Source organism: Brassica napus, chromosome A3 (genome assembly GCF_020379485.1).
Source record: "Brassica napus cultivar Da-Ae chromosome A3, Da-Ae, whole genome shotgun sequence".
Taxonomy (NCBI): domain Eukaryota; kingdom Viridiplantae; phylum Streptophyta; class Magnoliopsida; order Brassicales; family Brassicaceae; genus Brassica; species Brassica napus.
Genome location: NC_063436.1, coordinates 38,155,615 through 38,226,079, shown reverse-complemented (window position 1 = coordinate 38,226,079; position 70,465 = coordinate 38,155,615). Strand labels below are relative to the sequence as shown.

At 38.3% G+C, this 70,465-nt stretch overlaps 2 protein-coding genes and 2 non-coding genes across 6 annotated transcripts; 3 read left to right on the top strand and 1 right to left on the bottom strand.

Annotated features, from left to right (window-relative positions):
- Positions 1-15,728: 15,728 nt before the first annotated feature.
- On the top strand, positions 15,729-19,935 carry LOC106396627 (primary amine oxidase). Of its 3 annotated transcripts, none has more exons than XM_048777213.1 (7): positions 15,729-16,395; positions 17,171-17,642; positions 17,990-18,288; positions 18,639-18,752; positions 18,844-19,296; positions 19,403-19,500; positions 19,602-19,935. In XM_048777213.1, exons 1-7 carry the CDS (start codon positions 15,904-15,906, stop codon positions 19,810-19,812), a joined length of 2,139 nt encoding a protein of 712 aa, XP_048633170.1. In that variant the 5' UTR covers positions 15,729-15,903; the 3' UTR covers positions 19,813-19,935. The 3 variants fall into 3 exon arrangements, with proteins under 3 accessions (XP_048633170.1, XP_048633169.1, XP_048633171.1); XM_048777212.1 differs by having other exon boundaries at positions 15,735-16,395; positions 17,990-18,315; XM_048777214.1 differs by lacking the exons at positions 15,729-16,395; positions 17,171-17,642 and having other exon boundaries at positions 18,267-18,564.
- Positions 19,936-25,099: 5,164 nt separating this feature from the next.
- On the top strand, positions 25,100-28,562 carry LOC106394680 (aspartate aminotransferase, cytoplasmic isozyme 2). The gene is made up of 12 exons (XM_013835251.3): positions 25,100-25,250; positions 25,384-25,455; positions 25,565-25,626; positions 25,939-26,022; positions 26,162-26,261; positions 26,470-26,590; positions 26,675-26,838; positions 27,070-27,207; positions 27,313-27,434; positions 27,555-27,649; positions 27,738-27,858; positions 28,371-28,562. The coding sequence occupies exons 1-12, from the start codon at positions 25,197-25,199 to the stop codon at positions 28,453-28,455; spliced, it is 1,218 nt and encodes a 405-aa protein (XP_013690705.1). The 5' UTR covers positions 25,100-25,196; the 3' UTR covers positions 28,456-28,562.
- A 1,296-nt stretch (positions 28,563-29,858) lies between these two features.
- Positions 29,859-29,966, bottom strand: LOC125607736. Its single transcript, XR_007338806.1, has one exon. It is a non-coding gene; the product is annotated as a small nucleolar RNA R71 (small nucleolar RNA).
- A 39,091-nt stretch (positions 29,967-69,057) lies between these two features.
- Positions 69,058-69,163, top strand: LOC125607760. Its single transcript, XR_007338830.1, has one exon. It is a non-coding gene; the product is annotated as a small nucleolar RNA R71 (small nucleolar RNA).
- Positions 69,164-70,465: the final 1,302 nt, after the last annotated feature.

The following is a 70,465-nucleotide window of genomic DNA, read 5'->3' as shown; positions in this document are numbered from 1 at the left end:
AATGAAGATATGGAAATTTGGGAACGATATAATATGATGATACGAGCGTCTCCTTGGTGTATTATACTTTCATTGTGTTACATCAAAGGTCTATTGTTCCTTATCTTGGCTGCTATCATGACGCAGAGCAATTTGCTGAATCTCGGTGAGGATTAGAGGAATGGCGAGAGTACGCGTAAGAGATTGAAGATATTGGTGGCGCACTTTGACAACTCTGCACTAATCAAGACCTACTCCAAAACTATGATCGGAAGGTGTATGAATCCGGTGGAGCAGGAAATGAAGGCTTTGTTCACAAATCTTCCAAAGATTTGGAAATTGGAGGACATGGTCACGGGCAGTGATTTGGGATTTGGCAAGTTCCAATTCGATTTCAAGACGGAGGAGGATCTTGATGTGGTACTGAAGCAGCAGCCTTTCCATTTTGACTATTGGATGCTGGCTCTGGCGAGGTGGCAACCAAAGCAAGTCACGTCTTTTCCTTCGGAAATCGTGTTCTCGATCAAAGTCATTGGAGTTCCGTTGGAGTTTTGGACCATCCGACCTTCGATACCATTGGTGGCGCATTGGGGAGAGTGGTTGATGTGGATGTGGTGCATAACCGTGTCCAAGTAGTGGTTGATGCATTCAAGGAGTTGTGCTTCGAAACAACGGTGGATTTCAAAGGGGGAGAATTCTATATAGAGAGGAAGTGGCAGTGTCTCTGCACTATGAAAAGCTTTTTGGTTTTTGCAAGCTCTGCGGCAGTCTATGTCACAAAGAGGAGCTCTGCCCACTTGATGAGAAGAACTTGAAACATAGTCCAGAGCGAAGGAGGGAGATCAGAGATGGTAATGGGGGATGGAATGATGGAATGATGGTGCGAAGCATGAGGATGGAGCTCGGAGTTACAAAGGCGTTGTCATCAACGGTAAAACGGGTCAGCATAACAATGAAAGAGACTCTAAGTGGGTTAAGGCTGGAGAGCGAGGATCCAGGAGACCTCCTAACAACTATGGGAACTACAGAGGGCCGGGTGAGGGCTCACGATTCAAAACTTCAAGTCGAGAAGATGTGCGAAATGGCGCTACAGATGTGGGAACTGCGGCTCAAGAGTCACATAACAGGCTCAGCTCAGAGCAATCAATAGGTGATCAAGGTCAGCGAGTTACACCTCAGAAAGGCCGAGAAGAAGGAGAGATTAAGAGTTCCAACTGTAGAGTTCCAACTTGAACTAGCTAGGATGCAGGCGGAAGGAACAGAGGTGATTATGGAGGCTATTGATGAGGAGAGGGGCTTACTTACTGTGCAAGGAATGATAGAGGCACAGGATGATCTAGCCGAAGACATCGGCATGGAAATGGAAGCTCTAAATGCTACCATGCTAGAGGAGGGTGTGGACTTGGAGGCCGACAAGGAGTTTGGACTCTATCGGAGGAGGAGGCTGAGAAGGCGGCTGAGGCCCTGACAGAGCACGCCCACATTCAGGAGGAAGAAGATCAGGTGATTGGTGATGTTAACTTCAATAAGGAATCGACGGTGGGGAATATGGTGGCGAGGCAAGGTCATCGCAAGAGACTGTTTAAACCTACCATCAGTACCGCAGGGAGCAACAAGATGAGGATGGCGAGTGCACTTTTTTTCCCACGCAAAAAAGTTGGAGCTAAGGTTGGAACTCGCAATGGAGACGGCAACAAACCACCAAAGAATAAGGGTCCTTCAAACCCGAAGCAGGTTCAATTAAAGTTCTAAAGTTATGGATCAAACCTCCTCTACAGCAAGGTTACGCACAAAGGATTTGGTTTATGGGTGTCGCTTTTCATTCGTTTTAATAAATTGTCTTTCTTTTGGGGTTTTATTTGGGTTTCAGGGTATGGGGGGTAACAATCATGGTGTTGGCTCTGTTGTTTTCTATTATGATTTGGAATAAGAATGGTTTGTTGAGTTCACGGTGTCCTCCTGACGTATACATGTTTGTTCGACATGGTAGAGAGATTTTGTTTATTTTGGAGTGGAAATATGGAAGAGTTTGGAGGTCTAGTATTGATCTTTTCTTTACTGCATTTACGAGTTTTGGAATAAGGGAAGTTATTGGGGTCTCATGGGGAGTGCTTGATGTGAACAAAGGCATTTGGATGATTTCGCTGGGCTTGGGTTGGTTCGATTATGAGTCGGTTCTGCTCAGTTGGCAGAATGTCCGGAATTCGATATACTTATGGTTGCTAGACCAAACAAGGAGATTGAAGATGAGAGGCGTATGGTGGAGTGTAGACAGTGCAAATGGGATTCTGTGTTATGGGATAATATGGTGTTTATTGTCTTGTTACAATGAGAAGCATTTGGTATCTGAGATGAAATGTGGAGTTCATTTAATAATTAACCAGAAACTATTTGACTTTGAGTGCAACAAATTTTTTTTAACTATCTATGTGTTTATCTCATATGGAAAAGGAGGAGCACTCAGCCTTTTATAGGAAATGGAATAGTAGGCTATAACATTATAGTTCAAAGGGTTAATGGGCTTGTAAAGGTGTTGGATATTTTATGCTACTCACATGAGACTCTTATTAATCAATGTCAGATATTGACGAGATTTTATGTGTATCATGGTCTAGTAGGATTAAAGATGAACGTATACTTTTTGGGCCTCAGGATGTATATATCTAAGGTCTTGGTCGGATTGTTGTATGTATGTAATTTTAAGATTACAAATAGGATAAATGGGTCCAAACGGCGCGATTGTGACTATAAAGGGTCCGTTGTAATTTTGATCACAGGGGTGGTATGGTATTTATGGGATTCGGTGAACAGACTGCTGGGTATCTTTAATCCTCAATCTATTGGCTCGACGGAGCAATATAAGCATTATCATATATGAAAATATTAAGCTGGATTAAATAGCAATGGGTGTTGAATCCTAAGAGTCTCAAGTACTTGTTCACACAGCCTGATCTGAACCTTCGACAGAGGCGATGGATGGAGTTTGTGGCGGATTACGACCTGAAGATTCAATATCATCCAGGCAAAGCTAATGTGGTCGCAGATGCACTAAGTCGTAGAAAGTTGGCATCTAATGTTGGAAAGGAAGTGAAAGCGTTATCAAGTGAACTTAAGTTGATGACTTTATGGGTAATTGAAGGAGAGCCAAGTGAGCCATTAGGCATGCATGCAATAAACCAGGCGGGTTTACTCGCACGGATCAGATATGAGCAACAACATGATGAAAAGTTAAAGAGAATTATTGAGGAAGTCAAGAGTCAAGAAGGTCCAAACCCAAGTGGCTATCATGTGGCAGCAGATGATACACTATTACTTAATGGGAGGATATCAGTGAAATACTGTCCATTTCAACGCCCATTGCTTTGTTCCAACCAGGGTGTTGTAACGCAACTTTCAGAGACTTTGGTTCGGTGAACTCATCTTTTACTGTGATTAAGGCATAGCGTGGGTTTGGTTTGATGATGCCTGTGCGAGCTCGTGTAGTCATGTGATGAAGAGGAGGTGGTTCAGCAATTGGAGCTTCTGGGAGTGGATCCTCATCATCAGAGTGTTGATGATCAGAAAGAACAGGGGATGCAGGAGGAGAAACCACCTCTGGAGCAGCTGGTGTGGTGAAAATCGGCACTGGAGCTGGAGGAAACTCTTCGTCATTAGGAGAATCCTGATCAGAGGAGACAACCTGAGGAGCAAGATGAGCATCTCTCCAGGCATTGAGAAGTTTGGAGTTTGTATTTGTGTGATACTTGATGTACAAGTTTTCAAAAGGAAAGGAGGTTTCATCGAATAAAACATGGAGACTGATGAAAACCCTTCCTGTAGGGGGGGTAGAAGCAACGATAGCCTTTGTACTTCTCATTGTAACCCAGAAAAACGCATGCAAGAGACTTGGGATCGAGCTTATTCTGCATGTAAGGACGCAAAGAGGGAAAGCACTTGCAGCCAAAAACTCTTAAAACTGTATACACTGGAGCAGAGTTATGTAAAAGCTGAAACGGACTCTTGTTGTCAGGAAGAGCAGTTAATGGCAACAGATTTATGAGGAACACTACGGTAAAGAAGGCTTCGACCCAAAACTGTTGTGGAACACGCGCATGAAACATTATAGTGAGGCCTAGCTCAGTCAAGTGTCGATGTTTTCGCTCAGACAAACCGTTTTGCTGAGGGGTATGAGGACAAGAGATTATCTGTTGAATGCCGGCTTGAGACAGCAGTGTGAGAAACTCCTTACTGATAAACTCCCCTCCACCATCACACTGAAACTGTTGTATGTGACATTCAAATTGATTCTCCACACGATGTTTAAACCACACAAACACAGAGTAAAAATCAGATTTCGTCTTTAAAGGATAGAACCAAGTGAACCGTGTGTGATGATCAATGAATATAACATAGAACTTGAAACCTTGATTAGAAATCACTGGGCTAGTGATGTGGCCATCAAACCAGTAGCTGAACCGGAGGTCAACCCAAAGCCCTACTCAACCAGCCAAGGCGCCAGCCAGGACATACGTGGAATAAACTTGCCATATTTTACAAACCAGGAGGGTTTAAATTACGAGGCTAATTTTTATGCATTCTACAATCAAGAAGGAGTCCAGGACAATTGGAATTGGGCCACAATATTCACGGAGCAATAAGTTATGAATTTTATAATTCAGAGGTTTCTCATGCCGTTCATCTGCGAGTATCCGACTTTAGAAGGAGATTTAAGCTCAAGTAAGGAGCGGTCTGAAGCAAAGCCAATCATAGGAGTCAAGAGGAGTTTATCAGATTTCCATAAAGCCCAATATCAGGAGAAATGGCCACGGAATTATGAAGTTATGATCCAATCTCCAAAACCGGTCAAACCAGTTCTACACTTGCCTCAATTGGAAGCTAACCGGTTCAATCAGCTTCAAACTAGACATTGGCGACCAGGAGATCATTTCAACCAATCAGAAGATATTCTAGGAGTCCAGGAGGAGTTCTACAAGTTCATACCATGCACCAGCAACCATTGGATCAGGAGGATCCTCATTTACTCAAACCTGCCTTATTTGGAGCAAACCGACATTAATGTCCAACAGCTCTTTTCTCTTCAGATTTGGCACGCCCTCAGCACATTCCAGACCATCAAGAAGGTTCCCAGGAAGCTTATTTATCCCCTTAAACCGTCCAGGTTCAAGAAAGATCAGATTCTTTACTTGGAGCCAAAATTCCACAAAAGGCTCCAACGGCTAGTTTCCGATTTTGTTACTTTGCTTGATATGTTTCCTTTTCTATTTGTTTTAGAACGTTAGGACCTTTGTCTCTGAGCCTTATATAAGCTCCTAGACATCCATTGTAAACAAAACCCTCAATCACCAAGTTAATAAAAAGTTTATTCAGTTTTTATCAAAGATTGTTCTTTATATAAAATATCGGTCTTTAGGATTCAAAGAGAGATTCTTTGTTGTTCTATTGATTTCGTGAGTCTATTTTGTTTGTGCAAATCAAACAAGCTCAGTACACAGATTGAGAGAGTCAATCACATCGTTTCCATCATCCATCAGATTGAGAGATTCAATCAAACATTCATCCGCAAATCCACTTCAATCCATCCCTTGATCCGGCTTGAGAGAGACATCAGTCCAGCAAGCAAGATCCCACCTTCACGCCACCTCCATCCCCTGTTCTTGTTGAGAGAGACATCAGTCCAGCAACTTGAATCCATCAGCCATCTCTATCCTTCTCTTATTTTGTTTCATTTTGCATCATATAGGTCTAGATTTTTCATTCAATATAAAAACTCATAAAAATTCATATTTGCTTATGTTCTTCATTTATCATTTAGTTTTCTTTCAGTTCATCATTTTAATCCATAAAAACTCATAAAAATATTACTCTTTTGTTTCAGGTACATAACCGGCCAACTCTCTCCATTGCAGCCGCCTAGTCGCCCCATTGCCATCCGCTTGTCCTGGCCAGTCCGAGTACTTGAACCTCAGTCTATCCATTTGAGTAGTCTGAATCCCAGCCTGTAACATTTGGTATCAGAGCCGAAAGGTTCTTGAGTCAGGTCCATTCTATCCTTGCATCATTCATACTTGCTTGCATTTGGTTCATCATTAAATCAAAAAGCCATAAAAACAGTTTTTGAATTGTTATTGTTCTTAAGAAAAGAAAAACAAAAGAGAAGATTTCTTGCATTTGATTCACGAAAATTTGAAAAAGAAATCTCATATTGTGTTTGCATTCATTCCCCAGCTCCACTTGCCATTTTTAGATTTAGTGCATTCATTTAAAAAAAAAATCTTCATTCCATATTTGTTTCTTGTTAGAATCTTGCATAAAAATAAAAATAAAAAGGCCTAGCATTTTATTAATTTCGTGCATACCATATTTGTTTCATAAGTCTGTTATTTGCATTAAAAAAAATCATTCAGCTTAGTTTATATCATTTTAGGTTCTAGACTTCTAGTATACATAGTTGTTTCCATTTTCGGTTACTTGCATAAGAAAATTCAAAAAAAAATATCAGTGTTAGAACAATGAAAACCAGAAAAAAAATTATTTGTTGCATAGTTACTTCATATCGGTTCATGCTTGCATTTTTCTCGGTTTAGTTTAAAATAGTTTTGCATTGTTCATTGTTCTTATGCTCGACCAAAACTTCCCATACTTCACTTGATCTTTGAGATTGATTTCAGGGAGCAATGGTAAGATAAGCACACGGCCAAACCCTAGAGGCCACACTGAGCCAACAGCTAATAGCTATACAAGAGCTCAATGATAAGATTTCTCAGTTGGAAAAAAGGAATAAGTCACAAGGCCAAAAACCACAACTTGAAGAAAGAAGATTTGGAGATGTACCAGAGGCTGTCTATGTTGAGCCCAAGCCACCAGATCCTTCATGGATCACCCCACACCATACTTCTTCAACTCATAAATACTTAACTAATTCTTATCTTGATTTTAAATCTGCTAATGAAGTTCAGATTTATTCTTTTTCAGGAAGCAATTGGCCAGATGACTATCTCTCATGGGAAAGAACCATTGATGATTGGTTTTCATACTATGGCGTGCCAAAGAAAGAAAAGCTGAACCATGCCATCAAACAACTCACCGGAAATGCATACAAATGGTGGAAAGGTGTAGATGGTGCAAGATGGAAGAGTCAAAGAGAGGCTATCAAAACGTGGGAAGATCTTAAAGAGGCCATGATCAGGAAGTATGTATCCTCACTTCCAACACCAGATATTAGAGAAAGGTACCCAAGGAGGTTTTCAAGCCATGGGTCCAAAGAAGCAAAGAGAGTGGTGCCACAACAAGGCCATAGAAGCTTGAGCCATCAAGATCAGACTCGGCCAAACCAGGGGCACACAGTTTTCTATGATCAATCCCAACCTTATGAGGTCCAAAAGTTCATGTAGAAGAAGAACTTTGTCAGCCAAGACACATTGGCCAGACACAAAGAAAAATCAGACAAACCGATTTTTCAAGAAAAGGCCAAGGTAAGTCCTATACTTGATAAATTTGTTTATAAATTATCTCCCACTGGTATGAGTCACTTGTCTTTGTCAAAGGATGTTAAGACAGGTCATGAGGTCCAGAAATACACGATCTCCACATCCTTGTTGAGATCCAAAGTTGTCCATGATTTAAGTCCAAGAGACAAGGAAATTTTAAACCCAAAGAAAGAAGAACTATCAAGCCAAGGTGAGTCTTCTAACTCTGAGGATTTAAAATACCAGACATGTTATAGACGTCATAAGAAAGGATACTATGCTGTAGTTTGTCCTACTAAGCAATCATTGATAGAAACATCAATAGAAAAGAAAACAGATTTATCTATGAAAAGTGATAGTTCTATTCAATCTGATTTATTGGTTCCAAATTCTTGTGTAATGCACTTGTCTCTGTCAAAAGGTGTTGTAACAGGAATTAAGGAGCATGAAGTCAAAGGAGAGGAGCCACCAGGCGCCACACTTGTGGTAGACCAGAAGATGCTTCAAGACACAAAGCTGTCCATGTTGCTTAAAGAAGCAAAACCAGTAGTAAAAGTATCACACCAAGGTAAGTATCTAACACCACTTTTAGATACAAATTCTGAAATTTTTTCTCTTGGTATAGGGGGAACAAATGAAAGATATATGCTTACTGAAGTTCCATGGAAAGAACCAGACCATAAGCTCAGCCATGAACCACCTCACAAGAGGAAGCCTAAAATTGAATTAAGTGTTGTTAAATGCCACAGCTTAAGGTAAGTTTCTCTGATATTAAAACGCCCAAGACACCAGATTATACAGGTATAATACACTTGTCTTTGCCAAAAAATTTTGATCCAGGAATAAGACAAGAAGTAGTTCATAACAACCATGGTCAAAGGTTGCAAAGAAGGCAGCAAACAAAAACAAGTTGTCCAAAGAAGAAAATCATTCTTCAACTTGTGGCAGCTATCAAAGTAAGTCTGGAAATTTCAAATTATTTTTATCAGTGTCCAAACACAGATATAATGCACTTGCTTTTTGTCCAGAAAGTTGAGAATTTTTCAGGTTTCAAAGAGGAAAGCTTCAAAGAAATCCCACCGGATAATCTTTTGTTGCTTGGAGAATCAACTCTAATGGAGACCAGAAACGTGACCACCAAAACTTTGAAGGACCATCCACTCCAGAAGAGATGAAATGTCCATAACCATATAAGAGGCGTGATCCTTTCACATCTTCTCAAAGAAGAGCCACCAGATGCACCATGCATCACCAAACCGAAATTATACCAAGGTAAGGTTCTAAACTCTCAAGAGAGAATGAAACCTGACTTGCTCTATCTTGGTGCAGGCTATCCAGTTTCGAGGACGAAAATTCGTCAAGGGGGAGGGCATGATGCGGCCATCAAACCAGTAGCTTAACCGGAGGTCAACCCAAAGCCCTACTCAACCAGCCAAGGCGCCAGCCAGGACATACGTGCAATAAACTTGCCATATCTTACAAACCAGGAGGGTTTAAATGACGAGGCTAATTTTAATGGATTCTACACTCAAGAAGGAATCCAGGGCAATTAGAATTGGGCCAAAATATTCACGGAGAAAAACATTATGAATTTTACAATTCAGAGGTTTCTCAGCCCGTCCATCTGTGAGTATCCGATTTTAGAAGGCGATTTAAGCTCAAGTAAGGAGCGGCCTGAAGCAAAGCCCATCATAGGATTCAAGAGGAGTTTATCAGATTTCCAGAAAGCCCAAGATCAGGAGAAATAGCCACGGAATTATGAAGTTATGATCCAATCTCCAAAACCGGTCAAACCAGTTCTACACTTGCCTCAATTGGAAGCTAACCGGTTCAATCAGCTTCAAACTAGACATTGGCGACCAGGAGATCATTTCAACCAATCAGGAGATATTCTAGGAGTCCAGGAGGATTTCAACAAGTTCATACCATGCACCAGCAACCATTGGATCAGGAGGATCCTCGTTTACTCAAACCTACCTTATTTGGAGCAAACCGACATTAATGTCCAACAGCTCTTTTTTCTTCAGATTTGGCACGACCTCAGCACATTCCAGACCATCAAGAAGGTTCCCAGGAAGCTTAGTTATCCTCTCAAACCGTCTAGGTTCAAGAAAGATCAGATTCTTAACTTGGAGCCAAAATCCCACAAAAGGCTCCAACGGCTAGTTTCCGATTTTGTTACTTTGCTTGATTTTTTTCCTTATCTATTTGTTTTAGAACGTTAGGACCTTTGTCTCTGAGCCTTATATAAGCTCCTAGACGTCCATTGTAAAGAAGACCCTCAATCACCAAGTTAATAAAAAGTTTATTCAGTTTTTATCAAAGATTGTTCTTTGTATAAAATATCGGTCTTTAGGATTCAAAGAGAGATTCTTTGTTGTTCTATTGATTTCGTGAGTCTAGTTTGTTTGTGCAAATCAAAACAAGCTCAGTACACAGATTGAGAGAGTCAATCACATCGTTTCCATCATCCATCAGATTGAGAGATTCAATCAAACATTCATCCGCAAATCCACTTCAATCCATCCCTTGATCCGGCTTGAGAGAGACATCAGTCCAGCAAGCAAGATCCCACCTTCACGCCACCTCCATCCCCTGTTCTTGTTGAGAGAGACATCAGTCCAGCAACTTGAATCCATCAGCCATCTCTATCCTTCTCTTATTTTGTTTCATTTTGCATCATATAGTTCTAGATTTTCCATTCAATATAAAAACCCATAAAAATTCATATTTGCTTCTGTTCTTCATTTATCATTTAGTTTTCTTTCAGTTCAACATTTTAATCCATAAAAACTCATAAAAATATTACTCTTTTGTTTCAGGTACATAACCGGCCAACTCTCTCTCCATCGCAGCCGCCTAGTAGCCCCATTTCCATCCGCTTGTCCTGGCCAGTCCGAGTACTTGAACCTCTGTCTATCCATTTGAGTAGTCTGAATCCCAGCCTGTAACAGCTAGGATCCCACAGATCACAGTGTATGCGTTCCAAAGGACGAGAAGATACAAACTCAGATGTAAGAAAGGGAAGTTTACAGCTTTTCCCAAAATGACAAGCATCACAAACAGACTGAACACTTGACTTATTGAAAACGATAGACTTAGTGCTGGATAAAAGGCGAAGAATATCCGCATGAGCATGACCCAACCGCTGGTGCCAAATCTTCTCACAAGCAGCTTGTTGTCTTGATGAATAGAAAGCTTGAAACCGGATATCCTTCATAACATAGAGATCTTTATGCTGTCGACCTTGGGTTATCACCTGCTTTGTCACCTTGTCCTTAACTAGTACACATTCATCATCAAACGTAAATTCACATGGGTAGTCTGATGTGAGTTTAGAGACAGACAGTAAGGACTTTGTAATGGCTGGACAAACTAAGACATCAGCTAAAGGGAGTATACCTTTCGGTGTATGCAGAGGAATATACCCAATGTGAGTGATCGGCAGATAGTTACCATTGCCTACGATGACCTGATCATTGCCAAGATATGGTTGAGCAGACTGCAACTGAGAGCCGTCGTTTGTGATATGAGCTGACACCCCCGAGTCTGGATACCATTCTTGCCCTGTGTACTATGATCGATCAGACAGTGTCATGGCAGACAATGCATTGTGAAGGTTGTCGGGAGTTGGGAAAGCTTGATCAAAGCGATTGTAGCAGCGAGCAGCGGTGTGACCCACACGATTACAGATCTGACAAGTTGGTCTTGAGCCTGAAGTGGCGCTGGAGAACTGCTGGTGAAAAACACGACCACGGGTAGAGTAAGAGCAAGAACCACGACCTATGTTTCCTCTGTTACTGTAATAACCATGTCCTCTGTTAGAGTAGCCACGACCAGTTTGGAAGGCAAGATGAGGAGTAGGAGCAGCATCGCTTTGAGCTTTAAGCTTGTCATCAAAGTTAACAATTTTGAAAAACTGCATCCTCAAAGCTTGCATCCGACACTGAGTCCATAGAATGCTCTATGATAGTACAGATTGACTCGTACTCACGACCCAAGCAATTCAAGGCAGCATAAATCATTTCTTGAGCAGAGACAGGACAACCAATCGAATCAAGCTGGTCGCAAACTCCCTTAACATCATTAAGATATTCAGTCATAGGTTTGTCTTTCTTTGACATACCTTGCAGCTTTCTTTGGAGATCTAGTTTGCGAGTAGCAGAGATACGGTTATACTTCTTTCCCAAACAGAACCAGACATCTTGAGCCGAGTTGAGCCCATAGACAGAACGCAGAGCTTCTTCAGACAGAGAACCATACAGCCAAGCCATGACAAGTTGATCTCGACGAACCCATTTGACGAAGTCAGGATTTGCTTCTTCAGTCACGACATCACCATCTCTCTTCGCAACGGTCGGAGGAGGACGAGGAGTGGATCCATTAATGAACCAGAGAAGAGACTGACTGGAAACAAAAGACTCAAACTGTGTTTTCCACAGAAGGTAATTTGTAGAGAAAAACTTCAATGTCACGCTTTGAGAGATACTCAAAGATGGAGTAGAAAACGGATCTGGTGCTTCGGCCATGGCTCATAATTTACTTGCTGAGCTCTGATACCATGAGAAACACAAGAACACTGAAGGAAAAAGCTTTACTGAATACGTTTTATTGCTTTCAACTTAAAGACAACGCTACTACATCATCACCTATTAATACAAAACTTAGTAAGCCCTAATACACGAGTCAAGACAATCGAATCTGTTGGAGGTGATGATTTGATGAGCTGGAAATGAGACTGTTGCGGTCATGCCTTGCGCATGCTGTCGTCTTGTACGTTGAGCGTCTACGGCTTCACCAGAGGAGCAAGACAGCCTGAGTTTTGTCGTGTCTTGCTTATGGACTTCATCCTTAACTTCAGTGGGCTTGTCATGAGTTAAGGTAATGGGCTGAGTATGGCTAATAGTAATCTCTTCTCATTTACACTAAGATACTGTCCACACAAAAAAAGACAGTGTAGCTTCGTATATACTATATAGTACAGAGAAGCTCCTTCAATATCCCTTAGCGCCAAACGTGCTACATCATACATTGATTCAGGTCGTTTTAATGCAAAGGATCGTCAACTGTTTTCTCATATTCTTTTTTGATTTGTAATTCTCCGGTTTTATGTTTCTATGTAAACACATTAGAAAGTACTAATAATGTATACTAGACTTTGCTCCGCGGATGTTTATTCAATTTAAAATAAATAATATTATATGATTCTTTGACGGTTTTTTAATATGTGTACGTATATTTATTGATTGTTCGTATAGTAGTTGAATTTACTATCAAAATAATATGTTACATGAGATACTTGTCAATTAATAAAATATAGTAAATTAGTTTTTTATATTTTATTTATATAATAAATCAAACCAATTAGTATGATTGTGTTTATTAATAAATGTATATTTTCAAAATATAATATTTGTGTCAGGTAATATGTTATCTTTTAAAAGTATTTATATGTCTCTAGGTTTTTATATGTAAAATAAATTCAACTATTATGTCTATCTTGAGTAAACTATTTAATTGAAATTTTATTTATTGTATTATTATAGTTTAAATATAATAGCTTTCATTTTAAAAAATATGCTAGATATTATTTTTTATATGTTAGATATTCCTATTTAATAACATCTGTTTTTTAAAATATGTGTATATTCCACATAGAATATTCCATTTACGGAACTGAATGTATATTGGAAAGTTGATTTCAATATACCCTGTCGTAATTTACTAATTTTTTTTACAGATTTAAAATCTAGATAATAAAATTTATTGTTATTGGTAAAAGTTATACATAAATATATTGTTATTATATATTTTTAATTACTTTGATGTATATAAATTTATTTTGAAAATTGTATCTGAGTAGTCAATAAATTGAAAATGACCAGACTAATGAAGTTTATTTTACATGTAAAACAATCGTACAGTATATAATAATTTAACCGTAACTACGTATGTATATAAAGTATTATAATGTGTATAAAATAGTAAAAGTAGTTAATTTGGCTGCTTATCTAATATAAAAATATAGGTTATGACAAAGTAAACCAATTTATCTTAATTTATTAACCAAAATATAAAATTAAACAATTCTTGGTAGATAGATAAACTGACTTTAGTTGTTCAAAAAAAAAGAAGTTAAAATGAGCTTTGTTGCTATTGTTATACAATTTATTAGAATATAAAGTTTAACTACAAGCGAGTTCACTCCACAACCATTCACTTAAAAGTCTGCTTGAGATCTCCATGGACTCTCTCCTGTTAACAATTAGGATGTTTCCTCTTTGTTAGACAGCTATCTAAACAGATAAAAACATATTAACATCTAAGGTTTTGAAATTCAAAAAAAAAAAGTATAAGCTACCTTTGAAAGTCCTGAATCAGCTCCTCCTTAACCCACTATAAATGTACTTCTCCAATTAAGTACAAAATGTTGTTACTGTCTCTTTGCTTGAGCAAGTGCAGCAGATCAGAAGAGAGTTCCTAAACCCAATAATCTATAAGCCTTTATACGGTTAGGATAGGGAGAGCTTCCAGTTCCTCTAACATTGATCTATGTTTCTCTTTCCTATAAATCATAACCTCTTGCATAAACAATGGATCTTGAAACCTTAAACAACAAAAAGTGTCAAAAACGTTAATTATATCAAAATAAACAAACATAGTATTTACTTAGTGTCGAAATTGAAACTATACTAACCGTTTCATCTGCCAAGATCAACTCTAGAGAAGGTCCACCATAATTGGTTTGTTGCCATCCATGAGTGAAGAAACTTAACCTGGACACACCAACAACTCTTGAACGGCTCAACGTCTTTGAGTAATGTGATGCTCTTGTTTGAAGTCATTTTCAGATGGTATTGCATACGTGAAGAGTCGATGTGTTTCTTATATTAGCTAATACAACCGATATTTTTGCTAAGTAAAATCTCAATATTTTTTTGATTTAGGAAATAAAATTTGTATGAAGTAATTATAGGAAAAATTTCTTTATTTTAAAGCTGTTGTGATATATATTAGGTAGATATCCAGAGATACCGAAATTTTAGGATTCGTAATTTTTATTGTTTACCTTATCTAAGCTAGAAATTTAAATATTTGAAGAATATTGCAATCTGCAAGATTTTGTGAACATTAATAATCGGTTTTAGAAAAAGTTATAGAGTTAAGATTTCGGTTAGGGGTGTTCAATCCGGATATCGGTTCGGTTTCGGTTCGGTTTTTTTCGGTTTTCGGTATTTCGGTTAGTAAAATATAATTACCATTCTAAATCCATATTTACTTCGGTTCGGTTCAGTTTATATACCGTCGGTTTTCGGTTTATTCGGTTTTATACCAAAAAACATAATTATTTTATTTGAGATCATATTATATTAATTTTAGAGTCATATTGTCAACACAGTCATTTATTAAAAATATGTAACATGTTCAAATAGATGAACAAAAAAGTAAAAATGCTTCTACAATCAAATAAAATAATCAATTCTATAACTAAAATCAAAGCTTGAAATTTTGAAAATAAAAATATGAAACAAAACAGAAACATAAAAGAAAAGTTTTTCCACTCTTCCATATTTAGTGTTAATTAAAGTCATGTTTTTTCAATTGAAAATTTTCTATTAATTATTGTCCATCAAATTTATAATCTTCATATTAATTAAGTGAAGACTAAAATAAATCAAAAAAATCAAAAAAAAGACTTGGAAAATAAGATGTATGAATTGCGATGTATTGTTATTTAGTTATAGTTCAAGTGTTTTACAAATTAAGGTTTTTTATTACTATAAAATTATGGTAATAGTTATTAACACAAATTTAACTTATGTAACAAATAGATTTTCATGTATTGTTTTAAAATAGATACATATTTACATGTTTCTACTTTTAATCGGTTTTGTTCGGTTTATTCGGTTATATACCAAACCATATCCAAATCTTACGGTTTTTATAAAATTATATCCATTCGGCTTATATGGTATATACCAAAACCAAACCATATTGTCTATTTCGGTTCGGTTCGGTTCGGTTCGGTTCGGTTTTACCATATTAAACAGCCCTAATTTCGGTGAATCTTTTGGTAATAAGACAAACGTGCGTCGGTTTAGTAAAGAAGCAAAACGTTGTGTTTAATATCAATGGCATAAAGTAGTAATTATTGAGGAAAACTTAGGATTAAATACAAAATGTATTTCTGTTTTAATAGATTAGATTTTCCATTTACCATCTCTAATATAGCGATCATATCCTTCTTGTCATTACACTTGTCATGACAGGAAGAAGTGGGACATACCAATTTTTCAAGATCTATTCCAACTTGTAAATATCTCTTACATGGTAGGTTTGAGTAGTGGTTTGAGTAGTTTTCACATGTTTTCCATCTTTTTTTTTTCTTTGAATAATGCTCTTATATCCCCTCAGCTTTTATAAGTAACCCTTACACTCAGAACTCAAAAAGTCAAGTATGGCGGAACCATCTTTGGCTCGTCTCTCTGCCTTGTTCTTCGGCTTTCTCCTCCTCTTGGCCACTTACTCTTGGGTCCCTAGACTCCACTCAGGCTTATTATCCGGTACGGGGGTCCAGAAAACACTCGGACCGGATCCTAAACTCCGCGTTGACCACTCTTCGGCAAAGCCTCATCACCCACTTGACCCACTAACCGTGCAAGAAATTGAGAGAGTGCGAACCATTCTCTTGGATCATGAACCGGGTTTTGGTTCCGGGTCGGCCACGATTCACTCCATGGCTCTTGACGAGCCGGATAAGACACTTGTCGTCAAGTGGAAGAAAGGAAATCGGCTACCGTCGCGAAGAGCCGAGGTCCTCGCGTTGTCTGTTGGTCAATCCCACGTGATTGTTGTGGATCTTGATTCGGGTCGGGTCGTTTCTGATGTGGTCAACCCGACTTCTGGGTATCCGATTCTCACCATGGACGACCTCATCGTGGCTTCTCAGGTATCGCAGAATGGTTTTATTGGTAAACGACGAGTTACTGATTTGATGTTTTGGACTTATTTTATTACAAGTAACCGGTTTAGCTCACCGGTTTTTCTCAATTCAATTTCTGACCAGCACGGTCTACCTGAATTTCCATTCAAGTTTTTTTGGTATAGTACGGTTCGTGGTTTCAGATAGGATTTACTCTAATTAAAACGGCTTGGCTCAGGTAGCCAGTTACATATCTAGTTTCAAATGAATATATAGCTTTTGTTTTGTCTTTTTCTGGGTTTAATTCTGAAGTTATTATTATTATTATTTTTTCCACACTCTCGTTACCCTATATTAAACACAAAAACTGAAGACCATAACGAGATTCCACTCTTAACCGGTTTAATATTTTTTCTATATCTCTCTTTACAAAGCTTTGACTTTTAGGATATTTTAATCTGACATACTATTTAGATTCATTTTTATCATTTTTGAATATTCGTTTTTATATATCTTTTTAGTTCTTAGGATATTTACAAAGTATACTGCCTTTAAATTCAGTTTTTTTGAATTATTTATTTTATATTCAAAGTTACTGTTGTTATAAATGTATAAAACTGTTTTAAATTAGTTAAATATTTTTTTAATAAAATAAGGTATACAAGACTTAATTAAACTATATTTTGGGAATTTTTGTATTACATGTAATATTGTGTTTTATGAGATCATGATATTATGCCCATACACAAAAACAAAAATGAGCAATAATTTACCTTTTTTTCTTTGTCAACACAAAATGCAGGTTGCTTTGAAGAGCATCGAGTTCAACCGCTCAGTGGAAGCTCGTGGGGTTAAGCTTTCCGATTTGGTAGCTCTGCCGACGTTCACCGGATGGTTTGGACCGGAGGAAGAAGGACGTCGAATCCTAAAAGTCCAATGTTTCACGTCACAAGACACTCCTAATTATTTCATGAGACCCATTGAAGGTCTTTATGCAACGGTCGATATGGACAAACTAGAGGTTATCAAGATCGTCGATAAAGGCATGGTTCCTATTCCCAAAGCTGCCGGTACAGAATACCGGTATAATGTTCAGAATAAGCCGGTACATATGGATCGAATCAACCCCATTTCGATTGAGCAGCCGGAGGGTCCTAGTTTCCTGGTCGAAGATGGACATTTGGTTAAGTGGGCTAATTGGGTTTTTCATGTTAAAGCTGACCACCGAGCCGGTATAATCATCTCTCAGGCCACAGTTCGTGACTCCGAGACAGGTATATAACACCTTAACTCGAAGTCTTGAATATTCACTTGTTTAAAAATGATTTTAAAATATATTTTTGATGTTTTCTACACTTTTTAGTTTAAATAACAAACTGTTTAAGAAAAATAAAATGTATCTATTGAATTAGTACTAGTTTAAGAAGATGAGAAATAGGTATTCACAAAAATGATGTATATAATCAAATTTTAATATGTTTTCTTAATATTTTTTAAAGCACAAAATATATTTTCCAAACACATAAAGTATTATATACATAACAATTGTGATGGTTAAAAGAGAAGCCAAATTCTTGAATCTTGAATTCTTGATGTTTACTAATTAATGTGGAGAGAGCAGGTGAACCAAGAAGTGTGATGTACAAAGGATTTCCATCAGAATTGTTCGTACCATACATGGACCCTGGAGAACTATGGTACTACAAAAGTTATCTGGATGCAGGCGAGATCGGTTTAGGTCCTGCGGCAATGCCGCTTGTGCCCCTCAACGACTGCCCCCGAAATGCTTACTATATAGATGGCGTTTTTGCCTTGCCGGATGGAAAAGCCATTGTCCAACCTAACATGATATGCTTGTTTGAACGCTACGCAGGCGATGTCAGCTGGCGACATTCTGAGATTCTTATCCCCAATGCTGATGTATGTCCCTTCACTACAAGAAAACAGGTGAAATCCGACGGCCAATTTCGTCAGAACTTCGTTGGAGTTCTGTCGGAATCCGAACGGTCAAAAATGTCCGTCGGAATATATCCGTTCGGAGCTCATAACAGTCAAAATATCCGTCGGATATTTCCGACAATCAGAAATTTCTGACGAAAAACCGACGAACAAGATATTATATGTTTTATCTCGTCGATGGAAACCGACGAAACTATCGTCCGTCGGATTGTCCATCGGAATGTAGCATGTTTTCTTGTAGTGCTTACTGTCCTGATTTTTTATTTTACTTTGAATAAGAATCGATTCCTGATTTGTCGACGTCTTAACAGATAAGAGAGTCAAGGCCAAAAGTTACATTGGTCGCTCGGATGGCTACTTCAGTCGGAAACTACGACTATACTTTCGATTGGGAGTTTCAGACTGATGGTTTGATCCGCGTTACGGTATGTCAGTAAATGGTTTTTGTTTTGTTTTGTTTTGTATATGGTTATTTTTTTCTCAAGTTTCCTCACACTTAAATGTTATTCTTACCAGGTCGCGGCTTCAGGTATGTTGATGGTGAAAGGGACACCTTACGAGAATGTAGATGACTTAGGTGATAAAGAGGATGATTCTGGACCGTTGATCTCTGAGAATGTGATTGGAGTCGTCCATGATCATTTCATAACGTTTCATCTAGACATGGACATTGATGGACCGATGAATAATTCGTTCGTTAAGGTTCATCTAGAGAAGCAAAGGGTTCAATCTGGAAAATCACCAAGAAAGAGTTACTTGAAGGTTAAGAAATATGTAGCCAAGACTGAGAAAGATGCCCAGATCAAATTGAGCCTCTATGACCCATATGAATTCCATATTGTGAACCCAAACCGTAAGTCTAGGTTAGGAAACCCGGCTGGTTACAGAATCATACCAGGTGGGAATGCGGTGAGTTTGCTCGATCACGATGATCCTCCTCAGATTCGCGGTGCATTCAGCAATAATCAGGTACTTAATTTTAAGCTTTGTTTTTTTTTCTATATGAGATATTTAATTAGTTGACATTTTGTTTTAGGACTCAGTTTGTTCAATGTAATTGGTTTTATTGGTTTAGATATGGGTAACTCGGTATAACCGGTCAGAGCAATTTGCTGGAGGAGTTCTAGTGTACCAGAGCCATGGCGATGACACACTACAAGTTTGGTCAGATAGGTATGAAACCAACGGACCATACCAATTGAGTCATACTATCTATTCTTAAAGATTTTTGGTTTAAATATCTCTCCAATATTACTTGTTTTGTGGTGTAACAGGGATCGCTCGATCGAAAACAATGACATAGTGGTGTGGTACACACTGGGATTCCATCACATACCTTGCCAAGAAGATTATCCGGTTATGCCAACGGTAGCTGCTAGCTTTGAGCTTAAACCGGCTAATTTCTTTGAATCCAATCCGGTTATCGGTGTCGCGCCCATCTTTGAGAAAGATCTACCGGTCTGTAGACCGTTTGCTTCATCTTGATTGGTTTTGTCTCGTATAGAATCTTGACTAGATCAAATGCCCGGTTTAGCCACACGCTGTTGAAGTTTGTAAACAGTTTTGTAATAAAACCAACACGTCCAATAAAATAATGCTTAGAGAAAATCTATATCAGAGCCGTTGGTTTCGCTGTGTTGAAATTAGACAAGCACTCACTTTCTAAGTGTATAGTGTTGTAAAGATTTGAAGTAAAATTAATATGAACATGAGAACATCCATGAAACCTCAATCTAGACAAGTAAGAAGAAAAAAACTCACTACAAACAGAGAACTGGAAGCGACCGACAGAGAAAACAATTAAAAAGCATACGTTAAAGTTGAGAGTTTCTAGAATCTGTAGATTTCACATGTAAAGTACAGAAGCGGTAATGAATTAAGCGTTACTCAACAATTATAAGTAATTTTTTAATTAAAAATAAATATCAATAAACAGTTTAGAACTACAGTACAAAAGTGGCAGATTAAACGTTTCTAACCATTTATAATTTGTATCGCTGATCAGAGTTTTTATATGGCAGTTTTTCTTCAACATGCAAACTGATTCCTTGTTTAATACTTCTTTCGTTTTAAAAAATCTATATTTTAGTAAAAACAATTATTTCAAGTATCAGACCAGCTTATAAATTTTGATAAGACATCGATTCAATTTGGGCATAAGATTGAGGAGCCGACACATTAAAGGATATTATGGGTATTCAAAATTTAGAAGGAATGGGCTCTTATCTTGGTCTACCCGAAGATTTGGAAGGATCCAAGATACAAGTTTTTAGCTTTGTCCAGGAACGGTTAAATTCTAGAGTCATGATGTTAGGAGTTTTCAAGGCTCCTAAGACAAATGATGTAGTATAAAAGATTGTCGAACCAGTTCTGAGTAGGCCTGGGCATTCGGGATCCCAATCGGGTTTCGGTTTTATCCAATCGGGTTTTGGTTTTTCGGGTTTATCAAAATCAGCCCCATTCGGATTATATGAAAGTTCGGTTCGGGATCGGTTCGGATTCTATCGGGTTCGGGTCGGGGTTAGTAAATCTTCAAAGAACCGGCACAACCCAATATACTTTTGGGTTCGGGTCCCAATCGGTTTTTCGGTTTAAAAATACCTGATTTTTACCTATTTTATAACCAAAACATGAGTAAAATCGGTTCTTCAGTTTTAAAATACCTGATTTGTACCTATTTTGTAACTAAAACTTAAGTACAATCGATTCAAAAATAAGAAACATCAACCATGATCATTCAAAATCAAACGAAAAGTAAAAATATTTACTGATAAAAAGAAAACCAAATAAATAAAAGCATAAAATGAAAACCAAGTTCTCATGAAATAAGAAACATTGTTTAACGAAAACAAAATCTAAATCTAAATACTTCAAGATTCAACGGCCATCTTCAACCATCAACCTTCATGTAATAGAACCACCAACATTTATGTAATAGAACCACCAACCTTCGTGTAATAGATAAGTATTTTAGATGTTCAATATTTTTTAGTGTATGTTGGATACATATTAGGAATTGAAATCATGTTTGGTACAAGATCTTTTTGAGGTTTAGAATGTTTCGGGTTCTATCGGATATCCATTTAGATTCGGGTTCGGTTCGGATAATACCCATAACCCGAAATACCACAAAACAAGATCCATTCGGTATTTACGTCGGGTTCGGATCGGTTCGGATTCATTTTTATCGGATCGGATTCGGTTCGGATTATCGGGTTCGGTTTATTTGCCCAGCCCTAGTTCTGAGGGATATCAAAGCACCGAGAATGCAAGTACTAGCTTAATCTAAGTGCGATCATGTAATTTTGATGGGTTTTAAGCTATGACTAAAACTAAAAAGCAATAACAGAATGATACTTTCTTGACTAAGGGAAAAGAGAACTCATGGGCATAGGGGTTAGACCTTGGGTGATCAAGTTTCGAACTAAGGATGGCAAACGATCAATCAAACTATCAACCTTAAGCTTAAACACAATCCTAAACAAGCTCTATGTCTAGATGAATGTTCATTTACTAACACAATTCAAACATCAAATGTCTTTGGTTGAATAATATGAAAGCAATCATTACTAACAAGTCTAATGGCTGCCTTAGCACCTCTAACAACAAATGTCTTTGACAAAGTATGCTAAAAGCTAGAAGAGTTGTTTCAGACATTTCATCGAACACCTTTTGGGTGGGAAATGCCTATAGATCAACTTTTGAGAGGCCAACTCAGAAGATGCATTATGAATACTTCTCCTAGAAAGGATTAAGAATGATCTACACTAAAACATCCTAGCTCTGACCTAATCATCCTTAATCTCCCTAACCCATGAATTCAAAAGGTGATTACTTGCTACTCTTCATGATTCCTCTTAAACCCATATTGGATTTCAGATTAATCATGTAGAGAAACACTAATAACGATTAGAAAACACAGAATTGCAATAACTGAGATGATCAATTGAATCAAGATATGAACTTTCCAAAGGTTTTTGGTGGTTTTCTTAAGAACAAAAGATAATCTGCCTCTGATGGCTTACAAAAGATTAAAACATAGGTTTTTGAAAGTCCAAAACGTGCATAATAAAATGACCAAAAGGCCCTTGATAAATCATAAGTTCGAGCAAATAGGAGACGCGCAGCGACCTCGGCACGTCGCTCCGACAGGTCGCTCCGGGCTTCAGGAGCGACCTAAGAGGGTCGCTCTGAGAGGTCGCTCCAGCTCCATTTTGTGTCGTCAGACGATAGAAAAACGAGCGACCTTGGAGTGTCACTCAAGCAAAGTCGCTCTGAGAGGGGTGTCACAGCGACTTCATGGTGTCGCTCCGGTGAGTCGCTCCCATGCACTGCTCGTCCGATGATCTCCTTAAACATTTTTTTTTAGCTCCAAATGCACCCAAATGTCTCCAAGAACTCCATGTGGTACTCCAATACCTGATAAAGACTCATGTATGCAAAATGCAACCTAAACATGGCTAAATCCTAGTCTATATGATCAAAATGCACATGGATGAGTGGATAAAACAATAGAAATATGCAAGATATCAAGTCACTGGATGGGCTTTTCGGTTTTTTACAAAAGGAGGAATGGAGGTGATTATTAAATCAGTGGTCACAGCACTACCAAACCATGTAATGTCTTGTTATCGTTTACCTAAGGCAACTGCGAAAAAATTAACTAGCGCGGTTGCACAATTCTGGTGGAGTCCAGGGGGAAGTACTAGGGGCTTACGTTGGAAATCATGGGACAAAGTATGTGTTGATAAAAATGAAGGGGGTTTGGGGTTCAACGTCATCACTGATTTTAATACAGCGATGCTTGGCAAACAACTTTGGCGTCTCATAGAGAAACCGGACACTCTACTTGCCCGAGTTTTTAAAGGTCGGTATTACAGGAATGCTTCACCCCTTGAACCGATCCGCTCATATTCTCCGTCATATGGATGGCGGAGTATTGTCTCTGCTAGATCTCTGGTAAGCAAAAGACTAATCAAAAGGGTGGGAACTGGTTCTTCTATATCTGTATGGAAAGATCCATGGCTCCCAACCACTCGCCTGAGACCAGCCAATAAAAATCAACATAATTTATATCCGGATCTTATAGTGGATGCTCTCATTGACTCCACTTCACGTACATGGAATTCACAGGCAATTAGGGATCTGGTGGACCCACGGGATGCAAAACTTATCGAAAGTCTGCCACTGAGTAGAACTCAGAGGACAGATAGTGATGGATGGTATTTTACCAAAAATGGGAAATATACAGTTCAATCAGGATATCAGGCAAAGAGAATTTACCCGGATAGAGCACGGCCACCAATGTTGATTGGTCCAACCGTTGATGTACTGAAAGATTTTTGCTAGAAAATACGGTGCCCACCGAAGTTAAAACATTTTCTATGGCAGCTCGTAACAGGATGTATAGCTGTTAAGAAGAATTTACAAGGAAGAGGGATTCAAGGAGATATTTGTTGTGCCAGATGTGGAGCCCAGGAGGAATCGATAAACCATTTTTTTTTAATGTCCGCCGGCAATTCAGGTATGGGCTCTTTCGAAGATACCGTCGAATCCAGATACTTTCCCAACAAAAGCTCTTTTCACAAATATGGATCATCTCTTTTGGAGAGTTCTTCCACAAATGGAGGATCATCAGTTTGCTTGGATTTTATGGTATATATGAAAAGGCCAAAACAAGAAAGTGTTTAGTAATTGGGACATTGATCCCATGGATACGCTCCAGTTAGTAGAAACAGAGTCTACACTTTGGGCGGAGGCTCAGGTTTTGAATGAGCAGAGGACAGAAACACGGGCTGTGGTTACGTCCCTCCCGACAATTCCGGGCAGATGGTGCTTTACCGATGGCTCTTGGAAAGAGGACGATATCTTTTCTGGACAAGGATGACTTAGTACGATTCCAGGATTTGAAGGTCTATTAGGGGCAATGAATGTTCGGGTGAGTCTTTCTCCTCTTCATGCAGAGATGGAAGCGCTACTATGGGCAATGGAATGTATGAGGAACCTACGTCAGTTTCAGGTCACGTTTGCAACGGATTGTTCTCAATTAATGAAGATGGTTTCGGAACCAGAAGAATGGCCAGCGTTTGCAGATTATTTGGAAGATATCAAGAACCTGAAAGAGAGTTTCAGTCGATCAGATATTATTCATGTTCCAAGGACGCTTAATACCATGGCGGATAGTCTAGCTCGCAAAGCTAGGATGCAGCCGTCTTATGTTGTTCACATGGATGCCGATCACCCAATTTGGTTTACAGAGTCTATATGAGTCTGTAAAAGTCGACAACAAAATATATATATATATATATTACATTTTTAATGCATAAATTAATTGCAAATTGTAAACTTCAAAAAACATAGTGGTGTTTATAAAAATTTTATTGGTTAAAAATTGTGGAGAATAGTTGACAATGGAAAATAATGTATTGGTAACTAAAATCTAATATGTTTTCTTAATAAATTTGAAAAATTTAAAACGTACATCTTTCTGAAACGGAAGGAATAATATTATTTCTTAGTTGCCCGTTAAAGTTGTGAATAGAGATATTAATGCAAATGACCCCACTTTATAACTAAAACATATGTTAATATATCCGGTCTAAACTAATCATATATGTATATTTATATATAGGGGTTCCAAGAAAATGTATATTTATATATGGATATGAGGACAAAATAATCAGCACTTATAAAGGAACATTTTATATAGTAAATTATTTAAATTTTTAATTTAAATTGGATTTTAGCCATTATAAAAAGTACAGTTTTATAGAAAATTGGATTCTCTTGGTTGGTGAGCCTGATCATGCTTAAATAATTGATTTCTATTTTTCTTCCCAATTCACTGTCGATTGATTAATCAATTTGTGATGAGTTCCATCTTGTCAAACGTCCTTCCTGCTCCGGAAGATCATGTTCTCAGTGTACATATATTTCAGTTTAAGGATCTACATCCATCTTACTTTTTTGTTATTGGATCCATTCTGCCATTTTATGAAAGAGTAGATCATTTATTATTGAAGGCTTTTAATCTTTATTTGTATGGTCACAAAACAGGTTATTTTTGCCTGTAGAGATGATCCTTGTCCAGTTAAGTTGAATTTGAGTGCCGGTGCCTATCGAACCGAGGTAACTTTGGTTACTTTTCTGTCTAAGTTTTATGGATCTTCACAGTCTCTATGATAGAGTTATTTTATAAGTCCTCACTGGGTAGTTATATTTATTTTATTGTCTAAAGGAGGGAAAGCCTCTTGTTCTTGAGGTGGTGAGAAAAGCAGAGCAACAGTTAGCGAACGACCTGTAAGTTAGATACTCATTAGTAATATAGAAAGACTTCGATTGTTTCAGGAAAAAAAAATTGACGTTCTTAAAATATTTAATTTTACATTTTTTCATAAAGTATTTTTGTGTTTTTTTCTGTACAATTAACTTTTCAGTTAAAATTTTATGACTGTGGGTTCATTTGTGAACACATTTGTAAACAAACAATCAAAGCCTATAAAGTTAGAATTTCCCCTATAACTTTCAGATAGTAACTGATTAGCTCATTTTCAAAAAAAAAAAAAAAAATTTTATGATTTTGTTTTTGTTTTGGTTTGTTTTTGCCTCAAGGTCTTGTGACAAGGGTTATCTCCCAATTGATGGACTTGCTGATTTTAACAAATTGAGCGCCAAGCTGATCTTAGGTGATGATAGGTAATATATTAGATACTATTATTTTCCCCCAAGTGATTAAATGTTTAATCTGAGGTTTGATTGGCTTTTTTCAACTTCTCTAAATCCTTTAGGTTATTTTCATTTTACTATAAAGATTGTTTTCGTGTTTTTTGGGCAGTCATGCAGTGGAAGAGAATAGAGTTGTTACTATCCAGTGTTTGTCTGGTACTGGTTCTTTGAGAGTCGGAGCTGAGTTTCTAGCAAAACACCACCAACAAGTAAATGTTCCTTATTAGTTTATTTAGTTTTGTTAATGGCCATAAGAACTTGGTAAATAAACATTTCAGAAGGAAATATAAAACGAACAATTAACAAAATTTACAACAATTTTTATTCTTGAAAGAATTTCTATGTAATTGTAACATATTTTATCAGAAATTCTTGTAATATTTTCGTCAACATAATTGCGTTTATCATTGCTTTCAGCGAGTCGTTTTCGTTCCAAATCCAACTTGGGGGAACCATCCCTTTATTTTCACATTGGCGGGTTTATATGTAGAATATTTCCGTTACTATGATCCGCAAACCCGAGGACTCGACTTCGAAGGTTGGTTTTGTTGACGTCCATACTGATTAGGTTTAGTGTTCTTATCAATCATAATTTTAAGTAAATAATTTGTTTTAAAAATAGGCATGCTCGAGGATATTGGTGCTGCACCGTCTGGAGCTATAGTGGTATTGCAATCTTGTGCGCATAACCCCACAGGAATTGATCCAACACTGGAACAATGGGAAAAGATTCGACAAATTGTGAGGTCTAAAGGCTTATTACCCTTCTTTGATACTGCATATCAGGTAAGATGTACAACTACCTTTGCTTTGTTGCGTGTTATACAAACAAATGAAACACTCTGTTGTAATGTATAACTTTTGTTAAGTATTATCACGATTGTCAGTTCATAAAAACGAACACATGTTCACAGATATGACATATTCATACAAAATATTTGGGTTTATCCGGTAATATTAGAGATTAGTTTCAACAATGAAAAGCAACATGCCTCTTTTTTAATCTTAATTTTTCAGGGTTTTGCTAGTGGGAACCTTGATTCAGATGCACAGTCGGTGCGTATGTTTGTTGCTGATGGAGGTGAATGTTTTATAGCCCAAAGTTTTGCCAAAAACATGGGTCTTTATGGTGAACGTATTGGTGCTCTTACCATTGTAAGCAACAAAACTTCTCACTTCCACATGCAAACTTAGATCTTGTCTATATAATTAAATTATTTCAGAAACTGTAAATATAATCTTTGTGGGTCTAATGTGAAGGTATGCACCTCACAAGATGTGGCGAGGAAAGTTCACAGTCAAGTGTTACTTGTTGTTAGACCTATGTATCTTAGCCCACCAATGCATGGAGCATCCATTGTTACCACAATTCTTAAAAACAGGTAGTTGTTATACCTATATATATGCAGGACTAATGAGAATTCTTCTTGTCCTGTGAAATGCTTATTAAATAATGATTTTTAATTATGTTCAAAATTTCGTGTGTGCATACACATTGGCAGTGATATGTACAAGGACTGGACTATCGAGCTGAAAGGCATGGCTGACCGCATCATAAGCATGCGCCAACAGTTATATGAAGCTATACAAGCTAGAGGTTTGGTTTAATGATTTTTGTTTTCCTCATAATTTTCGTTAATTTAAATCATTCATAAGTTCTAATTTGTACCATTTTATTTCTGCAGGCACACCCGGTGATTGGAGTCACATTATCAAACAGATTGGGATGTTTTCTTTTACAGGACTGAATGAGAAGCAAGTTCGCTGGATGGCCAAAGAATATCACATTTATATGACTTATGATGGGTAAGTGATATAATTCTTCTCTTCAAATGTTTATATCACAGATAATTATTAGATCAAGAGAAAAAAAATTAAGTAAATTCACATTTATAAAGTATTTCACATTTTTTATTAGATAACATCATAGTTTTCCAAATACAGACGCAATCTAACAATTTATTTTTGAAGAACTATAAACTTGTTATAAACATAACACGCTTAACAACAAAAGAAAACAAACAATTGAGACCACATTATACTTATTAGTACATACACAAGTGCCATTTATTTGTCTTAATATCTACATGAGTTAAGATAGTTGTTTAGAAAAATAGAATAAGTGAATATTATTAACATTAAACTTACTCCTCTGCAACTTAGTAGACAAGAGTTTTGCTCATTTGTTTGTAACTTCCAATGTATGTAATCTTATTTTCCATTCACTGACATTATTAAGTGCCCGAAAAATAAGTATTATGTTAAATTTATCTGTCTATTTAAAGCTTATCATTTATAATGAGGATTGTGTATTGCAGGAGGATAAGCATTGCAAGTCTAAATTCAAAGACAGTGCCTCAACTCGCTGATGCTATACATGCTGCAGTTACCCGCCTTGCCTAATCTAGTGATTCTGTTCTTTGTTGTTTCATAAATAAATTGGTTAAAAACAGAGTTCCTGGTTAACATTTCATAAGCGAAAACAAAGAAGCATACTATATTTTATTTTATTTTCCCGGGTGGACTGTTAAACCAAAAAAATCAGGATTGTGACCTTTAGACAAAGAATGTATACCACTGACTCGTTCCCAAACATACCAGAGACCGGACCAAGCAAGCAACCAAGTTCCAATGGGTTAGGCATAAATTCCAGCTTCTTCAGGATAAGATATTAGACTGAACCTCAAAAACGTAATGTCTTGAATCTAAGATACGTTATCACTGTATCATTATTCAAACATACCACAAACATGGCAGAGAAAGCAACCAAGTTCTAATAAATTTATCCAATCGAGCCATAGAACTATAAATCCGACCAAAACAATCACTCAAAATAAAACTTCCCAAAAGAAGTCTGGCTAAGAACCAAATTTAAAGTAAAACAATAATCATACCAAACCAAGTCTGAGATCTTCTTGGAGAGTTCATCACAAATACTTTAAATACAAAGACAACGTTCCACCAATACACGAAATGTAACATCAGAATTTAAATAATTTGATTTACCTTACAGATACTTTAAAGGGAAGAGAATTTCTCTACCACTCCTCTTCTCTCCTGGATAAATTAGTTTTAAGATGCCTGCTTTCATTGCTCTACCAAGGATAAAATGTTCAAAAATGCATGTCGAGAAAGATTTTCTCCAATCTCCCATCATGCAACATAGTAGTGACTATACCAGAGGTTGAAGCATCTCCAGCAAACCCGCGGCTTATCATTTCCTTGATGAATTCAGCTGATGCAGCTTTGTCACCACCTTCACGATGTGCCCTGATTAGCACATTATATGTAAGATCATTGATACACTAAAAATGAATCCTTGCTACTGTCAAGTTAACAGTGGTAATTGTAATATTTGAGATTCAATTCAGAGGAGCAGTTTACTCTTTATTTTTATGAGTTCAATATCAAGCCGAGAACGCCGCGCGAGAAGAGCGTGGTGCTCTTATTGGGGAGCGAAACCTTCCGCGGAACTTCGCTACTAACCGCTCCCCCATAAACCCTCCACCCTGTACTCGACAAGATTATGAGATCAAACCTGCACTGATAAGTCTGGTACAGAAGAGCACGTTCAGTGGCCTCACTACGGACATCCCAATGGACCACATAGAGGCCTTTGAGAGAATCTGCAATTTCTCTCGCTCTAATGGAGTGCCACCAGATTATGTCAAATGCACGCTGTTCCCATTCTCTCTTGAGGGGAAAGCTTCTCGCTGGTTGCAATCCCTCCCAACCGGTTCTCTCACTTCATGGGATTAGGTTCGATCAGCATTCCTGAGCCACTTCTACACAAAGTCCAAAACCGCGGCTTTACGACACATAATCTCCAATTTCAAGCAGAAGTCTGATGAACCTTTTCATGAAGCTTGGGAAAAGTACAAGGAGTACCAGAGAGAATGCCCACACCATGGGTTTGACGATGACTACATATTGGAGGTGTTCTACGATGGAGTGAGCTATGAGTTCCGAAACACCCTTGACTGTTCGAGTAATGGAGACTTCATGACTCAAACCACACCTGGTGCATTCGAGCTGATTGAGAACATGGCTTCAAGTTCACTGAACAAGAACAAGGAGCATGACCGCTCGAAGAATGTGAACAGCATAGATGATCTCGCTGCGAAGGTGGACCAACTGCTTAAGGGAAACCAAAGCCAAGTGCTCATAATGGAAGAAGCAACTCCTGAGAAGAGTGCTTGTGACCTGGCGTTTGAGGCTGAAATATCAGGAGACGATCAGCAAGAGGTGAGCTATGTGAATGGGCAAGGATGGCAGCTCAAAAAACTACCACCCAAACCCTAACGTGCGGAACAACCAACAACTTTTCTGGCCTAAGCAAGACAAACCAGCTGATCCTGCACAGACTAACCAAGGTCAGTATGCTGGGTATCAAAAGAACTACCAACCCCGGACTTATGTTCTAAGCCAACCGCATAGCAACCCGCTTCAGATGCAGAAACACCAGAACCCTCAACCAGCTACCTCTGCTCCTATCGTTGCTCCGCAAGATGAGACAATGGCCATGTTGCAGCAGCTGCTCCAAGGACAACATCTCCAGGGGAAGGCTCTAAACCAGGTTACTACCGAGATCAATACCAGAATGAACCATATGTTCGGAGATTTGAGCACCAAGTACGACAATGTCGCGAGCCATATAAGACAGATGGACATTCAGATTGCTCAGACTGCTGAGAGCGTCAAGAGGCAGCAATGTACTCTATCTGGTAAAACTGACAAAATCTTAAGGAGTGCAATGCGGTTCAACTTAGAAGCGGAAAGCAACTGTCCGAGCCGGAGAAGAAGAGGTTCACTACGGCTGAGAAAGGGAAGCAGAAAGAGTCGGAACAACTACCAGCCGATACCCCGGCAGTTGAGAAGAATACGGAACATCAGTTGGGACAAATTCGCCAGGACCAGAACAACCAGCTAAAGCTGTTCGCTTGGTCCTAGAGGCTGTTCCTCCTCGCGAATACACTCCTAAAGTCCCTTACTCTGTTCCAGCAAAGGCTACTCGTAAGGACATAGAGGAGATGAAGTGCAGAAAGATGCTGGAGGACCTAACCGTCCGACTCCCCTTGATGGATGCGATCCAAATGATGCCTGCACAGCTTTATGAAGGGATTGATCTCAGGGAAAATATCATTTAACTATTAGGTGGCCAAAATCTCTCTTGCCTCCTAACACTTAAGCAAGTATATAACTATTAGGTTAAAAACTCGTCAGGGGTAACCTCGTAATTTGGTGAAGTCTTGGTTTTAAAGTCGGCTGGAACCAAGTCGTGCTTCCGCGTCTCGACATTGATCGATGGTACAGGATGTACATCGATCGATCATAATCTTCAATCGTTAAGGCTTCTATTCTTATCGATCGACGTCACTGGATTTTCATCGATCGATTGTTTCTTCTTCGTATCGACCTCTTATGGCCAGCTCGGATAAAATCTCTTTTAAGCTCCTAAATGCTCCATAATCATCACTTTACTCCAAGATACTTCTGAACTTGAAAACATACCTAATAGGATAGAATATATAATATATATATAGTAAAATACTTATATACCATGGGTAAAAATGGGTCAAATCCATGGTATATCAACTCCCCCAGACTTACCCTTTTGCTTGTCTTCAAGCAAATTAAACATGCAGTCTCTCTGAAAGAGGTTTGAAAATAGCAGGGACTTATAGATACAAAACGTAGAAATCATTACCTCTACAATTTCGCAAACCACATCTAAAAAGTTCTAATCACAAAAGCACATTATGCAATATCCTAGCTTAGTAACCAAATTCAACTAGTCTACAACTTAGCAAATCCTGTCTGACATTCCTCTCTACTAACATCATTTCTTAGCTTAATATGTAAAAGCACATGCTTTACCTTGGGAGTATCGATCACAGGATGCAAGGAATTCAGACAAGTATCTGGAACTGCAGGTAAAAGTTAGTTCCTAATTTCTCTCCCTCTAAATTTCTCTCTTGAGTCAAAGTCTGCTTCCATTGCAGGATCATTGACCAAGATTGGACAGGCTTCCATGAATCAAGTCTTAATGGTGGTTGCCACCAAGCCCTGTTCACTTCTTTTTGACCTATATCCAAGAATTCTTTGTGAAGCGAGCCTTGAAACTTGCCTCCTCCAAGTCCCGTTCGAATTTTTTATTTGGAATCTTTATGAAGCAAGCCTTAATGGTTTTAGCCACCAAGTACTGTTCAGATTCCTCCTAACTAAATCCTAAGTCCTATTTAAATAAAAATTTTCAGATTTTTTTAATATAAAAACTAACTACTCTAGGGTCGAAATAGAGAGAAAAAAATTGTGATAAATAAATCTACATAAGGATTTACCTTCCAGACCTGTCTGAAGAATCTGATCCCATGTATACCAAGCCCCAAGACAAGCGTTTGTGTCAGGTTTAGTGTTGGAGATCAGCTTTGGTTTCTTCAACCAATCAAGGTAAGTGTGTATAGTTGACATGTTGATCCACTTTAGCATCTTAGTACTTTTGGCAATCAGTAAATCTAAAATGGTGCTAAAGAGTGGTTAAATATTCAAGTAATAAGATCATAGTCCCTTTCACAGAGCTAAGCATAATTTATTAAAATCTTTTTTATAAGAATCAGAATAAACTATATCAGTAAACCTCCCTCTAAACTTAAATTACACTGTCCCAGTGTAACACAGTCAGAGATATGGTGGAAATAAATCATAAGTACAAATGTAACAAGTTAGGAAGATAAACCTGACCGGAGTGGGAATCGATTGATGTGCATAGGTATGCATCGATCGTCGTGTGTGTGTGTGTGTATGTCGATCGATGTCGACGTCTCGTCCACGGTCGATATGTTGGTAATCATCCTACTTGGGTCTTGCAATAAATCTGAAAGAATAAAAACGAACATAAATACTAATAACTAAGAAAACAAAAAAAAACTAATAGTGGGTTGCCTCCCACTCAGCGCTTTGTTATAGTCATTTAGCTTGACTTTGGAGGTATGTGGCTAGTTGGTGGAAAAACAGCTACTTGTTGGGAAACAAGCATCCACATCATCTCTGCACATTCTGGACCAAGCTGCAATGAAACTTCTTGTGGCCTCATCATTTCTGGTCCAGCTCTCATCCATCTTTTGTACTGCATTTGAGATGTTCTGTAGCCTTTCTAGGATGTCTTCAATGCTGAACTGGTACCACCCTATCTTGCTGTAGGCGTATTCTGATAGCTCGTTCAGTTGCTCCTGCATTGACTCCATGTTGTTCGGTATCAGCTGCATGTCGTCTGGTGTAGACGTGGTATCGATCGATGCGACCAAGTGTCTATCGATCATTGCTGGTGTAGCACTGTCGATCAATTTGGAGTGTGTTCTGTCGATCGATGCTGATATCTGGTGTTGAGATGCGAGTTGCCTCTGAATGGTTTTAACTTCTCTTTGTAGCCATTCTGCTTGGCTATCTAGTCCACTTAATTTGACGTCGAATGGAAAATAGATGTCATCACATCGCTTCTCAAGTCGTTCCTCCAAGGTGTTTATAGCTGTGTAAAGCTTTGATGTGATCTGATCAACTTCTGCTGCTGTGTAGGGAAGATGTTCTGTAGGTTTCTTGCCGTCGAGCGATGTCCTGCGGAACCTATGTATCGATGTTGAACCTTCTTTCTGAAAATCATGTTGATCATTAATCTTACCAATGTTCTTCTGGACATTCATCATCTGTGTGGACAAGGTGTCCAAGTAGCGCATGATAGCTGAGGTGAAACGGTCGTGCATATCCTTATAAGATTTTAACCTATCCTCAATGGCTGCAAAACTTGTGTCGATCGATGTGATGTTGGTGATATCGGTCGATATGGCTGGTTGTGGATCATTCATGCGAATGGTGTCCAGTTCTTGCTGTAGCAGATCAATTCTCGTGCTCAACCAGTTCACGTTGTTGTTGAGAGGGTTGTATATGTCGTTAATCCTCGTGTTGATGTATGCGATCTCCCATTCATCCTTCTTCTCTGCTAAACTTTCCGGTTATGCAGGAAACTGGGATGTTTGAGGCTTGACGTCGATCGATGTTGCTTTGTTGGCGTCGATCGATGGTGATGTTATAGCTTCCTTCTCAAGGTTGTGTTGCATACTCTCAATCTCTGTCCTCATGTCTGCCATACTTCGGAAAAGCTCATTGTAACCTCTGTCCAAAGGTTGATAGGTGTCATCTACCAATGTCTTGAGTTCATCTCCTAGCTTTTCCTGAGCTCCACAAATACCAGTCACCATCTCATTGATCTCTTCCTTGGTGTAGATCTCTGGTGCTAGTCTTGTAGGTGTGAAGGAAGTGGCATGTTATGGAAGACATATGTGACTCTCTTCAAATAGGGATGCTCTCTCCAGAATTTTCCTAATGTTGTCCTTGGTAACAGGAATCATCTCACCAGCCGCACTCCTTGCATGTCCAGACTCGTCTCTGTAGACTCCATATCCGTCTTTTTGTTTCCATCTGAACTTTCTGGCTCCATAGCTGTCATAAGAGCAACGTCCACATTCGTAACATCTATCGATCGATGGTGAAGGTGCTTTATCGATCGACGTTGGTGTTACCCTGTCGAGCGATGTAGAAGCAACCTTGTTGATTGATGGTTGGCCAACAGGTGTGCACGCCAATTCCTGTTGTGGTGTGAACCAATTCCTGTTGTGGTGGCCCTTGGATATTCGTCTGGAACAGCTGGATTGTTGCTGGAATGCTGTGTTGCTGCATAAAAAAGTTGTTTGCTCCATTGGCCAACTGAAGAATATCTGCTATGTCCTCTCTGGATACTTGTAGAATCCTTCCATCCATAGCTCTTGCATGGCCATCTTGGTCCCTGAAAATACCAAATTCATCAGGCAATAGAAAGTCGTAATCAATACTCATATTATTCTTAGTAGATAAAGAAAGTTTAGGTTTAGAAAGAGAATCGATCGATGTTGATACTGGTGTATCGATCGATGGTAGACGTTTGTCTGCTGAATTAGGGTTTTTGGATCGAATGCTCTTCCTGGATGTTCCTTCTGATTGGTTTGTGGGAGCATTCATCTTTTCCGCTTTTGTTTCGTGAGAAGTAATCTGGGGTGCAAAACTCCTTATATAGATATTGGTAAACCTGTTTGGAATTGGAATATTCTCTTTTTCCTTTTCTAAGGCGGCGGCTTTAATATCGATCGATGTACCAGCTGTGGTGTCGATCGATGCAGAAGATCGTTTTGCTAGATGAGGGTGGGAATCGACCGATGATGTCGATCGCTGGTGGAGGCGTGTTGTTGAAAGAATGAGTTGAATATCTTTCATCCTGCATAGCAATCTCTGTAGCTCTTTCCTTCCAGTAATCCTCATCATACTCCTCAGTAGAATCCTCATTGGATGAAAGAATCACAGTCTCCATTGCAAAACTTTTATGGAATCTACTATCTGCCCAACTGCCTATGGAATAGTCATCTCATCCGTTCTTGTTGGGTTGTTGGAAGGCAAAGTTTAGATAATACTGATCTGGTGATGTGGACTGGTCTACCGGTTGCTTCCCGTCGAGCGACGTGGAATAGCGTTCATCGGTCGTCGGTGTCTCATTGGTATCGATCGATGGGATAGTGTGTGTATCGATCGATTTCGAGTACTCGGTTTCGTACTCTGCTCCACAGTGGCATGCTGCAATGTAGCCAAGATCATTTCCAAGCTCCACAAGGTTGACCTGTTGTCTCACAACTCGAACTAGGTCATAGTGGACGTCTGGATCTATCAGTGTCAGACACAATCTGTTGGTGTTCATGTCACATACCGCTCCTACTGTAGCTAGGAAAGCTCTTCCAAGCAGAAGTGAAGATCTACTGGACAATTACTTTCTTATGATCTCCCAGGACATGAAAATCTACTGGGACAAGGGCATTACCAATCTGTACCTCAAGGTTTCTTATGATGCCTCCTGAGCTCCTTTCTGAAAGATCCACAAAGGTGAAGGATTCGGATGAGGGCTCTATTTTCAGACCCAGCTGGTCTGCCATAACCTTAGGTAGAATACTGACTGATGCTCCTGTGTCACAAGGTGCATGGGAAAATTCAATACCCTTTACCAGACATGGTATTGCAAACTTCCCAGGATCACTCTTCTTCTTCAATGTGATCCTTAGTTTCATCCTTTCCCTAACATGATGAAGCATTCTCCTAATGTCCTCCTCAGTCTCCTTAGTCTCCATGAAGAACATCCACAGCCTGTGTGTGTAATAAACTTCATCAAAATGTTTTTCCACTGGGATTCTGAGGACTCTCTTAGTGAAACCATCCATTTCCTTCTCATTAGCTTCCCTCTTAAGGTGTTTAGGAATCTTCTCCTTCCTTTTCCTTAACACTCTTCCCTCAGTTGCCTCATCAACTTGCATAGGCTCTAGTGTAGTGTCTGAAGGGTTGTTTGTAGGTACTGGTGGGTTTGCTAAAGGTTTAGGAGGTGGTCTGAGTGCGTTGATTCGGTTACTATCAATTGATGGTAATCGCACTCGGTGGGTGAGAGGTGCCTGTCGATCAATGGGAGGTGAGGAGGGTTGATCGATGTCCGTCTCTCTTTGTCGATCGAAGGCTGGCTCATGCGGTCGATCGATTTTGACGTAGAAAGGGGAGGGTGGGTGAGGATGTTTTTCTGCGAATTCCTCGTGAGTCATGATTCGAACTGCACTACACTCCGCAGTCGATTCAGCAGATGACGTCGATCGATGTCTAGAGTAATCTATCGATCGATCTTCGTCCTGGTCTGTTGAGCGATGTGCATCCATTGACAACGGTCGACACCAATGTGATCTGCCGAAGCTCATGGAGCTTTCAACTTCGAAGTCTCCTTCTCTAAGATTCTCATGCTTCACCACTTGCCAGAAATCATCATATAGGATGACATTCACGTGGTGTTTTGCTTTCTCAACTCCTACCTCTCTAGCCAAGGCTTCTTGCCTCTTTACAGTGTCTCCAGTCTGAGCCACTTGAATTTCAAGCGTCCTCACTTGAGTCCCTAAGGTCTCAATTTTTGTGTTCGGACTGTTGTAGGCAGAATCTATCTTTCCATTGAAATCCATAGTGAGTTGCTGCTGTCCTTCCAGAACTCTATCAAGCAGTGCTTCAATCTTGCTTTCCTGAGTTTGTGGTGGTGGATTATGGTAATATGAGTTTCCATAGTCTCTGCTGTTGTTCCTGAAAGGTTTCTGGAACAGTGAACTCTGGTTACTCCTCAGATCATTGCCAAAGTAGTTTCTGTTTCCACCCTGGTTTCCAGACCTCTAAAATCCAGTACCTCCAATGTAGTTCACATCTTCTTCTCCTTCTATGTCTACAGCTACTTCTCCTTCAGCTGAGCAGACCTGCTTCCTAAGAAGCTCATGAACCACATCTAACTTCGCTCTAACTTCGTCCATCTGTCCCTTCCCTAGGGATGCAACAAACTTCTTCCTCTTAAAGTCAGTGTTCTTGGTGGTGCTGCTGTTTGCTAGATTTTCTATCAGTTTCATAGCTTCCACCGGATTCCTGGTGTTGAAGTTTCCTCGCTAGCTGTATCAAGAGCCATCTGATACCTCAAGGCGATACCTCTGAAGAAAGTGCTCAGCAGTTACACTTCATTGAATTCTTGGTGTGGATAGTCTCGCTGGAATAACTTGAATCTGATCCACGCATCTTTGAAAGACTCTCCAATCTCCTGCGGGAATGTAGCAATTTTGCTCCTCAAGTCTTCAGCGCGCGCCTCATCAAAGAAGTTTCACAAGAAAACATTCTTGATGTCGGCCCAGGATTTTAGAGATCCTGTGGGTAGCTGCTTAAGCCAGTGCATCGCTTCTCCAGTCAGAGTTTACTTGAAGAGCTTGCACAATAGGTTGTCCTCAGGGACTCTATCCATACGAATAGCAGCGATAAGATCCTCGAACCTCTCCTGATGGTCCATAGGATGCTCGTGCGGTAACCCAGAGTAGGGTAGCTGCGACACGAGTGTGTAGTACTAAGGCTTCAGCTCGAAATTCTCCTTCTGAATCTCTGGAAGGCGAATAGCTGATCTGTTGATGTAGTACTCGTCTGGACGATTGTAGTCGACCAGTGCCTTTGGTGGAGCAGCCTCTTCTACAGGTTGAACAACTTCTGTAGCATCAGCATCATGGATTACATTCCCCTGAGTGACTAGTTTCTGACCTGTTGCATTACGCGGATGACTATCCTGGTCATACAGGCCCCCATTCTCATCCTGTTTAAGAATAACAATTGCAACCATGTTTCGCGACTGAGGATCGATCAATGTACGCGGTGTAGAATCGATCGATGTCGAACAAGGCATATCGGTCAATAATGAAGTTCGGGTGTTGGTCGATGGGTGGGTGCGAGAATCAGTCGACGTGAAAGCTGCTGCGTCGAGCGATGTGGAACGTTGACCTTTGCGGATCGTGCGTGCCAGGTGAGCAGGATCTTTTGAGAATAGCAGGTGCTTTTCCTTGTTGCTTCTGGTACTGCTGGGCATGCACCTGAAAAGACAAGAAAAAAATTTGTGTCAGAATGGGGATAAAGAATTAATAACACTAAATCTAATGGCGATCAAAGCTCCCCGGCAATGGGGCCAAATTTGATACCACTCAAATTACCCTAAGGAGTGAATTACTCTCTCAAATAAGATGTTCAATTGTAGTACTTAGGGATCGAATCCCCAAGGAGCTAGGGAACCTATTAAATCTTGTAATTTATTAATTCTAAGTGTTTGCTGTTTTATGGTTTAAATGTATATAGCAATCCTAATTGAGCAAGTCTATTGCTCAACTAACAAGATGATTGGGGGTGTAACTTATTGGAAAGGTATTAGATGAAGGGTTTCTATTCAGGTGTTGTTGATTATAATCCTATAAATGCCTATCAGTTGCATGCATGATATATTAGAGCTCAACCCCTTAAACACAGTGATCAGCAATGGCAATGTTTCACTGGTTAACTAACTAGATCTTGAATCTCAACGGTCGTTTATTGATCACAAGAAAGTGTCGATCGATGGTCCTATAGGGATATCGATCGATACACCTTTCACAAATATCGATCGATTGTCAGAAGACAATATTGATCGATGCTTCTAGTTAAGTCTTAGGTGTAAATTGATAATGCTCACTGGTTTTCTAGTTCAGCGGTAGCCTTTTTCCAGTTGTCTAGTATGACAAATTAGTTTCAGGACTGGATGGTCAAGCATGCTTGACTCATGCAGATTCCTAGGTTCAATATTTTAGTTAGCTAATCTAGAACAAGCATTAAGAACAATCAATCAATGAATACCACAACTTAGCAATCTATAGTTGGGGTTAATCCCTCTAACCTATTTGAACCCTAAATCGAACAGGTAAACTACTCAGACATAGCTAAGTAATTCATGACACAAAATATAAATAAAAACTCCATAGAATAGAATAGATGAATCAATGGAGTTCCAATCACAAATCTCTCTATGATCTTCTCTCCTAAAACTCTCTGCTGAAAATAAGAATACAAAGGTGGCCAAAAGCTCTATTGCCTCCTAACACTTAGGCAAGTATATAACTATTAGGTTAAAAACTCGTCAGGGGTAATTTTGTAATTTGGTGAAGTCTTGGGTTTAAAGTCGGCTGGAACCAAGTCATGCTTCTGCGTCTCGACATCGATCGATGGTACAGGATGTACATCGATCGATCATAATCTTCAATAGTCGAGGCTTCTCTTCTGTATCGATCGACGTCACTGGATGTGCATCGATCGATTGTTTCTTCTTCGTATCGACCTCTTATGGTCAGCTCGGATGAAATCTCTTTTAAGCTTCTAAATGCTCCATAATCACCACTTTACTCCAAGATACTTTTGAACCTGAAAACATACCTAATAGGATAGAATATATAGTATATAGATAGTAAAATACTTATATACCATGGGTAAAAATGGGTCAAATCCATGGTATATCAATCACTTTATTAATCGAACGGATGTCATCTTCAAATGTCAAGCGACCCCAAGGAAAAGTTTCACAAACTTCCAAATCATTGACGACTCTTAATATGAAAGTGTCCATGCGTCCATTATACTTCCCATTCCCTCTGATAAACATGGCTAGAAAGAATATCACAGCCATCTTGAGTCAATCCCCACACGATCTCATACTCAGCAATTTTGTCTCCATAGAAATCATTGGGATCTCCTTATGTGACTGGAAATGCCTATCAACAAACTCAAAACTTCCCAACTTCTTATAGTTAGGCGGGTAATGACGGCAGTCCAATCCTCAGATGAGTGCATGATCTCTATGGAATACCGGATGGGTACTCCGTTAACTGCAAACCAAGATGTGTCCTCTTCTTTGCCTAAGGGAATAGTGCACAGTAGAAGCATCCACATACCCTGCAGCTTCAAGTTTTCTTCTCGAGGCATGTGGAAAAAGTGACTAAACTGAGGGTGCCTTTCAAACCAGGCCAACTCATCCTTAAGCTCTTTGATGACATCTACCGTGTTGGTCAGAGAGTACTTGCTCTTTATCTTACACGTCTTAGTGAACTCGGTGTTCTTGAAGTAGAGATCAAAAGGTGGCAGTGGTTGGGATTCCTGCAAAGCAAATAAAACCAACAAATTATTTTTAGTCCCGTTACTCACAACAGTAATACAATTATGTACTAGTAATACTATTTACACCAGTAATACAGTTATGTCCTAGTAGAACTAGTCATACAATTAATACACGACCAGTGACACTTTATTCAACTAAACTCAATACACGAGAAGTTGCACTTTATTCAACTAATACCAAAATAATATTTTACCTCGGATGGAGCAGACAGATCATCACTTGAATTCCCATCTGAAAACTCTTCTACATGCTCTTTTACTACATGAGCAATGTTTTTACGAGCTCTTGTGGTTGTTCCCTCTTGCTGATTACTCTGATTTTTCTGCCCGCGCTTCTTACGGCCTGCCATTATATAGATCCTCTGAAAATACAAAAACAACCAAGAACGAGAATCATTAATTTTCCTAATCTCAACACCATTCACTCAATCAATAAATCTCCAATTCCCTTTCAATCTATATATGCTCAAACATTCAAAGACTCAATCCCCAATTCGGTTTCACATATCAAACATTCAACCCAACATTCTCTCCAATTGAATACATACTCGAGTCATATACAGTTTCTCCCTATTTTATTGTTTATGTTTCAACAAGGGATCTCACCAATTAGATTCAACTTATCCTGTAAAAAAACCCACAAAATCGCAACAATTTGATCCAGAATAGGAATCTAAAATACCTTTTTATCATAACATATACCAAATCAAAGATTTCACAGTGTTTTCCCCCAATTTCATAGCACAACCTCGCTTACTAAAGACAGCAACCAGAACAAATCACTTACCAAGATGAAGAATGTCGATCTCTTGTCGATTCGAAAGATGGAGGCTCGATTATTACAGAGAAAGAAGAAGAAATGAAGAGGATGGAGATTCTAGGGTTTATCGTAGTTTCTGTTGCGAGAAAAAGAGAGAGAGTCGATTTGCCAGAAATGAGGGGAAGAATTGAAACGGGGTCGTTTAGGTTTAGGAACCAATTTGGATCCGGATTGGTTTGGATGGGTCGGGTATCTCTGGTCGGGTTAAGTAGTTAGGTGATTTTGTTAAGGATACTCTCGTCTTTAGCCACTTTTTCATTTAAAAATAATAAAAAAAATATTTTATTCAGGGGAGAATACTGAATTTTCAAAGGGGGGGGGGGGTATGGGGCATTTGGAGTTAATCTCCCCTCGTAAGACAATATTCTGTAATGCCCTATACCTATTTAGTTTATTCTAATATGTCCCACTCTTATTAATTTATATTTATTTTAATTTATTTTTAGATCGAAAATATCGTTAAATACAAAAGAGACCTTGATAAATTTAGTTATCTACGGATCCAACCAAACCTAACCCATCCAACTCAAGCCCAATCGGGTCTAACCCGGATTTCCCAATCCTAGCATGTGTTTCGGTTCCCCATTCTCTATCTCTCAAAAGATTTCCGGTGGACGGTCATTAGGCGCTAGTCGGATCTCTCTCAAAGGCATCCGAATACCAGGGTCATCAAAAAAAAAGATTGCTTTTATTTAAAGAAATAATATTTTAGTTAAAGAAAATTATTTTGTATAAATACTTTATTAAAATTATTTTTGAAAATTAAAATGTTATTTTAATTTTGAAGGCTTTTATATAAAAGAGATAAAAACTTTAATTTAGGAAAAATAATATATAAATATTTTACTAAAACTATTTTTGAAATTAATTTTTGACTAAAATATAGCAAATATATATTTTATTAAATTTGTATTTTCTATTATAACCAAAATTGATATAAATATTTTATTAATTAAACTTTTAAATTAAATTTTGATTAAATATAATTTAAATACATACTTTATTAAATTTTATTTTTGAAATAATTTATATAAATATTTTTGAATTTATTTTTTGATTAAAATATGAAATAAATTATTTTAAATTTGAAAATTTTTATATAAAAAGATAAAAAATTAGTTTAGGAAAAATAACTTATACAAATATTTTATTAAATTTAATTCTGAAATTAATTGTTGAATTAAAATTTTACTGAAATAATTTATTTGTTATTTTATTATTTATAAAAAATATTATTTTAAGATAAATAGAAAAACGAAGTGAAAAGGTTGTTCCCATAATTTTTAGCTATAATATTTTTAATAATTCTTCATTAAAATAAATTGTTTCCTAAAAATTTGGAAACAAATCTAATTGGTAAAAAAAGATGTGGGGCCCATGCGAGAAAGGAAAAAAAAAAAAGATAAATAATGGTGGGTCCTGCTGTGCAAGGAAAAAAAACATATATAATAAAAAAGGGGTAAGAAAGGAAGGGGGGACAAATTGGGTTAGTTAGAAAAAGAATAGGGTAGTAAAAATAATTTTTTTCTATCTCAGACATATTACAATACTTTCCTCACTCACGAGAGAGACATCTGAAACCGGTTTTGCTAAATTCTCTTTATTCATAGCCTACTGAGCTTTTCGGTTTGCTGACTTTTTATTTTGGTTCTCTCTTTTTGGCGGAGTTAACCAATTTTCCTTTTTCTTAACGAAACAGAAACATATAAATTCAACATAAATGCATATGACTTTTCCTTATCATTTATGAAGAGAAATATTTTTCCTATTTATATGTGAGTTTTTTTTGGGTTCACCTCTAAAACTGAACATGTACGTCCACCAACTAATAAAAATATGTTATTTTATATTTAGTTAAAAAAAAAATGGCAGATAGTATTATTTTTTATTTATTTTTATCTTTTTATTTTAAAAATATAATATTATTTGGAAAATTTATGTTAATATGTTTTATTTAAAAATAAAACTAAATATGAAATGACAAGCTATTATTGGATAATAAATCTACAAGTTCACTTTAGTAGGTGAACCCAAGAAAAACTCATTGGTGGGTGTATTGAATTAGGGATTTTAGAAGATTTTAGGATTTTGTTTAAATCTCATATTATTCAATCAATGATTTTAAAAGGTCTACAAATCAAGTGTTATTCAATATGAGATTTGTGCAAAGTCACTTATTCTCACTTGTAATAACATGTTATTCAATTAACAATTTGTAAAACCTAATTAAATCAACTGTTATTCAACTGTAAATAAGAAAAAATTGTGATAAAGATTTTAGGAGACTTAACAATCATTTTTAGTTAAAAATAGTAGAGATGATGTTATTTGAAGATACTTGAAATTAAATTAAGGGGGTTGTGTTGGACTTGACGTTTTAGAAGACTCTAGGGTGTTTTTATTTTGGTGGGATTTAGGTGAGTGTTGAAGATAAAACGGATATGAGTAAGGCATATGATAGGATTGAGTGGAAATTCATTGTGGCACTTCTACACAGAATGGGATTTGATCCCCACTGGGTCAATTTGATGATGGAATGTATCTCTTCGGTTCAATATAGGGTACTTATCAATGGGCAGCCACAGGGACTTATTATTCCTCAACGAGGTTTACGGCAGGGGGATCCTCTGTCTCCGTACTTATTCATTATGTGCACTGAGGCATTAATAGCGAATATTAAGAGGGCAGAGAGAGAGAAACAACTTACTGGTTTAAAGGTGGCGCGAGCGTGTCCAGCAATCTCTCATTTGCTATTTGCAGATGATAGTCTTTTCTTTTGTAAGGCAAACAAGGAGGAGTGTCAAACTATTCTTAGGATTTTACAGGAATATGAGGCTGTCTCAGGGCAACAAATTAATTTCCAGAAATCCTCAATTCAATTTGGGCATAAGATTGAAGAACAAATTCGTCAAGAGTTGAGAGATATTCTGGGAATCCAAAATATAGGAGGCATGGGATCCTACTTGGGGTTGCCAGAAAGTCTTGGAGGGTCTAAGGTACAGGTATTTGGTTTTGTTCAGGAACGTTTGAATAATAGGGTTAATGGATGGACATTTCGATTTTTTACTAAAGGAGGAAAAGAGGTAATTATTAAATCGGTGGTGACGGCTCTGCCCAATCATGTTATGTCTGTTTATCGATTACCGAAGACTACCGTTAAAAAATTAACAAGCGCAGTTGCTCGGTTTTGGTGGAGTCCAGGAGGAAGTTCTAAAGGTATGCATTGGAAATCATGGGATAAATTATGTGAAACCAAAGATAATGGTGGGTTAGGTTTCAAGGATCTTATGGATTTTAATACGGCAATGCTTGGAAAGCAACTATGGAGACTGATAGAAAAGCCAAATACTCTCTTCTCAAGAGTCTTCAAAGGACGGTATTACAGGAATGCTTCACCCCTGGAACCGATTCGTTCTTCTTCTCCGTCATATGGCTGGAGGAGTATTATTTCTGCTAGATCTCTGGTTTGTAAAGGACTAATTAAACGGGTGGGAACAGGTTCGTCTATCTCTGTATGGAATGATCCTTGGATCCCAGCCACTCGCCCGAGACCAGCAACCAAAAATTTTCCCAACTTTTATCCGGATCTTACAGTGGATTCCCTCATAAATTCGGAATCTCGCTCATGGAATTTACAGGTAATTAGGACTCTTGTGGATCCTACGGATGCGAAAATAATTGAAAGTATTCCTTTAAGTAGGAATCAGTTTGAGGATAGGAATGGATGGCATTTTACTAAAACTGGAAAATATTCAGTCCAATCAGGCTATCAAGTGGAACGGGTCTATCCGGATAAGGAAAAACCGCCAGTTTTTTATGGCCCTACAGTGGATATACTTAAAGCTTTCTGTTGGAAAGTTCGGTGTCCCCCAAAAATAAGGCATTTTTTATGGCAACTTCTCTCAGGATGTATATCGGTCATGAAAAATCTCAAGGCAAGAGGGATAAATGGAGATACATATTGTGCTCGATGCGGAGAACCTGAAGAATCAATTAACCATGTATTTTTTGAATGTCCACCGGCACGCCAAGTGTGGGCATTATCCAAGATTCCGTCAGCTCCGAATTTTTTTCCTATTTCTTCATTGTTTGCTAATATGGATCATCTATTTTGGAGAGTCCGGCCAAAGATGGATGATCATCAGTTTGCATGGATTTTATGGTATATTTGGAAAGCTCGAAATAACAAAGTTTTCAGTAATTTGGATATTGATCCGAGGGATACTCTTCAATTAGCTGAAATAGAATCATCACTTTGGGCAGAAGCACAGGTGGGAAATGACCCAACGAGAGGGCTCTCGGTACAGACCAATGTTCCCCTAGTGACACAAGGTCGATGGTGTTTCCTAGATGGTTCATGGAAGGATGAGGATACATTCTCAGGACAAGGCTGGTATAGTACTTTACCAGGGTTTGATGGGCTGCTAGGGGCAAGGAATGTAAGGGCATGTCTTTCACCCCTTCATTCGGAGATAGAGGCGTTGATTTGGGCAATGGAATGTATGAAGAATTTAAGACAGTTTCAGGTAACGTTTGCAACGGATTGTTCTCAATTGGTGAAGATGGTTTCGGAACCAGAAGAATGGCCAGCATTCGAAAGCTATTTGGAAGACATACAGTTTCTCAAAGGAAGTTTCCTCAACTCAGATATCGTTCATGTACCTCGGACAGCGAATCTTCGGGCGGATAGTCTAGCACGCAGTGCTAGGAAACAATCGTCCTTTGTCGTTCACATGGATGCGGAGTTACCGATTTGGTTTACAGAGTCAACATGAGTCTGTAAATTCTTTGCTGTCAAAAAAAAAAAAAAAAAAAAAAAAAGATGAAAATTTAGAAATTCAAATTAAAATCTCTCGGTGGTTTGATAAAATATCGTTTATAAATTTAAGGGGGGTGTATTGGACCAGTGTCTTTAGAAGAATTTGGGGTCTTCTTATTTTAGTGGGATTTAGGTGAGTTTTGAAGATAATTGGGTGATTTGATGAAAATTTAGAAATTCAAATTAAAATCTCTCGGTGGTTTGATAAGATATCTTTTATAAATTTTAGAGTTACTAGAGATTTTCTCGGCGCTAAGTGTGGATTATATATTTTAATTTTTAAGAGTTTACTTTTTGTATTATGAAATTGTTTTGATTGAGTATGTATCTAATTTTTAAAGCATGGTTTATATTTTTAGTTTTTAAAATTTTACATTTTGTACTATTACATCAATTGTTTGTTTCAGTATGTATCTAATTCTTTAAAACAATTTGTAACAGTATTTTGGATTAAAGTGTTGGTTTTTTAAGTTTTAGTAGGAATTTTGGTTTTTGTTTTGCAAAAAACATTGTAATATCGTAAATTTAATTGTATAACCAAAAAGCTTCAATTTACCAAATATACGTACCAACTTAATGGTTAGAGTATAGCCTATGCATTATATAATAATTGCTAAATTATATATAGTGTTAATTCTTGCTATTTTTCTTTTGTTTTCTTTATTTAGCATGTCTCCCCCATCTCATGTAATTGCTTTAGTTTTTTTATTAACACAATTATTTGCTTTTGCATTTCACATATTAAAAAGATAGCTTTTTCACACATAAAATGTTTTGTAAATTTAAAACAGACATAAATTTTTACAATTTTATAGTAAAATTAATATATATATATTTTTAATCTATACTATAGTACATATTTATATAGTATAGTTTAGTTCCAATTGCAAATTAGACATAATTTTGTTGAATTCTATTTTCCTTTGAACATAAGAAATATGTAATCTCTCTCTCTCTCTCTATATATATATCTATATATATATATATGTTGTATATTATTTTCACATAAACTATTCTATATGTATATAAAATAGAATAATATTAGAATATTATGTAGCCTATAGTTATTTATTTAATTTCTTTTGTATTACAAAAATTAACCCTTGTATTATCCCATTAGATTTCTAAAAAAAATGATTTAAGGGAATCAAAAACCTTTTTAACAATCAATCATGATTTTAACCAAACAAATTCCTCTAAAATTGGCAAATCAGTTTTTTATATTATATCAGTTTTTAACTGGTAAACCATAAAACTGCTTGTAACATACCAAATATACTTGTGATATTTTTTAATAATAATATATAATATATATCAACATTTAGTAAATGTATATTCTTTCTCTGAGTTAGATTAGTTAATCATATAAGTATAAGTGTATATTTACCATTTAATAATCTCTCTTTAGATCATTTAGGGGATATGTTTTACATAAGTGTAAAAATAGTTATCTCAGAATATTTTTTTTTTTGTAAAACCAATTAAATACAAAACACTAAAAACAGTAAAGTCTAAATTTAAAAATTAAAATTTTAAAACCAAACTGTAAAAGAGAAACCAAAACAAAAACCAAAATTTGAAAGTCAAAAAAACAATATAAAAATGAAGAACCAAACCTAGTAACTATCTAAAACCCAAAACTTTTTTATTTTGACAGCAAACATTTACAGAACCCAAAACTAAAACCAGAAACTACTAAACCAATTGAAGTCTAAGTTTGTCTTATTGCGTGTGATGTAGAACTTTTTGTATTCTATTTTTAATTTCATTAGGCCTTCGAATAATATCTACTAAGTTTTTTTGAAAAGACAATGAATTTATCTAGATGCGATGCGAGAATTCAAATGCGAGTATGATATAGTTAGACTATTTAATATGCCGAGTTAGGAAACTTATTTATATTCCTTGATTCATCATCTACAATCATAGGATGGTTTTTAGAATCTTGGTAAAAACAATCTTAATTACATATATATTAATAGACTTTAGTAATTGTATTTTTTTTCTTTGTTAAAACTGTAGTGGAAGTTGATATGAATATGATGTACATCCATGACACAAAGGGATGAAGAAGCAATAATGAAATGGCAGGAGAACAAAGTACATAAATTATAGGAACAGTAAAAAAAATTGTTGGAATAAATGTGGGCCCTGACGAGCTCGAATGGAATAAAAACAATGTACGAAATTTTCATTTCTGTTATAATCAGTGTTTTTCTTCCAGGCTGATAAGAAAATCTCATATCAATGTATTAATCCTTACCCAATTGCGCTGACAGTGTAGCAGAGATTGCTTCTTCTTCTTCCAAGCATGATGTCCTGTAAGGTAAGTTAAGTCTATTATCAAAGAGTTCACAAAATTGAGGTAAACCATGGTGGAATTACACTAAAGGTAAACATTACACATCTCACCAAATCTCGTACTTTTCCAATCTAAGGTCCCATGATTATTAAAATGAGTTATTGTAGAGAATATTTTGCAACGAATGAGATACGGAGATGTAGATGTGTAGTTAAAGACTGGTCTTGAAATTATGATGTTTGTGCAAGGTAAGCCATTAAGTGATGATGTTTGGGGTGGAGGTTGGTTTGCCCAACGAAGATAAACCAAACATAGCTAAAGGGTCATGGAAATTCTAGAAAAAGACAAAAACATAAGCCATATAGACATAAGATGATGGATAAATCATTGTTTCCAGGAAGCATACATGGAGTAGGTAAGTGGAATTTGAGAGCTTTTAGTTACTAAGTATTGCATGCTTGGCTTCCTTCTTCTCCTCGCTAACATTAGTTGGGGCACAATGCCTCACCAAAATAACTTGCACAGCAGGTTGAATGTAAGGAAGACTTTGAAGCAACAGTTGCCCCTAGAATTGGCTCGTTATCATCGCCTGCGTTGACTTGGATCTACACGGCTGGTGCTACAGTTGGCAGGACAGCAGGAGAGACTACCTAAGTGATAGATATGGTCGGCTTTTTGTTGTGAAATTGTAGTCTGGGACCTTCACTATGAACTTGTGGGCTTGGCCCATAGTAACCACAAGACTTTGGGGAGTTGGCTTATCATGATGAGCACCCATCCAAGTCTCCATTTATCTAGCATTCACAACAGGTGCTACAGAGACTACACAACCGCAGACGTGAATTACGAATATTTAAAGTTACCTGAAAATAGTTACCAGTTTAACTCTGACGCCTGCCTTCCCGTGAGCTCAGGACCAGCATCGCCAAGTAGCACAAAACTGGCCTTATCGTCATTGTCGTAGATGACAGATCAGTACGGTACCTATAATAAATATGAAACAACTTAGAATAAAATGCTACTCGATGCAGAAATTTTAGGATAGGGATATATTACTTTGCAACTCCAGTAGCCTTCACATTTCTACATTTTGGGCATATCAATGATGTCGGACCTCTGTTCACTTTAGTTTGACAGTCACTGCATGCAATGTAGTACCAGTTAGAGTCCCTCTCAACATCATCAATGGTACCTGCCAGAAATTCGTAAACAGTTAGCTTTAAACCTAGTAAGTATGTATGGTTATTTGTTCCAGAAAGTACCTTAGCGGGTTCATGTTAAAATCTCAGCAACAATCATTGTCGCAACCTTGGTGACCTCTAACGCATTAGGTATGGCAGAAACGTCTGGGTTTGAGCCAACCTTATACATATATATTTTTAATCAAATGGAGTTCACAACAATAAATTTGAATGAGACCAGATTGTACACCAGGAGAGATACTCATTTGTGGGAGGTACATGTTTATCAATGTAGCTGAGGGCAACGCTCTCTGTGGGTTTGAAAGGTGAGTTAACAAATGGAATCTAGAAAAGATAGCTAAGGTCTGGCCAACAAATGGGGAGTCTATGTTTATACCATACACTAAATCACTAACTAATAAGAAGGGAACTGAAGTCTAAGTTTGTCTTATTGCGTATGATGTAGAACTTTTTTGTATTCTATTTTTAATTTCATTAAGCCTTCGAATAATGTCTATTAAGTTTTTTTTAAAAGACAATGAATTGATCTAGATGCGACAGGTCCGGCTTAAAATTGTTGTGGACCCTGTGCTTGAAAAGTGCATGTATTGATATTTCTTTAAAATTTAGGACCCTAAATCTTAAAATCTAGGCCCCTTAAGCTTAAAGAAATTTTCCTAAACAAAATAGGACCCTGTGCAAAAGCACTCCTCGCACACCCATTGAGCCGGTCCTGTATGCGAGAATTCAAATGCGAATATGATATAGTTAGACTGTTTAATATGCCGAGATAGGAAACTTATTTGTATTCCTTGATTCATCATCTACAATCATAGGATGGTTTTTAGAATCTTGGTAAAAACAATCTTAATTACATATATATTAATAGACTTTAGTAATTGTATTTTTTTCTTTGTTAAAACTGTAATGGAAGTTGATATGAATATGATGTACATCCATGACACAAAGGGATGAACAAGCAATAATGAAATGGCAGGAGAACAAAATACATAAATTATAGGAATAGTAAAAAAACTGTAGGAATAAATGTGGGCCCTGACGCAAGCTCGAATGGAACAATATCAATGTACAAAATTTTCATTTCTGTTATAATCAGTTTTTTTCTTCTAGGCTCATGAGAAAATCTCATATCAATGTATTAATCCTTACCCAATTGCACTGACAGTGTAGCAGAGATTGCTTCTTCTTCTTCCAAGCATGATGTCATGTAAGGTAAGTTCAGTCTATTATCAAAGAGTTCACAAAATTGAGGTAAACCACGGTGAAATTACATTGAAGGTAAATGTTACACATCTCACCAAATCTCGTACTTTTCCAATATAGGGTCCCACGATTATTAAAAAGAGTTATTGTAAAGAATTTTTTTGCAACAAATGAGATACGGAGATGTAGATGTGTAGTTAAAGACTGGTCTGGAACTAATGATGTTTGTGTAAGGTAAGCCATTAAGTGATGATGTTTGGGGTGGAGGTTGGTTTGTCCAACGAAGATAAACCAAACATAGCTGAAGGGACATGGAAATTCTAGAAAAAGACAAAAACATAAGCCATATAGACATAAGATAATGGGTAAGCCATTGTTGCCAGGAAGCATACATTGAGTAGGTAAGTGGAATTTGAGAGCTTTTAGTTACTAAGTATTGCATGCTTGGCTTCTCATGATGAGCACCCATCCAAGTCTCCATTTACCTAGCATTCACAACAGGTGCTACAAAGACTACACAACCGCAGACGTGAATTAAGAATATTTAAAGTAACCTTAAAATAGTTATCAGTTTAACTCTGACGCCTGCCTTCCCGTGAACTCAGGAAAAGCATCGCCAAGTAGCACAAAAGTGGCCTTATCGTCATTGTCGTAGACGACTGATCAGTACGGTACCTATAATAAAGACGAAAAAACTTAGAATATAAGTCTAGTCGATGCAGAAATGCGAGGATAGGGATATATTACTTTGAAACTCCAGTATCCTTCACATTTATACATTTTGGGCATATCAATGAAGTCGAACCTCTGTTCACTTTAGTTTGGCAGTCACTGCATGGAATGTAATACCAGTTAGAGTCCCTCTCAACAACATCAATGGTATCTGCCAGAAATTCGTAAACAATTAGCTTTAAACCTAGTAAGTATGTATGGTTATTTTTTTTTAGAAAGTACCTTAGCGGGTTCATGTTAAGATCTAAGCAACAATCATTGCCGCAACCTTGGTGACCTCTGAAGCATTAGGTATGGCAGAAACTTCTGGATTTGAGCCAACCTTATACATATATATTTTGAATCAGATGGAGTTCACAACAATAAATTTGAATGAGATCGGATTGTACACCAGGAGAGATACTCATTTGTGGGAGGTACATGTTTATCTATGTAGCTGAGGGCAACTTTCCCTGTGGGTTTGAAAGGTGGGCTAACAAATTGAATATAGAAAATATAGCTAAGGTCTGGCCAACAAATGGGGAGTCTATGTTTATACCATACACTAAATGACTAACTAATAAGAAGGGAACTGATTACCTCTAATCAGTTTAGTATTCGCAGGTGTCGCTGAATTTGCATTTGAAGTTCACAGCCTTGTCCCGCAAGTAAACATTCATCACAGTCTCACAGGCCCACTGCAATTGTTCATTCAAATTAAGGTTGAGGTTAGTATGCAATACAATTGGTTTTTTTTGTTGTTAAAGGAGTTTCAAATGCTTATTCTTTTATTTGTAAGTGAACTAAAACTCGACGCGTGCGTGCTTGAGACTCATAAGGTACCGGACGTTCACTCAGAAACTGCCCACTGGATATTTGTAAGTTGAATGGTTCGACTCAGTGGATCTAAACTTAAGGAACAAAATTATCTCTTTACAAAAAATATTACATGCATGTTTATCTATGAGAAGCGGCTCTACTCCAATTAAGAAGCCACAACTTCCGCTGTATTCCTAACTTATCAGAAATGTATCAATCGAAAACTTAGCTCATCATTGAAGAACATAGTTGCAGCGGCCTTTCCGATTGATTGGACGATTTGGTTGCGCTCTGATAATTTGCTTAGTGTGAATTTGGTGAAGGGAGAAGGAAGCCACAGATGAAGGATATATATAGGGGGGGGGGGGAGGATGAGAACATAATAATAAATCCAGGCCGATTTGGATTTCTGCAGTAAAGTGATAAGCTTTATGGCTCATTGAGGAGAATCAGATCGGTAGTAATGGCGAGGATTTGGAGGCAGACCACGAGACAATTGTAGTAAGTCGCCGGCGAGGGGATATGTTTTACATAAAATTGGGCCAGTTCTCAATACTATCAGCCCACATAATTGGTCCCTGTAAAGTCTGTGTCAAGTAACAATGGTTTGACGTGGTCATTTGGAGCTTAATTATTCTTTGATTTTTTAAACGACGTGGCATAGCTTAGAGAGCTTCATATCGCCCTTTTAGTATTGTAAGATTTAGGAGATTTGAATATACTAGTTCTCGTAAATATATTTTTCTGCTTGCATACTTTGCTTCTCTGTCTTTACCTAGTAGTCTCTACCTAATCACTCGTAATGTATATGCATAAATATATTAAGCTTGTGGCCACTAATGCGTAGTAGTTTATATATGAGTCAAAAAGAAAACAAGAATTACTAGCACTAATATTTTAGAGATGGAGTTAGTTACTTTATACCATTAATAAGAAGAGTTCATACAAACAATCTAGAAGCATGAACAATGTTACAAGGAACTCATGGTTTCTCTATTTCAAGTTTTCAAAGCATGAACAACCGGACCAGATAATGGAGTAGGCTATCACTAACTAGTTTCTGTGTAGGCTGCCAGCCTGGTAGGTAAGGGTAGCTCAGGATTTAATATAACTACAGAAATCTGAGAGTAAATGGAATGTTTGGAGCGAACTAGACCGATATCAGAATAGAAGTAAAACCTTCAACGGAACTGAGAAACATCACTTTGCTCGTAAACTCCCTCCAATAACGTAATATATGAGAAAAATATACTTCACTGATTATTTGTTTCAGAGGTTGATTATTTAGGTTTATATCTCACTGTCATATGTTTTCTTCCTCACTAGGTTAAGATCCGCGCCTTGCGCGGGATAAACATTATATATAAATTAGTTTTACGTATTATATGTTCTTTTACATATTATTAAGTAATACATACATATATATATATATATATATTGATAATTAAAAAACTCAGTAAATATTACGTATATGATTAAATTGGTGCAAACACATAAATACATTTTATTAATTCAAACAAACCTTTTTCTATTTTATATGATATAAAATTTTAATGATATTAACATAGATATATAGTACATTTTTAATATTGATATCTGTTAAATAATATTTTGTACTCATATTGTTTTTTGATAATTTGTATTTTTTTGTAACAAAATTTGAATCACCGATAACAATTTTTTTGGTGGGATGTTTAATAGTTTTAGTCATTTATAATTTTAAAAACATTATGAAAAGTTTTAAAACTAAATATTAAGTTGTCAATATTTGTTCAAAATTTTTATCAAAAAAAATCAAAGAAAATTCCGAAATTAAAATACATATGTATTTTTATATGATACATAATTTATTTTAAATAATATTAATATATTAATATTTATTAAATAAGACTTCTTATTATATAATTTTTTAATTATTAATATTTTGTTATAACAAAAAAATTAAACCATGGATAAAAAAAATTCAATGTGAGATTTTTGACAACTTTTGTCATTTATATTCGTTTTTAAAAATTCAAAATATAACATATATAGAAAAATTTAAATTTTTACTATATAGTTAATGTGGCTGTTTAATTTATTTTAATATGTTAAAATTTTAAAAATGATAGAGAATAGACTAATTTTATCAAATCTTTATTATTCAAAATCATTAATTGTCATATATATTTTTGACATATTTGGTAATTCTGTTATTTTTATTTAAGGAAACAAATGAAGAACATTAATAATCAATTTTTGATTAGTTTAATAAAAAGTATATTATATATTTTGATGGACCAACGTATTTTTCTAAAGATTCTAAAAATGATTGTGGTGATGACATGTGGCTACAAAAAAATGTTATAATGCTTCTCTTTTAATATATAGGGGATTTGATACAAAAAGAAAAGCTAGGTAACAGTGTGCTCCAATAAAGACCCCATGATGTAGCATTAGAACTAATAGTGGTATACTTCCAAGCAATGGGAAATTACATCTCTACAATTCAAGAAACCAATTGTGTTATCAAACACTAAAGTCAAGTGAAAAAACCAACATATTGTGATCCTTGAGCGAAGTAGCCATGTTTTAAATCATATAATGCTCTGTGTAAAATCTCTGACTTGCTTCAGTTTAACAAAACAGTTAGTTTCCATGTTTCGTAATTCCCCAGATGAAAATGAGATCTGGGGATCATAAAGCTCATCACTTTATCATTAATTCAATTTATGAAGGCGGCCCGCCCATTTACATATTGGGAGGCTAAAGCAAAAGAGATAGGAGAGATGGATAAAGAAGAGCTTTAGAAGAATTGGTTCATCGCCTATGAGATTTCAAATAGAGAAAGAAACAGCTCGAAGGGATTCAAGGTGTGTCAGCTCTAGTCGATCAATATTTCTACTGTAAAATGGTGGTGAAAGATTCCCGGGAAGAAACAGTTATCGACAATATTTCTCAAAAATGATTTTTTTCAATTCTCTTCAAATAACACCTATATAGTTGTTATTCTATTGGAGCTGTTTTTAACTAAAAATGACATAAAGTTTCCTCAAATCCTTTTTACAAATCTCATTTTGTAAATACATCTTTGAATAACAGTGGAGTTCATACAGTTCTTATAAATGATTAATTGAATAACAGAGGATTTCAAGTGATGTTTGATAACTTTGCACAAACTCCTTATTGAATAACACATGATTTGAAGCTTTTTAAAAAAAAATTACATCATCTCCTCCTCACCAAGCCACTCTCTTCCCACATCAACCCACATCCTCCTCTCTCCTCGTCACCACCGTTTATGACAAAGAAATATGACATGGTGGAGGATCCGGCGACAGACATGGTGGTGTGTTGGATCAATTGTCGTAACAGCTTTATGGCTTGGCATCCTCACAAGTTCTTCACCACTCTCCTTCCTCGCTACTTCAGGAATATCATTTTCCCCAGATTCATTCATCAGCTCAACACTTATGTAAGTGCCCTCTTCACTAGTTCCTCTGCTTATTTGTTCTTTTATTTTTTGTTTTCTAATCTCAACTTTGGATTTCTTTAGATTAGTTTCTTAAAAGGTTAGTCCTCAGCTTAAACTTTAGTCATTTGTGCTTCCTAACGACTACACTCAAACGGGTTTCTCAAAATTTGTTCTTTTCTTACATCAAACATACCTTCTGGTGTTAATAAAAAAATGTATAGAAGATAAAGCACTCCTAAAGAGAATAAAACGGAGGATGAACATGGGTTTGCAGACTATGAATCAGCAAGGATCAGGATCAGATATGTCATGTGTGGAAGTTGGGAAATACAGATTTGAAGGGGAGGTAGTAGCGCAGTGTACGAATGGGTGAACAGTCGATCTATGAATTTTAGGTTCTTCAAGACTTGTTCTTGGATTGATCAAGAGTTTCTTTTGATAGCTTCTTCAGACCAACTTCTTGGAGGACGAATTTAATTAAGACGCTCAAGGATGAAGTATACATGACACAGCCACCATGATTTATCAACAAGGAAAGTCCACAATACATATGTCGTCTTCGGAAGGCGATATATGGCCTCAAACAAGCTCCAAGAGCGTGGTATGTTGAGCTCAAACCTTTCTCATTGATTCTGGTTTTGTCAATTCAGCTTCAGATACTTCACTATTTATTCTCCGAGTAGCTACTTCTGTTGTCTCCGTACTGGTTTATGTTGATGACATTTTGATCACCGGGAATGACAACAATCTGATCAATAAGATGTTACAAGCCTTAGCAACCCGTGTCTCCGTCAAAGATCATGAGGAACTACATTACTTCTTGGGGATTGAAGCCAAACGAGGACCTGCAGGACTGCATCTCAGTCAGGGAAGATACATACTTGATCTCCTAGAGCGTACGAAGATGCTCGGTGCCAAACCAGTAGCCGCACCAATGGCTGCATCACCTAAGCTAACACTGAACTTTGGCTCAAGAATCTCTGATCCGAGTGAATTCCGACGAGTTGTAGGCAGTCTTCAGTATTTGGCCTTCACTCGTCCTGACCTCTCCTACACTGTCAACAGACTCTCTCAGTTTATGCATGTTCCAACATCTGATCACTGGAATGCGGTCAAGAGAACACTTCACTACTTAGCTGGCACACCGGATCAGGGAATTTTGCTTCGTAAAGGTAACTCCATGATCCTCCATGCATTCTCAGATTCTGATTGGGCTGGGGATGCTGATGATTATGTTTGACCAAATGGATATGTGGTCTACGTTGGTCATTATCCGGTGTCATGGTCCTCAAATAAGCAGAAAACTATTGCAAGGCCATCTACCGAGGCAGAGTACCGGTTCGTAGCCAACACGTCATCTGAACTCATATGGATTGCATTGTTGTTGCTGGAACTTGGTCTACGCATTCAGCAAACTCTTACCATCTGCTGTGATAATGTAGGGGCTACTTATCTTTGTGCCAATCCGGTTTTTCACTCCAGAATGAAGCATGTAGCATTAGACTATCACTTTATACGCAATCAAGTTTGTGCAGGGGCCTTATGTGTTGTTCATGTCTCAACGAACGATCAGCTTGCGGATGCCTTCACCAAACCACTTCCAAGATTAGTTTTTCAATCCTTTACAAGAAAGATTGGAGTGGCAAAACCCCCTCCATCATGAGGGGATGTGTTAAGGATCAATCATATCATTGATTGATTTACGATCCTTATTCATTATGGAAACTCTATATTCTCATTTATTCATATCTTTGTAAACCCTAGTTCACAGCCATGTATATAAGGCACTCTTGTACATCTTCTTGCATATATGTAATACAATTCCTTACAAGGACTAAGTCTTAATAGGCTCTTTGGGTTGTGGCTAAGAATTGAGTTTGTGTGTTTATTGCACATTTTCACGAGTGTGTAATGTTACATGCTATTTCCAAACCACAAATTTACTAATCAATCATACTTATCATAAGCTTCAGTAGATTGGGTCAAACTTAAAAAAATATTTAAACACTCTCTGGCTGAACATATATGTACATATTTTTTGATAAAACGTTTTAAATGACTGAACATATCTTTACAATTGATGAACGATATAAATCTTTTTTATACTTCACAGTATTCATAAAGTCTTAATGACTTGTAGTGAGAGTGGCCATAATATGCAGTCGTACTGCTCCCAGATTTGATTGTTTTTCCATTATTCACGTTTTCTCAAAAGTATCTGGCTGTATCATACATGTATCAAAAGTAACTAACTAAAACGTCATTAATCCTTAAATATAATATTTATTGATCTATAACTATTCTGAATAAATTTATACTTAACATGAAAGAAACCTGTTATCGTGTTAATGTTTTGAACTTGGTATATCTTCTTAACTTATGTTTCATTAATTTTCAGTTAGTGATAGCCTAGAGACGACAAAAGGCATATCTAGAGATCATGCTTGTAACGGCCCGATTCCTAGCCCAAAAAAATTTATTAAGGAGAGCCCGTTAAGACCGCAGCCCATTAGGGTAAATGACCTAGGATTTTTTCCTTTTTCTATAAATGAAGCTGCCTCCTCTCACTTTTCTCTCATTTCTGAAACATGAGCGAAGCTCTGCAGAGATTTAGAGAGATTAGGAAACCCCAGCCGTCAAGCTTCTCTTTTCCTTTTCTCTCTTCTTCTCTCACGCCTCTCTCTCTCTCCCTCTCCTTTCTCTTTCCGTTGGATCTCTTCCTCTCTCCTCGCCGCGAGTCCCCCGAGAGCAAGCCGAGCCGCCGGTGGTGGTGGTGGTGGTGGTCGTCCAAGTGGTGGTGGGGTGATCGTCCGAGTGTGGTGATGGTGGCGGCTGTGTAGTGTTGTAGTGGTGACCAGATCTCGTATCTCTCTCTTGTTCCTTGTTCCAGATCAGTTCAGATCTCCTCTCCCTTGTCTCTTGTTTCTAGATCCAGATCCAGATCTAGACTAAGGTGGAGTGTCTCGAACCCAACTTTCTCTCATGATTCTGTATACTCCTTTATGTTGGAGTTAGGTTTGATTAGACCCTGTTTGAAAGCTAGGTTGATAGAACATGACTATTACTAGGATGTTAGATGAATGGATCAAGATGCATAAGAACCCTCATACTGATAAATGGGACTTGATGAACTGAATTGAGTTGTTATGGTGATGATTGATTGGTAATGGATACTTGTATGTTTGGATGTGTAGTCCCATGAGTGGTTAGTGATTAAAGCTAGGATGCTAGAAAGAATGAATGTTAAGATGATAGATGACTACTGATTGTTATTGATATTGTAAGTGAAACTTGAGTGGGATGTGTATTGTGTGTGAAACCGATAATGGGTGGGGTCTAGTGAATGAGTTCAACTACGAGTCTAAGTGTAAAGGAAAGTGAATGAGAATGAGAATGGATAAGTGAAAGTGAATAAGGATGTGAAAGGATAAGTGAATGTATAAGAGAATAACGTTAAGGTTAAGCATGGGTTGGGAAATCATATAGAGTCTAGAGGAAGTACGCGTGGTAGTGGTTCTACGCTAGGTATCCATAGAAGCTGTGGCGAATCCACAAGAATATGGAAGCACCCATAGGAGCTGTGGCGAATCCACAAGAATATGGGGTAGAAGCCTAGTGGGAGCTACCCACGGAGAAAAGAGAAAAGATGAGCCAACCGCGAGAGGCGGGATATAAAAACGTGCATTGTAGAGTTCTTAGTTCGTGGTCGGGTATCGGGGTGTTAAAGGTGTCATAGGATTGAGTCGGTCTGGTACGACGAGTCGGTTAAGTCTAAGGTTTGACGTGTGTGGCAATGAGTGAGATCATTGTATGATTGATCGCTAGGTTGTTAGAAATGTATAGAATGGAATGTGTGGAAATAAATGATGATGATATGAAAGGTTAGGATGCATTAACTGATTGTAGTGGCTAGTCAGCCTAGTTCCCGCATAGAGTAGTATAGAGTGTCATGCGAGCAGGCTGGTCTAGAGTCACTTCACTGAGTAACTTGTTGCTCATTCCTCCCTTTCCATTTCTTTGTGCGCAGGACTGTAAGTAGAAATGGATGTGGGTGTGATGGTATTTTAAAGAAGGTTATGCGTCCGTCGACTCTTGGGACCAGTAATGGGACACGTAAGGTTGTCTAAATGAGTAGACACGTGTCCATAACGCCCTTTCGATAACCCCGGTCGGATGCCGGGGGATCGGGCCGTTACAATTGGTATCAGAGCGGGTTAAGATCCCTTAGTTCTGTCCTAAGGGATCAACATTTCCGACGTTTTTCAAAAAAAAAAAAAATTTGTGAAAGTTGCTATGTATTTTTCGGATTGTGAAAGGAGTGCTTGAAACCACCCACTATATCTGTACTTCTATTATGGTTCTGATCGGATTTCTGGTTGAAGGATGTCTTCGACAATGAGTAACGACCAGAGTGCAAATTACGGGTATCGTGGACCTGCATGGTGAAACCCGATCTACACTCGGACTCAAAGCACCATAAAGAGAAAGGTGGTACCTCATCGGTGACGTCCATTGACGATGTTTCATCGTCAGACACATGAGTTGGAGTGGTTGGAGGAAAGCCAGAGATGGAAACCCGACTAATGTAACTACCGAGAGCGTGAAGGTTGTGGCAGATATCATGGGTTTGGAGGAACATTAGAGGTACAGTGAAAAAAGTTGAGGTCATAAGTCAATGAAGGTATTTCCCGAGGAAGGACATATATCTAATGGAGGGCTAGTTCTAGGATATATGCCAGAGAGACATGAATGTAAGGGAATACAATAAGGATGTAACCCCCTGAGGAGAATTGTCGGGCACCCTCTAAGGGGGCGAGAACTGATTCACCGCTTCCTGAAAGAATAGTTGTGACGTGCAAGATTACTGGGATCATGAGCTAATCTAGAAGGGTGCAGAGTTATAGTTTTGGTTGTAAGAAGATCATAAGCTAACCAAGCATCACATACTTAAAGCCCAAGGGGAACTTGCAACATCGCCATTACCACAAGGCAGTTTCGTTGTGACAAGAGTGGAAGTGCGAGAAGAACCACACTAGGATATAATGGATGGGAGCGTACTACCAGTACAACCAGTACGGCTATGATAGGAGGTTCGTTCATCAAGGAAAACATGGTCAGACCGAAGGACTCAGAGGACGAGGATATGTTTGGTGCAGAGTAGCTAAACACCAAGTCGGGGGCTGCTGGGCTCAACTAGTAGGATCCGCGGTTGAAGTGCTATCCTAACTACCGGTCCCGGCAAGGGCAACTTTAATTGGGGCTACCTGGGTTAGGACCGAGGGAGTATAGAGAATGATGACCATGGGAGTGTATGTGGTAGTGTTAATATCTCTCGACGGTGTGAACCTGCATGGAGATCTGCTAGGGTTGGAGTTTGGAATGATATGAAGTGACAGAGTTTTGGGATGCGTATTTAGAGGTGTACCAGTGTTCGGGGATGTTGCAGTGTGTTAGGGATAGCATCGAGGCTTAGCGAGAATCTATACGGAGGTCATAGATTAATGAATAGGAAGAGATCTAGGAAAACAGACCGGGACCAAACACGTGGAGTTAATGTATTGTATTGGCATGTACTCATAATCCTCTATAGGAGAGGAGAGTAGTCTTTAATGGAATAAGGATTAGGATATGGATATAAGCTATCTTGATGTTGAAAGCTGAAGAGTTAAAAGGAGAATGATTTGTATTTAGAAGTGAAAGCTCTAAGTATTGGATACCATTGCTGCAGTAGCCGGGTATGCAGACACTGATACCACTCAAATTACCCTAAGGAGTGTTACTCCCATCAAAAGAGGTTCAGATGTAGTACTTAGGGATTGAATCCACAAGGAGCTAGGGAACAATTAAATCTAGTGTTTATTAATTCTAAAGGTTGTATTGTTTAAATGGAATAGCAATAGTAACAAGCGAGTAAATATAAATGTAACTTGGTTGGAAATGATATTAGATGCAGGGCCACTATTCAGGTGTTGGAGATTATAATACCTATAGATGCCTAATTGTTGCATGCATGATATATTAGAGCTCATTCGCTTAACTCAGTGATCAGCTGTCGCATGTACCACTGGTTAACAGACTAGATCTCGTGTCTCACCGGTTAGTATGCAGACAACGAGAGAGTGTTGATCGATAGTCTATTAAGACGTCGACCGATACACCTTTGCCAACATCGATCGATTGTCAGTTGAGGACATCGATCGACGGGTTTTAGCCAGGCCTATGCACGAGTATAAAATGCCCTACTAAGATTCTAAATTGGCGGTTAGCCCTCTCTAGCAATCCTAATATGATAGATAGATGTCAGGATGGGATAACAAGGGTGCTTGAATATGCAATCCTATGATCAAGTTCTAGCTAGCTAGGCTAAAACAAGCAATAAATACAAATCTATCATGAATATCACAACAAGGCAGATCTATAGTTTGGGGCTAATCCCACAAACCTATGAACCCTGGATCAAATCCCACAAACCTATCTGAACCCTGGATCTAACAGTTGAACTACTCAGACATAGCAAAGCAATTCATATCAATAGATAAATAGAAACTCATAGAATAGATGAAAAGAAATAGAAACAAGGAGTTCCAATCACAAGTGATCTTCTCTCCCAAAATGAAACTTGTAACAAAACTAGGTCTAGAAAAAGCTCTGTTCTCTGCCGTCAAAAACACTAGGCAGTATATATTCTACTAGGTTAAAAACTCGTCAGGGCATTTTGGTAATTTGGCTTGGCCTTGGTTTTTAAGTCTGCTGAATCCAAAATGTCGCGTCTGGTGTCTCGACATCGATCGATGGTACTTGTGTACATCGATCGATATTAATCTTCATCTGTCGAGGCATTTCCTGATATCGATCGTCAGCACTGATGCGCATCGATCGATTATTCTTCCTCTCGTCGACCTCTAAGTGGTCAGCTCGGGTGAAATGTCCTTTAAGCTCCAAAATGCTCCAAAGTCATAGCTTTACTCCGAAATGCACCTGAACCTGAAAACATACCTAGAAGAGTAGAAAACATAGATATATATATAGTAAAATACTTATATACCATGGATAAAAATGGGTCAAATCCAAGGTATATCAACTCCCCCAGACTTACCCTTTTGCTTGTCCTCAAGCAAAACATACAGGCAGTCTCTCTGAAAGAGGTTTGAAAATATTTAGGGATTTAAGATTTTAAAACATAGAAATCTTTCCTCAACAATTTTGCAACCACATTTAAAAAGTCCTAATCACAAAAGCACACTATGCAATATCCTAGCTTAGCAACCATTTCTAACATAACACAACTCATCAATTCACGTCTGACATCCCCTCTACTGATTTCATTTCTTAGCATAAATATAAAGTGAATGCTTTACCTTGGGAGTATCGATCACAGGATGCAAGGATTTCAGACAGGTATCTGGAGCTGCAGGTAAAAGTTAGTTCCTAGTTTCTCTCTCTCTAAATTTCCCTCTTGAGTCAAAGTCTGCTTCCATTGCAGGATCAGTGACCAAGATTGGACAGGCTTCCATGAATCAAAACTTAATGGTGGTTGCCACCAAGTTCTGTTCACTTCTTTTTGACCTATATCCAAGAGTTCTTTGCGAAAGCGAGCCTTGAAGATTGCCGCCTCCAAGTCCCGTTTCGAACTCTTTTATTTGAGTCTTTATGAATCAAGCCTTAATGGTTTTAGCCACCTAGTCCTGTTCAGACTCATCCTAATTAAACAATAGATCTTATTTTATTTTATTATTATAATTATTATTATTATTTTTTTTAATACTCACTAACTAATCTAGGGTCGAAATTTAGAGAGAGAAAATGTGATAATTAATCTAAACCTGGCGTTACCTTCCAGACCTGTCTGAAGAATCCGATCCCATGTATACCAAGCCCCAAGACAAGCGGTTATGTCAGGTTTAGTGTTGGAAATCAGCTTTGGTTACTTCATACGGTTCAAGGTAAGTGTGTAGTTGATAGGTTGATCCGCTTTAGCATCTTTAGTGCTATCCGCAATCAGTAAATCTAAAATGGTGCTAAAGATTGGTTAGATATTCATGTTTAAATCAATATAGGATTATAGTCCCTATTTTCAATAGCTAAGCATAATTTATTTAAAATTCCTTTTTACATAAGAATAAAATAAATTATATCAGTAAATCTCCCCCAGACTTAAATTACACTGTCCCAGTGTAACTCAGCCGGAGTTATGATGAATAGTTTATGATGTACGAAATGTAACAAGTAGGGAAGATACATCTGACCGGATTAGATATCGATCGATGTGTAAGTGTTACATCGATCGTCGTGTGGTTGCCTATGTCGAACGATGTCGACGTCTCGTCGTCGGTCGATATTCAGGTCCTCCTACTTGGGTCTCCTAAATCTGAAAGAAATAAAACGAAAGAAATTAAATGCTAGCTAATAAAACCAAAGTAAAATACCTAATAGTGGGTTGCCTCCCACTCAGCGCTTGGTTATAGTCATTTAGCTTGACTGTGGTAGTGATTGGCTATTGGGTGGAGAAGCAGCTGCTTGTTGGAAAGCAAGCATCCACGTCATCTCTGCGCATTCTGGACCAAGATGCAATGAAACTTCTTGTGGCCTCATCATTTCTTGTCCATTTGTCATCCATCTTCTCAAGTACTTTGGAGATGTTCTGTAGCCTTTCTTGAATGTTGTCAATGCTGACCTGGTGCCAGCCTATGTTGTCATAGGCGTATGCTGAAAGTTCTGTCAGTTCCTTTTGCATTGACTCTACCGTCTTGTGTATCAGCTGCTTGCCGATTGGTGTAGACTCGGCGTCGATCGATGCGATTATGTGTTTGTTGGTCGATCTCGGCGAGTTGCCATCGATCGATTTCGCTGGTGTCCTGTCGATCGATGCTGATATCTGATGTTGAGCTGCGAGTTGCCTCTGAATGGCTTTGACTTCTTTCTGTAGCCATTCTGCGTGGTTGTCTAGTCCACTGATTTTGTTGTCGAATGGAAAGTAGATGTCATCGCAGCGTTTGTCAAGTCGTTCCTCCATGGTGTCTAGAGCAGTGTAGATCTTGGATGTGATCTTGTCAACCTCTGCTGCTGTGTAAGGAAGTAACTCCACAGGTTTCTTGCCATCGATCCAAGGCCCTCGTAGCCTGTCGATCGATGCTGATTTTGCCTGCAAAAAACTTTGATTAGTAATGTTCTCAATATCCTTTTGGGCATCAAGTAATTGACTAGACAATTTGTTTAAATCTATCATGACTGGTGATATAAAACGGTCATGCATATCCTCGTAAGTCCTCAGCCTCTCATTCATGGCTGAGACTTTGGCGTCGAGCGATGTGAAGGTACACATGTCGATCGATGTGGCTGGTTGTTGGTCCTTCTTGCGAATGGTGTCCAGATCTTGCTGTAGTAGCTCGATTTTAGTGCTTAGCCAGTCCACGTTGTTGTTGAGAGGGCAGTAAACGTCGTTTATCCTTGTGTCGATGTATGAGACTTCCCATTCATCCCTGTGTTGTGTTGAACATTGCGGTTCTGCAGGGATCTGAGCTGTAGGAAGACTGACGTCGATCGATGTTTCACGTGGTGCGTCGATCGATGCTGAGGTCGTAGCTTCCTTCTCAAGTTACTGACGTAAACTCTCAATTTCTGTCCTCATTTCTGCCATACATCTGAAAAGCTCATTGTAGCCTCTATCCAAAGGCTGATGTGTATTATCTACAAATGTTTTGAGATCCTCTCCCAGTTTCTCCTGAGCTCCACAAATACCAAACACCATTTCATCGATTTCTTCTTTGGTGTAGAGTTCCGGTGCCAGTCTTGTGGGTGTGAAGGAAGTGGCATGTTCTGGAAGACAAATATGGCTTTCCAGTATTTTTCTGATGTTGTCCTTTGTGACAGGTATCATCTCACCAGCTACGCCTCGTGCGTGTCCACGCTCATCTCTGTAGACTCCATACTCGTCCCTTTGTTCCCAAGTGAACTTTCTGGCTCCGTACATGTCGAAAGCGCGGTTCCCACATTCATACCGTCTGTCGATCGACGTCTGTTCATCCCTATCGATCGACGTTGGTGTTATCCTGTCGATCAATGTCTCCGTTGTACCGTCGATCGATGCTTGCCCTTTTGGTTGGCGTGATAGATCTGGGTTGATCTCTGTTGTGGCGACTCCTGCATGGCTGTTAGGATCTGTTTGAATGACGTCTGGAGTGCCACGTTGCTGTGAGAATAGGTTGTCAGGTCCATTGGCTACTTGAAGGATGTCTGCTATGTCCTCTCTGGACACTTGTAAAATCCTTCCATCCGTTGCACGTGCGTTGCCATCTGGGTCCCTGAAAATACCAAATTCATCAGGTGTTAGAAAACCGTAATCAATGTTTGCATAATCATTCAATTTAGAAATAGAAAGATTAGGGTTTAGAGTAGTATCGATCGATGTAGATACAGTTACATCGATCGATGGCAGAGTAATTTCTGCAGAACTTGTGTTCTTGAGATGATTGCTCTTCATGGATTTTTCTGTTGATGTAGAAGGAAGAGTGTTCATCTTTTTTGCTTGTGTGTTTGCTCTGATGTGTGTAGGTGGTTTCGGAGGTGCAAAACGATTTATATAGGTATCTATAAACCTAGTTGGGGAGGGAATATTCTCCTGCTCCTGATTTTCGCTGCGGCGCGAATATCGATCGATGTTCCTTTCGGGGTGTCGATCGATGTGAGCGGTTGTTTTGCTGGACGAGGGTGGGTATCGACCGATGTGGAGTGCACAGCGTCGAACGATGTTGGAAACGTGTTGGTGAACTTATGTGTTTCAAGTCTTTCATCCTGCAAAGACATTTCTATTGCACGTTCTTTCCAGTAATCCTCATCGTATTCCTCGGTATGTTCTTCATTAGGTGAAGTAATTACAGTGTCAACTGCAAAACTTTCATGGAAACCACTGTCTGCCCAACTGCCTATGGAATAATCATCATGTCCTCTCTTGCTTGGAGGTTGGAAGGCAAAATGTTGGTAACAATGATTAGGTGAAGCGAAATGGTCAAGTGGGTGCATTACGTCGAGTGACGTGTTGTTGCGGTCATCGGTCACCATTGACACATTGGAATCGATCGATGGAAAGGTTGGGGTGTCGATCGATTCCGAGTACTCTGTTTCGTACTCCGATTCATACTCTGCTCCACAATGGCATGCGCCAATGAAGCCAAGTTCTTTCCCATAATCCACAGAATTAATGACCTTTCTCTTAGGTCGGATGGGGTCGTAGTGGATGTTTGGGTCTATGAGCGTTAGACACAATTTGTTTTTGTTCATGTCACATACGGCTCCTACTGTAGCTAGGAAAGATCTTCCAAGCAGAAGTGAAGAGTTCCAGTTAAGCTCGATGTCTAGGACATGAAAATCTACAGGGACAAGGGCATTACCAATCTGTACCTCCAGATCTCTTATGATACCTCCTGATCGTTTCTCTGAAAGATCCACGAAGGTGAAGGATTTGTTGAGGGTTCGATGGTCAAACCAAGCTGGTCTGCCATGATCATAGGGAGGATACTAACTGATGCTCCTGTGTCACACATTGAATGGGGAAATTCAACACCCTTGACTACGCATGGTATTGCAAACTTCCCAGGATCACTCTTCTTCGTCAATGTGATCCTGTGTTTCATCTTCTCTCTGACTTGATGAAACATTCTCCTAATGTCCTCCTCAGTTACCTTTGTTTCTCTGAAGAACATCCACAACCGGTGTGTGAAGTAAGCTTCATCAAAAGGTTTTTCGATTGGGATTCTGAGGACTCGTTTAGTGAAACCATCCATCTCCTTATCGTTAGCTTCCCTCTTAAGGTTTTTAGGAATCTTCTCCTTTCTTTTCCTTAACCTTCTCCCTTCAGATTCTTGTTCTTCTTGAACAGATTCTGGTGAACTATTTAAAGGGTTGGGTTTTGGTTCGGGTGGGTTTGCTAATGGTTTAGGTGGTGGTCTGAGTGCGTTGATGTAATCATTATCGATTGAGGGTAACCGCACTCGGTATGTCAGAGGTGCCTGTCGATCGATGGGAGGTGTGTTGTGACGATCGACGTCGGACTCACTCTGTTGATCGATGGTTGGTTCAACCGATCGATCGATTTTATCATAGAAAGGGGGGGGGGGGTGAGGATGCTTAGCTGCGAATTCTTCATGAGTTAGAATTCGAACCGCATTGCATTCAGTCGATTTGGCAGACGACGTCGATCGATGACTGGAGTAATCCGTCCATCGATCTTCATCATGGTCTGTCGATCGATGCGAGTTCATCGACATCGGTCGACACCATTGGGATCCGCCGAGACTCATGGAGCTTTCGATTTCGAAATCTCCTTCCTCAAGCTTTTTATTTCTCACCACTTGCCAGAAATCATCATCTATGATGGCATTTACGTGGTGTTTTCATTTGTCAGCTCCTGCCTCTCTAGCGAAAGCTTCTTGCCTCTTTATAGTCTCGTCCGTCTGAATTACTTGGGTTTCAGGTTCTCTCACCTGAGTCCCTAAGGTCTCGATTTTGGTGTTCAGATTGTTGTAGGCAGAGTCTATCTTACCGTTGAAATCCACGGTGATTTGTTGTTGTCCCAACAGTACTCGATCAAGCATCTCTTCGATCTTGCTTTCCTGAGTTTGGGGTGGTGGATTTTGGTAGTAAGAGTTCGAGTAGCTCTTGCTGTTGTTGAAGGGTTTTTGAAATTGTTAATTTTGGTTACTTCTTTGGCCATTTCCAAAGAAGTTTCTGTTTCCGCCTTGGTTTCCAAATTTCTGGAATCCGGTACCTCCGATGTAATTCACATTTTCTTCTCCTTCCGTATCTGCTACTTCTCCTTTAGCTGAACAGACTTGCTTCCTAAGAAGCTCGTGCACCACATCTAACTTAGCTCTTACTTCGTCCATCTGTTCCTTCCCGATAGAGGCTACAGACTTCTTCCGTTCAGAGTCAGTGTTTTTGGTGCTGCTGCTGTTAGCAAGGTTTTCGATAAGTCTCACAGCTTCCAACGGATTCCGAGTAGTGAAGTTTCCTTCACTCGCCGTATCAAGGGCCATTTGATACTGTAAGGCGAGACCTCGGAAGAAAGTGCTTAGCAGCTGCACTTCGTTAAATCCGTGGTGTGGACAGTCTCGCTGGAAGAACCTAAATCTAATCCACGCATCTTTGAAGGACTCTCCAGCCTTCTGCGAGAATGTGGAAATTTTGTTCCGAAGTTCTTCAGCGCGCGCCTCATCGAAGAGGTTGCGTAAGAAAGCATTCTTGATGTCGCTCCAGGATGTTAAAGATCCTGTGGGTTGCTGCCTAAGCCAGTGCATCGCTTCTCCATTCAGCGTGTACCTGAAGAGCTTGCACAGCAGGTAATCTTCGGGGACTCCTTCCATCCGAATAGCAGCGATTAGATCCTCGAACCGTTCCAAATGGTCCATAGGATGCTCGTGCGGTAACCCAGAGTAGGGTATCTGCGACACGAGAGTGTAGTATTGAGGCTTCAGCTCGAAATTCTGTTTCTGGATCTCCGAAAGTCGAATAGCTGATCTGTTGGAATAGTACTCATCTGGGCGATTGTAGTCGGCCAGTGGTTTAGATCGAGCGTCCTCATCTACAGGTTGAGCAGCTCCTGTAGCATCAGCATCAGGGATTACAATTCCCTGAGCATCTATTTTCTGACCATTTTTTACGACACGGTATCGATCGACGTACGCGGTGTAGTATCGATCGTTGTCGAACGATTGGGATCGATCGACGATGATGGTCTGGTGTTGGTCGACGGTTGGTTGTGCGTATCAATCGACGACGAAGTGGTTGCGTCGAGCGATGTGGAACGTTGACCTCTACGGATGGTGCATTCCAAATGAGCAGGATCGTCTGAGAACAGCAAGTCTTTCTCCTTGTTGCTTCTTGTACCGCTGGGCATGCACCTGAAAAGACAAGAAAAAGATTATTAGAAAGGGGGTAAAGAAAAGAAAAAGAATTAATAAAACTAAATCTAATGGCGATCAAAGCTCCCCGGCAACGGCGCCAAATTTGATACCACTCAAATTACCCTAAGGAGTGTTACTCTCATCAAAAGAGGTTCAGATGTAGTACTTAGGGATCGAATCCACAAGGTGCTAAGGAACAATTAAATCTAGTGTTTATTAATTCTAAAGGTTGTAAATGTTTAAATGAAATAGCAATAGTAACAAGCGAGTAAATATAAATGTAACTTGGTTGGAAATGATATTAGATGCAGGGCCACTATTCCGGTGTTGGAGATTATAATACCTATAGATGCCTAACTGTTGCATGCATGATATATTAGAGCTCATTCGCTTAACTCAGTGATCAGCTGTCGCATGTACCACTGGTTAACAGACTAGATCTCGTGTCTCACCGGTTAGTATGCAGACAACGAGAGAGTGTTGATCGATAGTCTATTAAGACGTCGACCGATACACCTTTGCCAACATCGATCGATTGTCAGTTGAGGACATCGATCGACGGGTTTTAGCCAGGCCTATGCACGAGTATAAAATGC

What these genes read in the sequence shown, in the direction of transcription:
- LOC106396627 (XM_048777212.1), top strand. Translation starts at nt 15,904, where the DNA reads ATGGCGGAACCATCTTTGGCTCGTCTCTCTGCCTTGTTCTTCGGCTTT. An exon ending in ACCTCATCGTGGCTTCTCAG is followed by an intron (nt 16,396 to 17,170) that starts GTATCGCAGAAT and finishes CACAAAATGCAG; the next exon opens with GTTGCTTTGAAGAGCATCGA. An exon ending in CCTTCACTACAAGAAAACAG is followed by an intron (nt 18,316 to 18,638) that starts GTGAAATCCGAC and finishes ACGTCTTAACAG; the next exon opens with ATAAGAGAGTCAAGGCCAAA.
- LOC106394680 (XM_013835251.3), top strand. Translation starts at nt 25,197, where the DNA reads ATGAGTTCCATCTTGTCAAACGTCCTTCCTGCTCCGGAAGATCATGTT. An exon ending in CTGATCTTAGGTGATGATAG is followed by an intron (nt 26,023 to 26,161) that starts GTAATATATTAG and finishes TTTTTTGGGCAG; the next exon opens with TCATGCAGTGGAAGAGAATA. An exon ending in ACCACAATTCTTAAAAACAG is followed by an intron (nt 27,435 to 27,554) that starts GTAGTTGTTATA and finishes ACACATTGGCAG; the next exon opens with TGATATGTACAAGGACTGGA.